This window comes from Haemaphysalis longicornis, unplaced genomic scaffold (genome assembly GCF_048455015.1).
Source record: "Haemaphysalis longicornis isolate Haplotype H1 unplaced genomic scaffold, Haemaphysalis longicornis Haplotype H1 scaffold_8, whole genome shotgun sequence".
Taxonomy (NCBI): Eukaryota; Metazoa; Arthropoda; class Arachnida; order Ixodida; family Ixodidae; genus Haemaphysalis; species Haemaphysalis longicornis.
The window spans coordinates 70,720,558-70,792,646 of record NW_027526445.1 but is presented as its reverse complement, the minus strand read 5'-3'; the positions used below and the strand labels follow the sequence as shown (position 1 = coordinate 70,792,646).

General features: G+C 47.7%; 1 protein-coding gene across 1 annotated transcript; it reads left to right on the top strand.

The window, feature by feature from the left end:
* Positions 1 to 15,523: 15,523 nt before the first annotated feature.
* LOC144149690 (scoloptoxin SSD14-like) lies at positions 15,524 to 61,441 on the top strand. Its single transcript, XM_077681342.1, has 7 exons — positions 15,524 to 15,616; positions 21,028 to 21,217; positions 26,923 to 27,092; positions 38,902 to 39,176; positions 52,679 to 52,875; positions 60,186 to 60,302; positions 61,132 to 61,441. Exons 1-6 carry the CDS (start codon positions 15,544 to 15,546, stop codon positions 60,190 to 60,192), a joined length of 912 nt encoding a protein of 303 aa, XP_077537468.1. The 5' UTR covers positions 15,524 to 15,543; the 3' UTR covers positions 60,193 to 60,302; positions 61,132 to 61,441.
* Positions 61,442 to 72,089: the final 10,648 nt, after the last annotated feature.

Below are 72,089 nucleotides of genomic sequence, written 5' to 3'. Positions count from 1 at the left end.
GCCGGCTGTACTTTGACACAAACCATATTTTCACAGACGGCTATTGTGCACTTCAGCGCAGTTCCCTTGGGATGTTTATTTCATCTGTTGGCCAGACGTTCCCTCATCGCCTCGAACGGACAAAACCATCTATCTCAGCCGAGCTTCACGCCATCAAGAAAGCCATTCGGCACATTCTCTCCGTCAACCACCTGGGCTCATGGACCACCTTCACAGACTCCACGGCATCTTTCCAAAGCCTACAGCGCAACGACTGCTGCAGCAATCATGAACATTCCTTCCGTGAAATGTATATTTTCACCGTCTTGCTAAAGACACTGAACACCAAAAGTATTTCAGCGACTTCCAGATCACTTTGGGGTTCCAGGGAATGAGAAGGCAGGTGAAGCTGCTCACAGGGGCCTTTAAATACATAATATGCGGAAGGTATTCTTCACTAAGCATAATGCCTCAGCCATGACGAAGGCAAGGCATGACGAGGGCGTTGTTTTAATAGAACGGAACCGTCTCTGGTCTTTTCCAGATCATTATGGCTTTTGGCACTGGATAGACACCGAGCTGAGGATGAAGCTGACAGAGCTACTTCTGCACCGACAAGAAACTTTACATGACCGATCACGCCTTAACGCAGTGCTTTCTAAATCCTACCTTTTCGACTTGACGCAACCTCGAATCTTTACTGCGCCAACTGCGGGTCGACAAAACCATGGAACAATTATTGTTAGACTGCCCCACTTACACATTCGCAAGGTGACGCTTGTTGCACGAAATCGAGCACTTACGCCCCGGATCAATTAGCCTAAAATACTGCGCGGTCCATGGTCCCCATCTTCAGCTCAACGCAAAGCACTAGTGGCGCGATTTGAATACCTGGACGAGATCGGTGTCACTGAAATTATTTAAAATACTACCGTGATGTCGATCGAACTGTTCACTTAAACTGAACGCTGTATTTTTTTTGTTTTCCCATCTATATCCTGCCCTGTCATCTATACGGCCCTCCCCCTTCCCCGTTTTTACCCGTGTAATTGACGACGGCTTGTGAACTCGTGTCGTTCCACAAGCGTGTTTGTGGACGCGGCAAAGAGCCGGTCTAGCTTCCACAAGTTGGTCGAATTTCGAAACGGCCGAAGCCGAGGATGCGGTCTCACTAGAGTCGGTCACGTTACTGGCGTCCCTCCTTGCTTCCTCCTGCTCCGTCTCGGCAAAATATCTCCTTTGCCCCTCACTACCCAAAACGCAACGAGCGCCGAAGCGCGCCGTCCGTCGCTCCACTCGCTGCCGCCAGCTGCCTCGAGATGGGCCTGAAACAATTTTCTCCAGTTATGCCACGGAATCGGAGGCGGCCCCGGTAATTTGAGGAAAACCGGCAGGTTATCAGAGAAGCCCGTGCTGCCAAGCAGAAAGGAGACAGACGCAGGAGCAGAAGCAGAAGAAAGAAGTAGGGCGAGGCATAGGCGATGGTTCGACGAGCGTCAGCACAAAAAGAACGCTAGGCCTCGCGACGCCAGACAGTCACACTCCAGCGAGGTCAAACAAACGCAATCACTTTTTAGATGCGACTGCATCTCATTCACTCGCCTTGTTCATGCAGCGTCGGCGTTGTTGTCGTCCGCCCCTCCCCCATTCTCCTCGCCGCGCGAGCTGCGCTCTCCACCGCTCACCCCTTCTCCTCTCCGATGCCCCTCTCTCGTTCACACCCCTCCCCCTACACTATAAAAAAATAATAGTTAGCGGCGCCCGGTTTCGATCCCACGACCCCGTGGGCAGAACGCGAGGTACATGGTGCTCTTCCCACTGCGCCATAAAACCGAGACAGAATCATATGCTACGAACGCGCCTTATATCCTTGACTCATTCAAACTACGCCAAGAAGCTACTGATACAACGCATGATGGGGCAATGATTAACACTTGCAATAAAAGAAAAGAAGCTCTCACATACAGCAACAATGATGGAATAAAAGTGGTTGCGACAGCTAAGCCCCAATCATTCCACTTAGAGAGATTGACCAAGATTGGCCAATAAAACATAATCATAAAACAATAATCATACGCGTTCCCGACACGTTTCAGGCGATTTCAGAATCAATCCAACGGAAACACCAAGTGAACCCCACGATGCGTCGCATCTACACAGGGTTCCCCTCGCGGGGAGGTGGGCGCAATTTTCATTCTGCCAGAACCGTCGACGATGTTGCTATCGTGGCAGAAGAAAAGGATCCCATCCTCGTCGTCAAAAGATGTGTCGTGGGGCGACGGCGAGTGACCTCGGCAGCGACGGGAGCGAAGGCGCGCCGCGCCGGCCCGCACACAACGCAGAAGAAAGAGTGCTGTCTCGTTACTTGACCTCCAGACCAGTAATGATTTATTCAACATGATGACGGCACAACCACACACACATACGCACGTGATTGGAGCATTACCATCATGTGCGTCCCACCGCAACATCTTGTTACAACCTAGTTACAACACAAGCGCACACACTGCGCGGGCGCTCCACCAGAGGGCGCCGCATACTCCACAGCCTCTGAAGGACAATGGTGTCAGGGCGGTGGTTCATGTCCGCGAGGTACGTTGACGAGTGTCGCTGTAGTACCGGGAAGGGGCTGGCGTAGTTAGGTTGGAGTGGCCTGCGAACAGCGTTGTTGCGCACATAAACGAGAGTGGCATTGTGAAGGTCCGACGTGATGTAAACGTATGTCGGTGGGAAGGTCCGTGTAGGCTGAGGTTGAAGTTGCCGAAAGAGCATGCGTAGTCTTTGCGCACAGTCGCTGGTAGGCAATGATTGTACTGGCGGGTCGAAGAAATGACCAGGAAGCCGGAGTGTCGAACCATAAACGAGTTCTGCACTGGAACAGGACTGCTCACGCAAGCACCCGCGGTAGATGATGATGATGATGATGGAGCGTAGGCAATGTTGATGATGGTCGCTTCTGTGGTGATGGTGATGATGCCGCTACAGGCGCATAAATTTGGCGCGTTTTATTTACAGTGGTTCGCAAATATAGAAAGAGGGTTCGGAGGGAACCAGTAGGTGGCGCTGGGTGCTTACAGGAAGTGGCGGCCTTGTATCCACACGGCAGCAAAATCTGGCCTCGAGAAAGACGCTGACGTGCCCTGCCGTTTTGTCGTCGTCATCGTCGGCTTTTGGCGTCGAAGAACACGCGGCAGTATCAGTGATCGATAATTGCACCCACCGTGCACAGGGGAACCAACAGGAGCAGCAAAGAGGATTAGTGCGCACTTCACCCAAACTGCTTTATTCCACGCGCTTACTCAATCTATTTCCAGAACAGTCTCATGACGAAGATGCGTCATCGAGTGACCTCATCTAGGAGGAGGAATTCTTTTATCAGAAGGAAAGGCCCATTTAGACAGAGGGCTGGTAGCCTAGGCGGGAGGTTCAAAGTGACAAGTTGGATTTGTGCGTCCGTTTATGTAGCCATACGCATTCATGCTTCATTTAAGAAAGTCTTCGATTTCTTTCTAGGTGTACTTCATTGTAGAAGTTTTCAGGTCTGCTGATATCGCGGGGCACATTCATTCGGAGGCTTGGTAGGGGGATAATATCCCACTGCGGGTATGCGACAGCTATGGAAGCCCAGCGTTTCCACGAGCAGCAAGCACGCGCTGTTCCTGCCTCCGACGTAGCCGAGAGAACACGCACCGTTTAGTCTTCGCACGACAGCGGAACCAGGAGCTTAGCGAAAGAAAAACGCGTAGAAGCAGCCCGTCAAAGGAACCGTGCTCGACATGCCTCCTCGGGCGGCGGTTCACGGCAAGCGTAGTGGAAAAGGGAGGCCTGAGAAGGAAAGAGGGAAGGTGAAGTCGCCAGCTCCGGGAAGTTCACGTGGAACCGTAGCGGCGTCCGGCGCGGCAACGGCGTTGCCGGGACAGGGATCACCGCAGCCTGCAGCAGGCGGCACCAATGAGCCCATCCGGTCCAGGGATCTCGCGCCACCCGCAGCCGTCGGACAGGAGGGCTACCTCAAGTACGCTGCTTGCCATTCATTTGTGCAGATGTACCCGGCATGAGAACTACTACTCAGCTGCTTGAGGCACTGCGCTAGTGGGCACCCGGTCGCCTTTTAGGTTTCCGGCCACGATGGGCCTGTTTCTACGGAAATGAATGCAAGTAATTCCTTCTGGGTTTGTATACGGGACGCGAAGAACATAATGAATTAGTCACGTGATGATGCTTGTCGACACGCGTGGCGGAGTTCTTGGTGAAGCGAATGAGCACGCCTGCGCAGGTCGAATGATGTCAAAGGAGGAAACAGCCGCGGCTGGGATAGCAGGCAGGGGTGGGACAGCCACAAGAAGCAGCGTTGTTGGGTCTCGTTGCCCGTGTTTCGTTCCCAGTGTCAAACGCTGCAGCTCGAATGCTAACGTACTTCATGTTTTGCTTTTCGTGTGCTTGGCGCAGCTCGTGCTCTATCTTTTGCTCCCCACCAGCTTTCCTCTCGACTTTCTTCGACAATGTATTAAAGGGACAGACCATCGATTTTTGTCGCGTACATGTTCTCCAGCTCATATAAAAGTCAGCGTTTTATATAGTCGAATAACCACAGGCAGTTTACAAACAAATTGGCGGAAATAATTTTAATTTGCCAGCAAACTTTCTGAAATCGGAAGGCTGGCAGTTCATAGTGTAGAAACTTGAAACTACAATGTGTCCCGGTCACATGACCTACAAACCTTGCAGCTGCTGAAACTGCTAAAACATTCGATCACTCATTGAAAACTTTTGAACATAAGTATTTGTAGAATTTTAAATTGTATACGTATTTTAAACATTATTTTGAAAATCTTAGACTCGCCGCCCGCCGGCGCTGGGTTGGTCTCAGTGGAGCTAACTGAACCTCCATACCCAGAATCAATGACAGTGGCCAGTAAACAGACCTAGTGAAGGAGCGTTGAAAATTCTGCCTCCGTTAGGGGCATTTCCTTTTAGCGAATTATTCATTTTCAGTTGCCAGAAACGGCAACGTCAGCTTAAAAAAAAAGGATGCGCCCGGGGAGAACCGAGGTACCGACCTTCACGCAGCATGAAGCCACCATTCTACCTATCGTCCATTTCAATAGATGACGCTGTCATGCAAAATAAACTAGCGATTAAAAAAACAGATGAAAAATAGCCTGCAATTGACAATTTATTTTATCTGGTGACAAGTTTTTAAACACGGCGTTTGATCTCTCATACAGATAAAAGTATGTTGCCGTGCTACTGTATGTCATGGTTTCCAGCAATATTTTTGGGAAGACACGTACGGCTCGTAGATCTAAAAATTTCGATTTAAAAAGTTGTGGGGCGTTATCAGCAAAACCATTTCGCGTCGAGGTGTTTTAAGGGGTACCCTTTGATTTGGGATAGAGAACATATCCTCGACAAAAATCGGTTGTCTGTCCCTTTAACTGCGGAGCACTTTATGGGCACGGCTTGTTGTCGCCGCTCGTCTGGGGTCCCGGCATCTATACAACCGCAATCACGCACCCGGAGGCCTGGAAAAGATCACCGCCTCCAGAGAGAGAGAGAGATAGAGAGACAGAGAGATAGAGAGAGAGAGAGAGAGAGAGAGAGAGAGAGAGAGAGAGAGAGAGAGAGATAGATAGAGAGAGAGAGAGAGAGAGAGAGAGAGAGAGAGAGAGAGAGAGAGAGAGAGAGAGAGAGAGAGAGAGAGAGAGAGAGAGGAATGTTGATTTGCACAAACTACGGTGGGGCTTCTGCCCGCCGTGGAAGGAAGGAAGGAAGGAATACGTTTTTTTACATGTGCCAATGTGCACCCGCCGTGGTGCACACTGGCTCATGTTAAACAGCCCAAGGCATATGTTAATGATATTCCAAGTGCCCACGAAACTATAGTCTGTAGCCGTAGCTGTTGGTGCCAAGCAATGTTTCCTTTGCCTCCATAAGATGAAAGGTCATGCAGGAAGGAGTCAAAGATTGTGTTAGTGCAGGTAGCGCCGTACGGAGGATTTCGTTTGAAAAAGGGAGGGAAGTGGTAAAAAGGGAAAGGGAAAGCTGAAGGAAATGAAAATTCTAAAACGTCACAACAAATCAAGAAAACATAAAATGTTAAAGCAAATCGTTTGTTTGTAAACATTAAAAAAACTTCGCGGTGATGTCGTGCTCTCTTAACTCTGCAGTTGTTTTGTTCATTTTTCTCCCGAGTGAATTGGCAAAGTAATTGTTCAGTGAGAGCGGCCATTGAATATGCAGTTTGTAGGCCCGTATTTTGCGCCACACAAATAATGATCGGTAGTCGTTATTTGATGATAAACACAAGTATGCTCTGGTACAGTTTAAGAACGGCAATAGCTCATGACATAGTGGTCCGTCCACCGAAGTGACGGATGAAAGTGACGGTACTTTCACTACCGTGAAAGTACCGTCCACCGAAGTGACGGACCAGTATGTCAACGCGCGCGCGCCTTGAAAGGAGATGACAATTCATGCGTGACATCGCTTGCTTTTTATCAAGTAGTCTGCAGTAATTTATAAGCAGATTACGTCTGACAAACATCGGAAACGACTGTGAAACGTCAAAATTGCTCGCAGTAGCGCACATTTTGCGCAGCGCGAAAGAACAGCGGCTGCAGGGATGAGGGATGACGCTTTTGAGTTAAACCCTAGTAAGGTGGCCCCACCCGTTGTCTCCCCCCTTACCGATCGAGAATTTCGGGTGAAGGGGTTTGTGGCCCCTGCGATATATTCCGTTCCGAGATAGGTACAAGCCACACACTTCCGGTGCGATGCAGAACGCTACTAAACGTGTTATTATGCCGCGCTCCGCCTCTGAACCGACCTTAAAGATACCAAACCACCCTTATCTACGGAAAGAATGGGCGGGATCAAGCCAAGGCAGCATATTACAGTAAATAAAAACTCGGAGGGGGACCGAACCCCGGCAATTGACACCAATACTCGGGGTTCTACCCAATTGGCTATGGAGGGCGAACGGCCGGGCTCTTTCGGCATTTTCTCAAAACAAGAGAATTAGGGTTCGAAGTGAACCGCTAGGTAGCGCTGGGTGCGCGCGGGAAGTGGCGGGCTTGTTCACACAGGTCAACAGAATCTCACTGCCTTTTGCAAAGCCATTGAGGGCAGCCGTCAAGGTGAAATCTCTGGCGACCTTGCAGAGGCCGCGATCCGCAGCCTCCTGAGCGGCCGAAACAACGGGTCACCATCGTGGCGACCCTAGGTATCTTGGCCATTTTCCTCGCGATTCTGGCGGGCACCGTCGCGTACGTCCTGGGCACCCGGCATCAGGTCTTGGCGCTGCCGCCTCGTCAACCTCGCTTCGTGTCGGACACCGTCATGGGCCACTACCGAGGCTGGGCCGCCGTGTCTGGCGCCAGGCTCTGCACCAACGTGTCAAGGTGCGATCCAGTGACGGGCTGGGGCGTCGCTTTTTGCCCACCCTGTGTACCGATTCTAGTGTGCGAGATGTTCAGCCTCAACAAGTAACCTCAACACGGATCAGAAAAAAACTCGGGCACTTAATGGAGCCATGAAGAGAAAATACAACTTCGTTTAATTTGAAAGAACTAGGATTCAGTATCTCACTCAGCTCCATTAGAGCCCCGAAATATGTTTTTTAACGAAAAAAAAAAGCAAGAAGTATTTAAAAACTTTCAAATTTTGCGCCACAGTGACGGTTTATGAGCAAGAATGACGTCATATGGTTCAACAACAAAATATAATTTTCAATGCGTTAACTGCACGTTAGCATTCAAGTGATGCGGTCAAATGGAACTAGAGGCCCCATTACGGACGTCTAGTCATCTGTCGTCGCGACAGGTCAGTTAGGGGGCCGCCAATCGCACAAAAAAGGTTCCGTGACGTCATAGAAAAGTTGCGGGAAATTGTCTAGGGGGTCGCGACTGCTTCACACGTTTTCTTTAATATCTCCGTTATTTGTTCGAAGATTGCGATGATATTGGTATTATTGTTTTCGGGACTAAGCAGTCTTTCTAATAAACCCAACTTGCATTTTGTCTTCATGGCTCCTTTAAGATTAAGGAAGCTGGGGGGGGGGGGGGGGGATCTTGACTGGCTTTAACTTCGCCTTTGTTAGGTCTGCCTTATGACCCTATTCTCGACTCCACAAATTCACAGGGAACTGGGAATTTGCCGGAAGTGTTTTGTGATAAGCTTTCATTTCCGGTCACGTGCTGCTTTCGGTTGACACAGCGGGTCTGTGTGCTGTCGTCATTTTGACGTTTCATGATTTTCAATGGCGTCAGTTCTAAAGTTTGCTTTATTTCTCTTTACTGAAAGCGCATAATTCTTGACAGGCAATGAAAAACTAGACTAAATGCAGCGGACAAGACAGCGCACGCCTGTCTTTGCTATTCAACCACAATACTGCTTGTAATACACCGCCTTTCTGTGATTGGCTGAAAAGGTGTTACATAATTAAAAAGGCTGACTGGAACGACCACGTCACTTGCTGGCACCTTCAGCCTGCGTAAAAGTGGAGTAATGTTACATAACAGCTTCAAAATGGCGGCTGCTGTCGTCATGAAACAGGCAAAAAATTTCACCGACGTTCGGCGCCGTGAAAGTACCGTGAATTTGCAGCAGCCGCAGTTTCGCATGACGCGCGGTTTAGAGCATGTTTTCTACCGAAAGAAATAATAGTCTTGGCTGTTTCCAAGTCAGCGATCACGGAACACACAAATAACGCGCCGTAGTTTGCTTTTGTGTTTGGGAATAAAAAAAAAAATATTTGTTTGGCGTAGCAGCAAGATAGGAGGGCTGTCAAATCCACTCCATGACAAGGAGAACCCAATGCATGGTATTTGTCCGCACTCTTCCAAGTAAGCTGCTGGGTCACATGATCGAACTCGAGAAAAATAACAAAGAAAAGTGGCTGTTTTATGCATTACTGCACCGATTGAAGTCGAGCTTGACGAATGAGTGACTCGGCGACATCGGTACGCTCCGCGGTTATCAAGCGTAGCGCTTCGCTGCCCTTATGCGTTATACAAGCGCAGGCCGCGACCATCTCTTTCTGCGATCACGCGGCGGCGGCGGCCGGGAAGGTGATAATGCAACAGAGCTTGCATTGAAGCAGAGAGCTCAACTATGTTACTAAAAGCGATTAAAAGCAATAAATAGGTGCGGTCAAAAAGATTGTGTGATGTTCTTCAGCTCAACAACAACCCTTTCGCTCGCTTTTGGATCAACGTTACTCGATCACATTGCGGTGTTGATGCCAATTTTGACCTACAGAAATGCGTTTCCTTTGCCAGCCTCAGCTACCGTCTTAATTTTTATTATAGATGCGAAGGGTTTTTATATATTTTGTGTGCAACATTTGATACCTTGGTTGTCATATTTATGAGTGAAGCGTCAAATTACGCTACATGTCGTCATAGCTATGCGTGCATCACGTCACTGATTGCTTACGTTGTGTAAAAACGTCCGAAGCCGCCGCCACCGCCTCCGCCAAAAATGTAGCCGCGGCCGTTGCCGCCATAGGGTCTCTTACTAAATACACTACAGAGGAATCTGGTGCTAGCGTCTATGCGGCTCACAGCAAGGCCATCTGTGTAATCTTGGGCTGCCATTATATTATGGCTCGCCTTAGTTTCTTTATTGGATTAGAGTAAAACGTTTTAAGTGCCGTATCTTCGAACACAGGGCCACAAAAACGCCAACAATGCTATGGTATTATATAAGTGGAAACTAAAACAGGCTGTTTTAAAGCTAAGGAAGAGGGAAGTAAAGCGTATTTTTGCCGGAACGGTTGTGTCTACTATTTCTCAGACCAAGCTGGTAGCTAACAAGAATGTGAATATTTTGTGGGAAACTTATTAGAGACCGCTATTTTATTAATTTTACTAATACTTCAAATACGCTGCTTGAAGAGCTTGGAAATGCTTCTGAGTGTGCCTATGAGAACGTCGCCTTCGTGGCGAACCGGCACGCAGACCGTCAACTACAGTTCTAAAACACTCAGTTGCTGAGCGAGTTGGTTCACACTTGAAGAAAAAGGAAACCGTGTCGTTAAACACTCGTGGGCGAAAGCATGATATGGACGGCCGCAGACGCCCGTATTTTGTGTATCTGGTCTCCGTCGAAGTACGTTTGGTTTCTTTTTTTTTTCGTGAGCACAACTTTCGCGGCGGCATATTACGCGCTCAGTCATACGTTCCTTCGACTGCAGCATGACCGACTTGAGGCGCGATCACGCACCGCCTGCTCTTTCACAAAGCACGCATTTGCCACGGCCCACGGCTACCACAGAAAAGGGAGCACTTCGGCTACCTTTCAAAAACCGCTTACGAAACCAATTTTCACGCCAAGCCCAAGCCAAAAGCGGTGGCCTTTCCATACCCCCCCCCCCTCCCCCCCCCCCCCCCCCCCCCCGACGACACGGATTCCCAGGTGCAGTTTCCTTTCTGGTATACTTACTAAGAAAAACTATGGTTGCCGCCACAAACTCTCCCTTGCCCACTAGCTGCGGGAACCTGCCGGTGTAAAGAAACTTGCCCCGTTGGAACCCCGGCGTGAGCACATAATTCTTCAGCTTGAAAGCCATTCCGGGCATGCGCGCACAGCAGGGCTTAATGCCGCTACCGATGGCCTCCCTGTTGTTGTGGTGGGAGATATTGGCGGTGGGCGCGACCACGGGCGGCGCTGCAAAGCGCGTCTCCGTGACGTCGGCTTAGGAATTCTCGCATTTGTCGTCTGTTTCACTTGGGGTCGCTCTCCCTGCTGTTTCTTTGCGTGCAGTCGAATTGGTGCTCGCCCGCACCAGATTTTGCGTGTGCGTAACTGTTTATTATAATAAAAGACTTAAAACCGGATACACTAGCTCGAGGCGTGATTCAAAATAACGTTTTTGATACCGTTTCGGAAGAAACATTGCCAGCGTCGCCCCATTCCTGCGAAGTCGGTCCTCTGAGGAGCGCGAAAGGTCGGAGTGAGGCGTCAGTTTCTGTATTCAGCAGTGTTTCTAAAATGGGAACAGCCAGAGTCTAACAAGCGACATCAGCGAAAATGGAACACCAAAACAATTCCCAGGCCTTCGGGGCTGCTAGATTTAGCAGAAGGCATTACAATTTCTGGTAATCGCATAGACTGTGCTTTCTGTACTGATTATCAATATGAAACAGCACCCAAGGTCCTTTGCAACTAATGCCATTATAATAATAAATTACTTTCCATGAGTCCTTGTAAAGTACGCAGCAAGGCAAACGAAGGCTGTCACGATTAGAGTACTTGAAAAGTGTCAAGATGCTCATTTTTATAAGCTTCGTTTCTCGTTCCTTCTTCGTCTTACACGTGCTGCATATTTCCGGCCTGTAGCGTACCCGTGATGGGCGGATAACTGTTCCCGGAATCTTTGGCGCAACCTGAAAACGTTTGCGTGTCATATTTGCACGAGGTTTTTGCCCTATGAGGCATCTTTGACCTTGAGTGGCGTGTGCGTAACCCTAGCGCGTTTATTTTTTTGCTTGTTTTTTTATTGCGTTAGCAATGTTAAAGGCACATCGGGAAAAGCTTTCACCGTTGGCCCGCAGATACAGCGCGTCTAAAGGGCATGGAACAAAACTGCTCCGGTGGACAGGGTCGGTGAGGCTGCCTGCAGTGTCGCTGCGCACGGGCTTCTGTGTAGGTCCCGGTTTCAATGCACGAACGTCTCCGCCAGCAGCGCTGGCATCGAGGCCTCCTAGCTTCTGTCAGCTCGGCCTATGTTGCGAGGTCGAGGTGGCGGCGGCTCAAGCACAGTTTGCGTTTTTCGGCGTGTTTGGTACGGCTGGCGGATTCTAAAGCAAATCTTTAGTACTTTCGTCCAGCGACATCGTGGAGGATGCGGAAATGACCTTTTGACCGGAGACACACCCCCGGTGACTCACCCCTCGGAGCGCATCGCGTGATTCGCGGGGCCCGCGGTTGGCGCCTGCAGCGGGCACAGACAGCGGTCGCCACCGCCGCTGTGGCCGATGCAGCCAAGCACCCCCGCAGCCTCCCATGCATGCGGCGCTGGGTAGTTTCGGGCTATGTGACTCCTCTCGCGCCAGACGAAGGGGAACGGTGCGTTCACCGTGAATGAACGCCACGTTCGCCCGGCCTCCTTCTGTGAGCGTTGCATGGAACCGAACGGCTTTTAGCCGTGGCCAGCAACGCAGTTAAATCAAAGGATAACCAAGCGGAAGCAAGACTCAGCCAGACTAAGCCAAGCTTTTGCTTTGCATATCCAAGGTTGGCGGAGCGAAGCCGCAGCCATTCTCTTTCACGACTTGAACAGCGTGCGACAGACACCCAGTTGCAGGCTTCTGTTGCAAGAACGGTCTTTGCAGAACATCGACTCGAAAAAAATGCGTATGTAACGCAAAAACGCAATTGAGGTGCTAAAAAGCCCCAATAGGCTAACCCGATATAGCCGAAAGAGGCACTTACAGGCATAGTAAACTATTGCTCAAAATGCCCCCTTCCCTTTGTTTATGCTCATATGTTGAGCAGGCTTGATACGGACTGAAGAGAAAATAGGCATTTTGCTTGAAGTTCCGGCCTCTACTTATCATCATCGTCATGTTTGGGTTCAAGGCAGGACGAAGGCCTACCTCGCGAGGATTTCAAGTGTACTCGAAATTATAACAAGAAGTTATAGGTTGAAATTATAACTGTAACTATATAGAAGTTATAACTTCTATGGTGGGGTTGTCTTGTACATTATGTGCCCCCAGAACTTTCTTCGTTCATCTCTCCATCCAATTCTAGGTTTTCCCCTCTACTCTGTTTACGATCCTGTGTATGCAAGTCCGCTAAACAGATGAACACCGCCGGTACGACACGCCCGACCACTCGCCTTGGTGCGTACTTTGACAGAATGAACAACAGAAGGGAATAAGGGGAGCGGGAAGGGGGGGGGGGGGTAGCAGGAGACCTGCAAGCTGCGTGAGTCCCGGGAACTCGTTGTCGGACCTCCGTTTGAGCCTTCCATACTTTGTTCCAGTTTGAATATCATGACTGTAAGCACAACTGGAGCATGAATGAGAGGCATGCACGAGTTCTCAGTTGGAAATGCACACAGCCAGCAATGCAGCACCAGCGAGCGGAGACGTTTGCTTCTTCGCAGGAGGATTTTCGACCTGAACGGGACGGTGGGTGACGCTGCGGTGGCCGTCATGCTGTGCATGTGCGTCGCGCTGCCTCACTACTGCGGCCTCGGAGGTAGTTTCGTCTCTACCTACTACAACCGGTACGCTTCGGAAAAGGCTACGAATAGTACACCTATGGGCATAAGTGGTGGTAGTGAATCACGCTTCATTTTTATTGCCAGCACGAGCACTTTTGCGGCTGATTTCTTAATCTCGGTTATAGTTCCGAATCGATAGATGGAACCTGCGGAGTGCTTTTATGTGTTTTGCGTTTTCATGGAGTCAGGCCGGGTGCAGACTATTGCCGCAGTTGTGGTAATAACATTACTGAATGGCGTCATTTCACGTCTCAGCCGACCCAACTGCGTGACACGCTGTTTTTTTACGTCCACAGATCACAATATGAATTTTGCGTCGGTAGGCTGACCATAGCCTTACGCTCAACAAAGCTTGGTTCAACCGACATAAAAGTGCGAGAAACCTTAAAGATAATCAGCTGGTGGTAACGTCTTTAAACTCACCTTCACAATCGTCCTGCACACTTTCGTAATTCACCACTTGAAATTGAACCCGCTGCTTTGGACGTCACCGTGATCTTTGAGGTTTCAAACCACCCCCTCTCCGCCTCACCCACCGCGGTGGATAAGTTTCTAAGGCGTTGTGCTGCTGAACCCAAGGACGCGAGTTTGATTCCCGGCCGCGGCGGCCGCTTTCCAAAAGGAGGCGAAAAGCAAAAAAACCCCCCCGTGTGTCGAGATTTCGGCGCAGGTGAATGGTCCCCAGGTGGCGAAAATTAATCCGAAGCTCTCCACTACGGCGCGCCCCATAACCCATGGGTATAATAATCGATTTCTTTCTGCCGCCGCCGTTTTTCTGCCTACTGAGGACACAAAAATACTGAACATGAAGCTTGCCGGCATATTGGGATAAGTCACGTTGAAGGAGAGTACGGAGAACTGTCCAAAAATTGACGCTGCAAACAGCGAGAATTCAGACTCTGGGGCTATCCGGCGAACTAAACGTTGGCTCAAGGGTCAACGGGGTTTGCACGTACGTTTGAAAGGTCTAAGCGGGTGCACCCTGCTTATAATACGTGACGAATGAGGGCATGGCGGGACGGTGACGTGCCTCCTTTTAAAAGAGGCGTGCGCAGTCTTTGGGCTCCAACATGGAATGTATGGTGGTTCAAGGTAAGCCTGCAATTATGCCTAACTAACTGCACTTCCACGTTATTACCACCGTCTACAATACGCTCGAAAATCTTACGTATGTCTCCGAATTACTTTCGTAACTTGTGAAGAAGCGACTGTAAACACAGGTAGGATGCCTTTGGATGGCGGAATAATTATTTTAGGGAAGACTTCACACTAATTTGTTGACTAGGGTTTTAGAAGCAGTTTCAGAGAAAGAGCAAAGACTCAACAATGCCCTTCATAAACATTAATAGGCAACGAACACGGCAGAAGGCTATTGATATAAGCACATCACTAATCAATTACTATGAACGGGCACGTCGGATATACAGAGGATATAAGCTGAAGGTGTAGATGGACAAGGCTAGACACTCATCAGACTGCTTTGGAAACTATGGTAACGTTGTTGTGGCGGGTTTTTCAAGCAAAGCTTGTACTGGATGATGCTGTTGATGGGGCAGCTAAGGTTGCTAGTAATGATACTGGATGATGGTGTTGCTGTTTGCGGCAGACGCAAAAACTCCATCACCAGCCCTTCCTCCTCCTCACCAGCACCTGGCGGCCAGAAACTCTCCCAGCCCACAGCTGGCGGCTGCATCACGCCATGCGCTCCGCCAATCACAGGCGCTCTCTGCCTCCGGAGCCGGTAAATTAGCTCGCTCCGCGCTCACCGGGTCTCTGCAGTTCGAGGTCGGCTGCGCTTGGTCCGCTCTGCCGAAGAGCGGGTAGCCGGAAAGGAACGACAACGGAATGGGCCTGTGCGCATGCGCGTGCTTCGGGAGGTAATCTTGCTATTTCGGAATTGGAAAGCCAGGTGAAACGGCAACGGCGGGCCGCTGAAGGGCTTCGACAATCACGGTTCGGGCATTTTGTTTGACAGGAATTTCACAAGGGATTGGTTTACGGTTTCACACGGTTGGACAAGCTTCGCGTGCACCCGTGTTACCTGTGGGAAAGGGATTTTAATTTGTTCCCAGTGCTGCAGATAAACTCAAGCTTCGGGCATCCTCGAAATAAAGGAGCACATAAAAAAAGTGCCTTATGTAGCCAAAAATAGTTCTGCAATACCTTCGGTGTCGAGCTACGGAATCACAGTTTTACAGTGGAATTTTTTATTGTAATTACGACGAGATACGTGAACTTTTTTCGCGCCGCTTTTTGCTTTCCAGGCTGTCAATTTCTTTGCCCGTTTTCCTGATGCTCGCAGAACGACGAAAAACGCCACTTCGGTGATGGCACGAACAAGAGCACCGCTCAACGCGACAGAGGACCTGTTCCGAGGGAACCCCAATGCGTCCTTTGTAGGTGAGCGTCGAAACTCCTGTTGGAATAAGAGCGCGGAGTACAGCTGTAAATGCAGCCTAAACGCAAGGTGAAGCATCAGTCGTGACGGGAGAACCGCAACTTGTAGAAATTTATTTGCCCACCGAAATGGATATTGTCACGCAGCAATAGATGACACAGCTTTCGTCGAGGAACAAAAGTTCGCTGGAGCAAACTTTCGTTCCGCTAAGAATTCAGAGAATACACCAGCGCCGAATTAGCCGTCAACAAAATGACGTGCACAAAGCAGCGTCGGCCAATCGAATGCCACGGCTCTTGCCCGGCAGGCATTTATCTTCCCGCACCATACTTTTCTGAGTCGTCGAATTGCATCGAGAACAAAGAAGCGCGTTCTAGTCCAGGGCGGTAGTCTCGTGTTTGTCCGTTTTGAAAACGTCCTTTTGCGTCTGTTTTGTTGCGACGTACTTCCAGTTGTAAGCGGGCTTTGGGTTTACTTTTGCGCAAATGTTCTTGTAAGCACATTTTAAACAACTAAACCTATTTTAAACTATCTTTTATGTATTTATTGTTCCGCCAGGGAACCAACAACAAGGTGACGAAAAATCGCTGCTCCAAATCGTCTGCTCCGAGAAGCCGCGTCTCATAGCTTCGCGGGGCTTGGATGGCGTCACATCCGGGTGTGCGCTTTTAGCCAATCAGAGCTTTTTCAAACGGACAACTTTGAAACGGACACAAAACAGACAAAGCATGTGAATACCACCCCAGTGACGACAGGGCGGAACTCTCCCCTTATCAAATAAGATAGTGCTTGTGCGGCATACAGAAGAGAGAGAGAGAAAGGGAAACACGCACTTTGCTTCGAACGCAGGCGTGGCCAGACGCTGACAACAAAACACACGAAGCATGGTTAGCGGCCATGCTTTGCGTCTCTAGCGGGCTGTGGTACTAGGGCGCAATGCCCTTTCAGATCAGCGATATGTTTCTTGCGTGGTGGATGGCAGTGGCGTCGAATTTTCCCCGGAAACCGAGTACAGTAACGAGTCTACTTACGTAGCACATTTATGCTCCCAACAATCCGTGCAAGGTGCTTTGCATCCATAAAATTGCCCGTGATTTACAACCTGTGCTTCAATGCATTGGATCGTTCAGTTGTATTCTTAAGATTACGGATATCCCCAGGTGGTCAAAATTAACCCGGAGCCCTCCACTACGGAGCGCCTCATCGCCTGCAGTGTAGCGTCGGCGCGTTAAACCTCCTAATCAATCAAATCAACATCGTAGATTCGGGCCAGAGGACTGGTAAAGCATAAGAGGTAAAGAAAAGTGCTCGGAGAAACAAAAAGAATACAAATAGCGAAAAAAATGGCGCAGCTTACACAAGTGGTGCAAGGCTAGAGAAACATCGGAGCTGAGTGTCGACCTAGCGTCTCCCCACGATACCAGGAGAGGGGGAGCAGCCAGACAGCAGCAGTGCCAAGCCGTTTTGGGCGGCAGTGCAAAGCAGAGACCATTAAAGTAGGTACAGTGTTTGATTCAGTAGCAATCGCAGTCACCCCTCTCGTCGTCGTCTTCCGACGGCACACCCGCGTAGGGCAAATCATCTTGTAGCGAGTCCTCGCCCCATTCTGCCTCGACTTCTTCGCCTGCTAGTCTTGTGGCCGTCAGCACCTGTTGACTGGGAAGGAATGCCTTAAAAGACTCATCGTCATCGTCTGCGGCGCGCCTGACCCGTGGCGCGCCGGTCGCTGCACTATGACGACGAAGGCGGGAGCTCCTCGTGTGGCGGAAGCCCACGCGCAAACCTGGACGACGCCAAGCCGTCGCCGCGAGGCTCGCTCTCACGTGCACCCGGTATTTTGTTGTGCTAAAGCCACAGCGCGAAGGCCGTGCCGGGGGCCTCGAGCCGGGAACACCGGGCAGTCGCCGCGAGGCACGTGCGCGCGGGGTTTTATGTCTACGCCGGACGGGTTTCAACCAGGCCTAAACAGCTTTGCTGTTAATATAAGCGCCTGCACTGAGTAAGATGTTGGGATACCGGCATGAGCATTGGCAGGATCTTGTCTTGAGGGGGGAAAGCGCATTGCATTACGCGGAGAGGGAGGGAGGGGAAGGGGGCAATTGTTCTGGGTGGGGCTTGGGGGGTGGGGGGCAAGTTCTCCTCCTGCACCTCTTTGTCGGCGCTCGTGGATCCCGGTACACCTTGACGCGGAGTAACGGCGATGAGATGGGCGAGAATAGGTATTAATTTGGGTAATGAAGATGCTAGAGGGACGCACACAGCGTTTGCTGAAGCCCGACGAGAAGTCTGCTCCCGTAGTAGTACAGTCAAACCCGGCTACGACGAACCCGGATAGAGCGAATTATGCTATATGTCGAACACAAATAATTCAGTTACGGAAATACATAGGAAAAATATTCCTTATAACGAAGTTAACATCCGATATATCGAACTCTGGGCGCCTGGAGTGGCCGCCGAAATGCAGGGTCTCGGAGCGGCGATTCAGATGTGGATTGGCCGTGACCACGGAGCAAGAGTTGCGACTTAGACATTGCACCTCGCACGGAGCGACATGACGCCCGACACTTTCCGTAACTGTTTCCAACGCGCGGGACTCACGACAGAACCCGCGCAGTCCGCGAGTCCGCACCAAAACAGCAGCATCGGTGAACTGTGGGAAGAGCTCCCCCACATTCCTGATGATGTCGCGAGTGAAAGCCGTCCGACGCTTATAATGAAGCGCTTTCGGCAGTCAATGTGCTTCGCCAATGCGTCTTAGATTTTGGAGGACGCGGACTCGAACTGGTCCAAATAATGTTTCGTGTAGAGAATGCTATACTAGTTGAAGCCGCCAAAACAAAAGTGAAAACAAAAATTACCGCTTTTTTCTTTGCAAAGTAGGCAGTTCAGGCGGAAAGTAGCCTTAATACTTGCAATAAATGAATTATTTTGGGTATGGTAACAGCTACTTTACTGTGTTCGTTTTTAGATGCGACGCATCTCTTGCTCTGGGGTATGTCCCTCCTGCGTCGTCGGCGTCCGCACACCAACTGCGCATGTGCAACTCTCCCCCGTTCTTCTCTCCGACAGCTGGTGCAACACTAACTTCATCGCATTTGCATAACAACAGCTGCGAGTGCGTTTCGCTCCACTCGCGTCTGCTCCGGTGCGCAAGTGCGCGCATGCGCGACTCTCCTTCGCTGTCTCCTCTCCTTCAGGCGCTGGGAATATAAAGCGGGTAGCGCGCTGCGGCGGTTCAGTCCATGGAGGAAAGAAAAGTTTAGGAGGGAGCGTCACGTGACAATCGTGAAGCCTAGTCATAAAAAATAAAAACGAAAGACTGATGGGAGGTGTTCTATTCACGTGACAGGCAAGCGGTAGTTCTTTGCGCCTCATGTGGCCTTCGCCGACGCTGCGTGCGTGCGTCTATCCGTTTGGTTGCCGGGGCGTCCGCGTACTCGAGTTTCGGCGACGAGTCGTTGCGCGCAGCTCTGCCTGCAACCCCGAACGCGCAGCGGCCTGATCGTGCGGGCAAAGTGGTCGGACGGGAGAGGCAGAAAACATCTTTGTTTACTGAGCTTTCCGACCCGTCGAAGTTCACGCCGCAGTCGGAGAGTTGTGTGCCGCCGCCGCGTGCAGAAGTGGAAATGATCTTTTCAACTTTGCCGCTCAGGCAAAGTTGATAAGATCAACCATTTCAACTATTTCTTTAACCATTTATTCGCAAGGCGCAGTCAGTCCACAATTCAGCGAGGTCCCTCCCAGGCGTAATCTAGCATTCGTTTTTTTTTTCATATACGTATCGCACCGATCGAGCAGTCCTCAGCGGACAAACAGCCGGCGTACTGCTTGCGACGCGAGGTGGTCACACCCAACAGAAGGGTTCTGAACCCTTTGTTGTCCATTTGCACTGAAGTACGGAGCACCGGAGCACCGGATCACGCCGGAGCACCGAAAAGGCGAACGTATGCAAAAGCGCGCGTGAGCGAAACCAAAGCTAGTTTCACCACCTCCCCGCCAACACGACACTCGTTACGCGCGATAACTCAGCAGAATGCCAAACGCAATCGTCACAGCACACCTGGCAAACACCGCGCAGCTGTAGACGGCTCCATGCTTGTGAATGTTTACGGCGGCGCGTTCGAGCGATCCAACGTTGGAAGTGAAATTCGGCTTGCAGCTCGTGTGGGCGTGTGGGTGCTTCTTAAGAATGCGATCGAAGTCTCGCCTTGCTTTGAACAGCGACAGCGGCAGTACTTCCACGATACGAAGCTTGGAGCGCAACGCTGGCGAACAATCTTGTACGGCGCCTTCGGCGACGGCGCTCGCCTCCATCTCCACCGGCAGCCAGCCGGAGCCACTAAATGCTACCGCGGGCCTGAGCGTGGTGGATTTTCCATAATGCATTGCGCGGGAGGAGCCCGAGGAGAGGAGAAAGCAGCTTCAGAGGAGGTTGGCTTGCCGAAGCTGAGCCGCCTGACGTCATGCTCCCTCCTAACATTTTTCTTCCTCCATGGTTCAGTCAGCGCTGGCTCTCGTTCGACTCCGCGTGACTTTGCTTGACGACTCCGTGCTTAACTTGATGCTTCCGATGAAGACGTGATGGAAGCGACGGTCCCTTCAGCGAGTGGGATGACACAATTCAATACCAGCGTCAGCGCAAACGCTCAAGGCAACATTACGACCAATTGAACCCCCCGATGCGTCGCATCACATCAGGGTTCCCTCGCCTGAAGGTGGGCGTAATTTTGCATGCAGGGATGGTGGAGTTGAGGAGGAGGAGGGGGGCTCCCGTGGATTGCGAACTTGTAACGATAAGTTCGTTATAGGCGGGTTCGGATATATCGAACTATTGGATATAGCGAACTAATCGCGGTGCATATTGCAATTCGCTATAAACGGGTTTGACTGTAACGTGCTCCAGCGAACAGCAAAATCAAAAACCTAGCTGAAGAACAACACATGGAGGAGGTGTGTGCGTGTGGAAGCGCACTGCTCAAGACGGTTCGAAAAGAGTAGCGCACTCCAGTGAAATACGACGAAACATTCAAGCTCATCACCAGTAAAATCCTCACCACAATCAAACATTCAAGCTCATCACCAGTAAAAATCCTCATCACAATCGAACTTAGTTAAAATGCGTGCTGTGAGCAGCCTCGGACAGCCATTATTCGCTGTCCATCGTGGCAGGAGCCGGCAGAAATATTACCGATTTTTATTTTCCGGCAATTATCTCCGGGATAATTGAGATCCATGGGAGAGTCCTTTACCCTGCAGTGTGCGTAGATAGGCTGCTGCTGCTCGTGCTGCTGCTGATGATGATGTTGACCATGTTCCGGGAACTGGCTGCGAACTCCTTATGAGAAGCTCTTGTTGACTAGTCACTTCTACATTACTTGGCTTCCATCCGCGGTGATAATCTGCTTATTTGCAGGTGCCTTGGCCGTGGGAGTATTCGGCGAGCTGAAGGGTTACGAGCTCATACTCAACGTTACCGGCAGCCGTGTTCCATGGCCAGTATTGTTCGAAGAAGCCATCGATTTAGCCGAACGCGGAATCGAGATTGACACCATAATGGCTTCGAAGATAAATGCTACCTGGGCAGATGCGGACGACGCCCTAAGGTGATCACTAAAAAAATTCTTACCCGTGGTTTCTTCGAACCTCTTTAAGTGAACTCGTTGGTGTGCAAACCATGTTCTGAAGACCTAACGTTATAAATTTACCGCGTTGACCATGCTGTGAGCGAAAGCAACTGCCTCCACGGAAATGATTTGAGGTTGTTCCTCTTTGTGGAGGTGGTTGGCCAGCGACGCTGTATTGTGGATACTAATTCTATCAACGGACTGCGTGCTACAGACATCACGCTACAGGCATTCGACGTCTTCGTCCTCTTGAAAGTCCGGGACATACGGGCGCGAACACTACAGGGTTTTAGCATTCCGTCTGCTCCTTCGTTTTCGTTGGTACCGTGTTTCCAGTCAGTGCTGCCAGGAAACATGAATACCTATCTCAAAATCTTTCTGGAAGCAAGACTCGAAACTAAATAGTGTTCATATAGGCACCGATATTGAAAATGGTCATCGAAAACCTCAAAATCGACGGGAAAGCAAGACGCGAAGCTAAATAGTGTTCATATAGGCGCCGATATTGAAAATAGGCATCCAAAACAGGCATTTATAGCCATTTGGGCTCGAACGCCAAAAATGGGCATTTGTAATCTCTACAAAAACGCCATAAACGCCCTTCTTAACCTCTATTTCATGCTCACTTATCAAAGTGGTGCCATAGGAGCACAAAGAACACAATAGGTATTTGCCTGAAATCTGCTCTCTAGTCATAACCTTGTGGTGAATGGTACGCAACCAAGAACCATCGCCTACTTTTATCAGCATAGTCAGATGGACACCACGATGCTCATCTATTATTCCACTGTGCGTTGAACACTGAAATGTGTCGAAATCTAGTTATAGATGATAAGCAACCGACACCAATGGCCTACGGACAGTTTTTGCCTACGGACACAAAACTATCATGGTGCTCTAGTTTTTACAGCACGGATGTAAAACTTAAAAGCAGCTCAGAAACTTCACGAATGTTGTCCAAAACACGCTGTTCCATTTCAGCCGTGGGCAAAACACGGCCAATGATAAACCAGCACCCGTCTAAACGTACACCATGCGGAAAAAACGGTAGAAGAAAAAAGCGAAAAAATGTGAAGGAAATGCAATGGAAAGCTTCAATGCCAAAACGACAAAGAAGAGATTACATGACTGAAAACCTTCATGTTTGCATCGCGGATAAAGCCTTTGACTGCGTAGCCAAAATTTGTGGGTGTCTAAAGGTAGAGGAGTGGGGTAGCCTAGTTTATGCAGTACCGTGTGGCCCGTAGGGGTGAGGGCAAGGCCAGTGAGTTGCTGGACCCGCTGGGCTTCGAGGAGCTTAGAAAGGGGATTGTGCATACCTAATTGCAGAAGGTAGGCAGTAAGCGTGAATGCAGGAAAGCCAGGGGTGATGTTGTACGATTCCCTTTTAAAGGGACGCTGAAGTGAATTTGTCAAGCACCCGGTTTTGCTTGCACTGCGTAGACTGGCTCAAATTACCACACTTTTCATCGTTTATCCGGTTGATAAGTCGTTAATTATTTTATAAAGCGGGAAAGAAGAAAAACTCCATGCGCGGTCTGTGGCGGCCGCACCAACTAGAGCTGTGACGTCGCGAGGAGATGGCACCGTGATTGGACGATGTCCGAGGTTAGCATTCAAACAAGTTTCGGTTTCGGTTCTGTAAAACAACATGCTTGACATCCGACGGCATCGTTGGATGGGCATTCTCGATATCTGAGTAATCGCCGTACCGCCTCTCTGCCATATTGTCGGCTGTAAAATGCCTGAGATAAGCCTCCCAGGACGGCTTGGAATAGTAGAAATCACTAGCCGGGGCCTACGCAGTGGATGAACGCCCTCCGCGTCACCGCTGATGCTCAAATGCCATGCGCTTTTTCCGCATATCCGGAGCATCCGGAGCTTGCCTCACTCATGCCTGTATCGTAAAAAGCGTGTTCGCACCAGGCCAAGGGTGTGCTGATTCAGGCCTGTGCCCACTGCCCGCAAGCAGTCGGTGCCTGTGGCAACAGCGCGCTAACGAGAACTCGCTAGCGCGTCAGTGGCAGTCTGCGCTCGTTCTGCAAACTCGCTCGTGAAGCAGTGAACGTTACGGCCCAAAAATGGTGGACTCAGTTTAGAAAACATCTGCCGAAAACGAAAAAATCACCTGGCAAAAAAACAAAACAAAACGGCGTACCCTCGAGGATTCCAACTTGCGACTTGCAAAACAATAACCTAGCGCTTCAGACCACTCGGCCACAAATCAAACCTGCAATGGCAGAATATATAAGGTATATAATGTATAACCAGTTTACACTTTTATTTAGTTTTATCATTTGAAGTACTTTAGGTGACTATCTGTTGTATAGCGCCCGTGCAGTGGGCATTCCCCAAGTTTCCACAATATCTCACGTCTAGCAATGGCATTTATTAGACGGAAAAGCGTTCGCAGATGCGTAGTCGCGCTGCTGGCCGCTGTGCTTGTTCGCCCAGCGCAAAAAAGTGCTTCCCGCACCCCACTTTTACGCTGTACGGTAAAAATATCAGTTGATTTCATTTCCTTAGTACCTATATTGACTTCGCTGACTCTTCTCCCGCCTTCAAGAGGCCGTATATTTTCCTACTGGCGTACCAGTCACCGAAGAGTCGCATGTGCGCTTGTGCAGCGCTTGTGTGAAGCGACCTTGACTTGGAGCTAGATACAGTGTATAAACTAACCAAGTAAGGAAAGGCACATTCTTTCATTCACAAACGTGTCCTGGCTTCGTTTCAACTGAGCGAACGAATTGCGACGACCCGTCGGCGGCCTGCGGACGAAACGCTGGGCCGACTGACTCTGTCTGAAGGCCGGGGAGCCGTGCAGTAGCGCAGCCAATTGCGAGCTCAGCTCCTCCCGACGTCACACGAAAACGCCACAGAAAATGGGCGAGTGTAAAGAGAGGACAGCATTTTCGAATTAATTTTGCTACTAAATAAAATCGCTTAAACGTGCCCAGAGTGGTCGAAACATGGCCTGGGGACTCCGGACTACAATTTGCGCCAGCAATCCCGCAATGTTTACATATCACTTCAGTGTCCCTTTAAGGGCGTCTTATTTGGGATGTTATTTTGGTTTGAGGTGGACGTAGGGAGTACCATATGTAATGAGGCTGATCAGTAGGGCTTGAACAAGACGGGAGGTGTCTGGTTCTTTTAGGTCATGGCTCTGGGTGCAGATTCTTCTGATGAGATGTATGAGCTGAGTGACTGTGAAATGAAGTTGTGGGGGAATCGCCGCCCCAGAGCCGTCTTCGTGGAACGTCAAACCAATTATACGGAGTGAGGGCACCTGGGGAACGGGCGTGAAACCGATCATGACTGACACGTCCGGAGTGGTATTTGGAGATGGAGGGGGCGGGCTCGAAGCACGGGGAGTGAGGATTTATGTGGTGCACATTTCAGACCACGCTGTTGCAGGTACCTGAATGTGCAATCAATGGCTTGCTGGAGAACGTCTGGTTGATCTCCGGGAATCCACTGTTTGTTCAGAAAGTAAGGTCATCGGCATAGAAAGCGTGCTGAAGGTTAGGGATGGCAGAAAGCTTGGCTGGCAGTAGAAGAAGGGCTATGTTAAAAAAGAGTGGGGAGATTACAGAACCTTGTGGTGTTCCTTTGGGCGGAGTCGGGGAAGGGTCAGACTGGAGGTGGCTAATACGGAGGGTTGCGGTGGGGTTCTTGAGAAAGGCCCGGACGAAGTTGTATGTGGCCGCCCCGCAATTGGTGGTTTGGTGCCCTTGGAGTATTGCCGCATGCTTGACAATAACGAATTCGTCTTGTACATCTAGTGCAAGTATGGAACTGGGGTGCGTTTTGCTTAAATTTTCGATAATTCACTCTTTAAGTTGTACAAGCACAGCTTAAGTAGACAGGTGTGTTCGAAACCAAACATGGTGTGAGGCTAGCGTTCATTGTCCTCCAGGAATGCGGTAAGTCGGGAGGGAACGAGGTGCTCGAAGAGTTTACCCAGGCATGATGTGAGGGAAATAGGGCGGAGATTGTCAATGGAGATTGGTTTGTGCGGTTTGGGGACGAAGGGTGATGTCGGCGTGGGCCATTGAGGAAAAAGGGGGCCGGCTGCCCTGTGCTTGTTGAAGACGGTAACAAGGGAGTTGAGGGTGTCTTCTTCGAGATTTCGTAAGGTCTTGTTGGTTATTTCATCTCTTCCAGGGGTGGTATTGCGCGTGATGCGGGCGAGGGCCTGCTTCAATTCTTGAATATAAAAGGGGACATCAGCGCAGGGTTCGCTGTACCCATGTAGGCGTCAGATGAAGGAGGTGGCGAGGTTTGCGGGGGATAAAAAAAACTTCGTGCGTACGGTGTCTAGAAGGTGGTCTGGGGGATAGTAGTTATGAATCACGCGTTGAATATGGTGATACGTGGCAGCCTTGGAGAGTTTTGATCCCAGCAGATGTCTCAGAATACGCCACGCACGCTTGGTGCTAAGCCTACCCTGCAGCTCGTCACAGAATGAGCGGCAATTCTGGGTGAGAAGGGTTCGAGCGTATTCCGCGGCATGCTGGGTGACTTGAGCGATGCGGCTCTTTAGCGCGTCTTTCAGCGCGTCTTTGAGCGCTTGCGCGTCTTTCAGCTGTTTACTAGCCTCATCCGGCCGCCCACAAATGTGCTGAATGGGCGTCCACAGATGGATTGGCTGTAGTGAGGGTGATTTCTTCTTCTGAACCAAGGACAAAAGCTGCGATGTTCATTCTTCGAGGTCCGTGATGTCATCTGGCGGGGATGTGGGATCCTTGCGGGACGAGGGCCAATCAGTGAGAGTAGCGTGTTCGATTTTACGCTTGTGAGGAAGGCGGCGAATAGATGGTCAGTCCCCAAAGTGTGGGTAGTCTCTGCCTTTCGAGGTGAGGGGCATTTCGAGCGAAAGTCAGGTCAAGGATGGTGTCGCGTTAAACACTGTTCTCTGAACGAATCGGAAGGGCTATGTCGTTGAACAGCGTGAATGCGTGGTACTGCGTTGCGTGAAGGAGAGCAGTGCCTTTCCTTGTGGCTTGGTTGTAACCCCATGGGTGGTCGGGGCATTGAAATTCCCAAGCAGGAGAAGAGGGTTAGAGCCGGCTTTCTGTGTAGCATTCAAGAGGAGGGGGTCGATGTACTGAAGCGGGTGTTGCGGGCGACTGTACACGTTGAGGATAAAGAGGCTGTGTTGACCCGGGTGAGTTTGGAGAATCTCGACGAAAGTGTGGTTAATGGATGAAGAGATACGATGCTGTTTCGCCGTGAACGTTTTAGAGACAAACAGTGATGTGTGGTGAGAGGGATCCTGGCTGAAACATTCGTAGCCACGGAGCGTTGGGGTTGGTGTAACGGTTTCCTGGAGGGCAATAACGTCCGGGGGAGATTAGCATATGTACTTACCGAGCAGGGCTTTTTTGCTGTTAGTGTTGTTTTTGCGAAAGGAAGCGCTACAAATTTTCGCTGCAGCAGTAGCTTAAGCAGAAATGCTCCGAATAAATCTCTTCTAAACGATAGAGATATGGCCGATTTTTCGTTTTGCGTGCTTTTCCAACATCGTGAAATCAGATGCAGCAACCTGAGCACAAAACCTGGCGACATAACGGAGCGAGCTCAGCGGTGCTCACGAATGCCCCGCTGGCAGTGAAAGCTTGAGTGCCCGCTAGTTTTTGCACGCACAGGAGGCAAAGTTGTTCAATTCATTCTATTTTCAGGAAGCATTTGATCGACAAGAAAACTATGCGTTTACTGGGGATCGGCGACATCTACACGAACAAAGAACTGGCTTCGACACTACGCAAAATCGCCAATAGCACGAAGCGCGGCCGCTACTTCGACTCTGGGCAGGATATTGAAGATATGGTCAAAGAACTCCGCAGCAGCGGTAAGCCTGCTTCTGCACTTTGTCTCTCGTCCTTGTAGCAGCGCCGTTCATCAAATGGGGCCTTCAGCATTATTGGTGTCCTGTATTTAAATTGCGGTCTTACGCGCCGAAGCTACATACTCCTTATCTATTCGGGGGGCCGTTAGTGGAGAGCTGTGAACTAACTTAGAGCACTAGTAAATCTTAAACCTAGGCCTGATTCACTTGTATTCTTTTTTCAGCATTTTTTGATGAGTGCTTCAGGACACTTTGCTTGATCTTGGAATCAACGTGAAAGCGGTACATCTCCAAGTAAATCGCGGTACACAGTGAATGGCTGTGTGCGTCTGGTATACGCCAAGTGTTACACTCCTTGTTTATAATTTGCTTGCTATCGGGGCAGCTGTAAACAGTGCACCAGTAGGTACAGTCTTTGCCAAAATTTTGTCAGCCATGGCGACCGTGGCCGGAGCAGGCGCGTGGCCAAGGAGGGGCGCTGCGGTTGCCGCTTTCGGCTGGTTCGTGGCCGGTGGGATAAGGGCAGCGCGCCGCCGGTTTCTCAGAGCAGGCGCTTTGCTGCAGCGGAGGCCCTTCGCAACGCACTTATCGCGGCATCGACACTACCAAAGCAAGAGCAAAAGTCCCTGCTTCCTCCCCACCCCACTCTCCTTAAGCCGCAACCACACGCAGAGTATTTTCCGCGTTTTCGACTCGCGGCAGCGTACGTTGCCGAAATGCATGGCGACGCGAGCTGACGCGCGAGGATGTCTATGTTAGCCAGATAACTGCGTCGACGCAGCGCGAGAAAGCATGCGAAAGCAGGCGGCATCCTACGGGTTTCATGTCCATCTCATGGTTTGGGGTGATTACTTTCTGCAAAAAAATCATTTTTTTTTAACTTGCGGTAATGGGCTGCCTTGAAGCCCACAGGATGTGGGATAGAGCGGATGGGCCTGTGCAGAGGGCGCAGTCCGGGGATGGTACTTGTGCTGGGTGGATTAGGTGCAGACGGTATGGATGTGGGAACGTGTTTGTATGAGTCTGCAGTCTTGCTCTTGGGCTGTTATGAGTTCCGAGTGTGAGGGTGCTAGCTTTCGGCGGCAGAGGCGCTAATATTCCGTAATGTCGGTATAGTTAAGGAAACTGTCTCTGGCGGACCTTGCCCCGTGGGATTCCTCGGGCGCCACTCCAACTCGGAGGGGAAGATCTTGAGCCTGAGAGTGTGCGGGTTCATTCCCTTCCTCTCCCTTGTGGGCCGGTGTCCAGAATATGTCCACTGGTGTGAGGGGGGGGGGGGATTCCTCTGAAGGATTTTGAGTGCCAGGAATGAAATATTGCCCTGGGCGAAATTTTGAATAGCGGTTTGGGAATCTGAGATAATTGTGGCGTCCGTGGGGCGTTGAGTCAGTGCTACGGCTCTTGCTGCTTCGCCCGCCTAGGCTGGATTTTTCGCACGGATAACCATCCGTACGAAAAACCATACGGATAACCATTGCATGCAATGGTGACTCGTCTGTTCTTGTTAAAACGATGACGAATGCTGTTTTGTGTCGGTATTCGGCTTCATCCACGAAGAGGGTGTTTTGACCTGGAGGGTATTTTTTGTAGGTATTGGGCCCTAAGTTCTCTTTTATACTGGTGATGTGCTGGGTGCATATGCTGCGGTAGTGGTTTTCTAATGGGTGTAATTATTGCTTTCATTTTTTTGGGGCTTCTATGAAGATTACAAGTGCTTGAATCAGGTGAATTTGGGCTCGCTTTTTGTCCTGCTTTTCGATTGGTGATTGTTTTCATGGGGCATATTGTTTGGCTTACATGTGTTGATATATTCTTGGTGTGTATTGTATTTGAGCGATTCGCTTGTATGTGCAATCCTTGCATTCTGATTACTTTAACTATGATGTTGAATGTGCAGTGAAATCTGTGGAGGTTGTTCTCTTTCTTTCTTTTGGGTGGGAGCGGGAGTAATTCTTACTTGGTAGGTGAGAAGGTTAGTCCTGCTTCATTTGAAGCTTTCCAGACTGCCTCTGCTTCTTTTTGAATGGTGTGTCCTATGTGACCGTTGCTGCCTCCATGTATCCATAGTGTGATGCCATCCGCCTGAAGAGTGTATTTAAGTGTGGGTATTTTGTTTAATTATATTCGGATGTTTAGTATTGCTACGTTGAAGAAGTGTGGTGACAGGCCGGCCACTTGTAGGGTACTCTTGTACAGTTATGGTGTCTGATTTGACATATCCTACTGATATTGTTACTACTGTATTTGAGAGGAAGTTTTGGAGTGAAACACCACAACCAGTTTGTTCCGTTTGCCGCATTCGGAGGGCTCAAAGCAGAGGGCACTCAACTGAAGACACGATATACATTTCCTTGGTACACCAAGGTGTCGAAGTATTCTCGTTCAACGGCGTCACGTGCGAGTAGTGGATGATTTTCTGACCTTTCTCGTGCATTGCGGCGTTTTTGGTTGCAAGCTGGTCAATGGCCTCACGTAGGTCATGCGAAGATGGATAGGTGGCTTGCAGAAGCTCTTTCGCTGCCTTGAGCAGCCTTGTAATGGCGCCGTGAAGGACGAGTCACTGTGGGCGTAGCTTAGCCATTGTAGAATTATGGTCGGTTGTCGGTAGGCGGTCAGGGCCAGCCGTGGTGACTTACGGTTGAGGACGGGCAAATAGTAGCCAAAACAGTAAGGTTCTGCTAACGTCAAACCGGAGGTGGCACCGTGGTCTCCTTCGTGGCATGCCGTCATCTTCCCAGGTTTCGCCGAAATCATGTAGCTGAAGAATGACGCAATAGAGACTCGGGCCACGGCCGCCCAAAACAGCTTTGGTACATTTATTCGTACGGGTAGTTTGCACACGATGATGCGCGTATCCAATGGTACATTTGTGGTATCAGAGTATGTCACCGGAAACTTATTATTGTTTCCGAAAAATGTAGAGTAGTTGAAACTTACTGGCACAATAACCTGCAACTTGTTGAAATAAGCGTGGACGTGCACCTCCCTTAATGTATCACCAGCTGTGCCACAGGGCTCGATGTTATGTCCCTGACTATTTTTGGTTTATATAAATGTTAGTCTACGGTTGTTCCCCCTTTTGTCCTTGATTGATTGAATAAACGTTTATTGAACCCTGCAGACGACGTGTTTATGCGCCGCAACGTGGGCTCCTTGTCTTCCCAGGGGTGGTGTGGCTACTGGGCTAGGGACTCGAGCTCGCCGTTGGTGGCTCGCAAGCCCCCTGCCTTTCGAGCACCCCCAGGACCCGCTGGGCGGCCCATAGTTGTAGCTCGTAGTACGGCTTCTTCTAGCTGTGGCTGGATGACTTGTGATGTAGGTTCATCTGGGTGTTTGGTACATTCCCGTAGGACATGCGCCAGGTTGGCCCTTCCCTTGCGACAGGCTTGGCATATTTTCGACGGCTGTCTCGAGTGGGTACGGCTCCTATCTGCAGTTGGCGTCACGGCTTCTGCTTGGCTCAGACGCGGCTGTGGGGGTGAGAAGGTCCGGAGGGCGAATTGATAATCATTGCTTATTTCACCGTAGTCGTTCATGCAGTCCTCTGTGCAGAACCACTACACCGAACGGCTGGGGCGGCGGCGCGGTGGGTTAGTACTCGCGCGGTCGAGTGTGCCATCTCGTTGGGGTTCGTGTTGATCCCGGACACATTCTCGCCTTCCATTTGATTTTATTGTTCCTTGCGCTGATGGAAAGTGACGTAGTATTGGCGCCACTTCCGTGCAGCTGTGGTCCTTGGCAAAGTTTATAACTGCCGTTCTGGAGTCTGTGATTGCTGTCGTGCAGTCTGCGTAGGTGATGGCCAGGGCGATGGCTACCTTCTCCGCGTGTGCAGCTTTTGTGCATCGTGTACTCGCTGCCGTGGTAGTTGCTCCTGTGGTTGCTGTGACGACGGTTACCGTAAAGGCATCGTTCTGGTATTCCGCGGCGTCTATGCATCTTGCTTGCTCTTCGCTGGCGTGGCGGTTGATGAGGGCCTTCGCTATCGCCGAGCGCCGTTTCTTGTTGTAGATCGAACACATGTTATTGGGTAGCTGCTATACCTTGATTAGACGGCGTATTTTCAGTGGTATGGCGGTTTGGTTGTAGTCGTTGTCTTGGCTGTTGTACCCTAGGCTGGCCAGAATTCACGCCCTGTCTGGGTTGTAGTCAGTCGTTCTAACTGTGCCGCTCGCTGCGCTTCGGCGATTTCCTCGGTCGTGTTGTGGATGCCTAGCTGGAGGAAGAGCACCGTGCTTGTTGTTTCGAACAGACTGTGAACCACCTTGTAGGTGTTTTGTATGAGTGCGTTCATTTTATTTCACTCGTCTCGAAGCCAGTCGTGGTGGCAGCCAGGTACGCGATGTGGCTAACCACGAAGGATCGGATCAGCCCAATCAGGTTGTCTTCCTTCATGCTCGCTCTTCTCGTTGTGATCCGTTTGACGAGTCGCATTACGTATACTGCATTGGCGATTAGGCTTAGCACCGTCTCGCCGTTTCGCTCGTGTCTCTCGAGGATCATGCCCAGTACTCTGATTCGTTCCACTTCGGGTACGGTCTGTCCAGATTTCGTGGGGATCTTGATCCTTTATTGTTCGCACTTGTGCTTCTTGTCCATGCGTCGCCGCGGGAGTTCCAGAAGACTTCTACCCAGAGCCGTACAGAAACACGGGAGGAAGTGGTCTCGAAAAAGCTAGTCGGCAAGTACGCACCGAACACCCCAATAAAACAGCATGGCCTATACCGAGGCGCCACCAACGCCAGGCTAGACCGAGACATCGTGCTCGAAGAGGTCCGCGTGGTGCTACACGAGCTCAGCGGATAATCAGCCGCGAGACATAGAACGATTAACGGGATCCTTTAACAAGAACGATTGACCGGATCCTTCAACAAGTGCTGGCAGACGGGCTCTGTGCCTCGCCAATGGAAAGAAAAGTCGAAAAAGACAAGGAAAATTTCTGTAGTTTCTCGTATTTTCGCGTGTCATGCTGTGTCTTCTCGTATTCTTGTCGTGTCGGGATTCTGATGTTCTGTCGTGTGCCGTATTCCTGTCCTGATCTTGATGTTCCGTCGTGCCGAATTCCTGTCTTGTTGTGATCCTAATGTTCCATCAGTAATTGCACACGGTGTGTCTGTTATTGCCAATTGTGAAGAGTAGCCTAAATGGCAGTTCTATTGTCTTTAGAAGAATGTTTGTCGTTAAGAAAATTGACTTTGTCGTTACGACAGAATTGTGTGTCGTAACAACAGATGGCTGTCGTAACAACAGTACTTCTGTTGTCACAACAAAGTTTTTAGTCGTGAGAACAGAATTTTTGTGTCGTGAGAATGCCCACATCGAACACTAACTCTAAGAGGCCGTGAACGCCATAGAGTATCATCCGGTAGGGTCGGGCCTGACATGCTAGCCCAGCAAGTCCTCTTTTTGTAAATGTGTATGGCTTTACGCATTGAGTGTCTCTTCTTTTGCAATGTGAAAAATGTTTTTCATCAAATGCACTTTTACATTGACGCTGTGCAGTGCGTTGATGACTGGTGTGAAAAATGAGACATGAAAATTAAGTACCAGAAAGCTCTTTGAATGGCAATTTCAAATACAAAATTCCCGCTTAACTATTTACACACAATAAGCAATAGAGAAATGTGGAGTTCTGCTGAGTTTAAATATTTAGGCGTCACTCTTAACAACACACAGGGCACAAGCATATTTATAACATTAAAGGGCTGGTGAAGTGAAAGCTGGGATTTGTAAGATGGAAACCAAGAGTGCAACACCCTCTGTTGAACTGATGGCCTATAAGACGATTGTTAGACCAACGCTGGAGTACGCCGCCATTATCGGGGATCCACATGCTGAAACGGAAAAGAACAAACATGTACTCGTCGGAGCGTTGGCAGCGAGTTTTATTTATTCAAAGAACAAAATCTGTATTACGGTTGGTTGCTAGGGCTGACATTCAACCATTGGGTACACGTAGAAAAATGGTTCGTTTGAAATTCTTTTGCTACCTTTACCACAAAAACGACAAACTGGATCCTGGATTGTACCTGCCCCCCTCAGGACGAGTTTCGGCTCGTACCAATTCCTTCTAAGCACCTACATTTTTATTTACGTAGGCAATCTCCAAGCCATCGCGGGTAGTAGCATGCCGGGGCAGCATCTGAACAGTCCGGGGCAGCATCTGAACAGTAGTAGCATCTGAACAGTGCAAAATCTTCTTGAAAACAAGAAATCCAGTCGTTTTTGAAACTCCTGGGAGGACCTGAATCCTGTAAATACCTCGACAGGAAGCGCATTCCAATCGAAAATGGATAGCACATTGCAAGGAACAAAAACTTGAATACATCAGTTCGCGGTTCATAGGCCTGAACAGCAAAGAAGGGATTGGTACGAGCCGAAACTCGTCCTGAGGGGGGCAGTTAAATAAATAAATTCATATTGTTGTTTGCTTGTACATTTTATTTACTTCTTTGTTAACTTTTTTCGACTGTAGCGTTTGAAACTGTTAAGCGCAATTCTTTATGCCTTGTGTGTATGCCCCCCCTACTGTAATGCCCTCGGGCGAATGTAGGTACTTAAATAAATAAAAAAATAAATAAAAAAAGAACAAACATGTACTCGTCGGAGCGTTGGCAGCGAGTTTTATTTATTCAAAGAACAAAATCTGTATTGTTGCTAGGGCTGACATTCAACCATTGGGTACACGTAGAAAAATGGTTCGTTTGAAATTCTTTTGCTACCTTTACCACAAAAACGACAAACTGGATCCTGGATTGTACCTGCCCCCCTCAGGACGAGTTTCGGCTCGTACCAATCCCTTCTTTGCTGTTCAGGCCTATGAACCGCGAACTGATGTATTCAAGTTTTTGTTCCTTGCAATGTGCTATCCATTTTCGATTGGAATGCGCTTCCTGTCGAGGCATTTACAGGATTCAGGTCCTCCCAGGAGTTTCGAAAACGACTGGATTTCTTGTTTTCAAGAAGATTTTGCACTGTTCAGATGCTACTGCTGTTCAGATGCTGCCCCGGACTGTTCAGATGCTGCCCCGGCATGCTACTACCCGCGATGGCTTGGAGATTGCCTACGTAAATAAAAATAATAGTCTCTTCAGGTGTGGTGGCCAGCTTTGCTGCCCCCTTTTTATGAGTGTTGCCGTTGTAGGAGCCTTCTCATTTCTTGTTCACCCAGAAGCATTTGATATGCTTGGACACGCAGAGTAATCAATGGATGTATGGAAAATTCACACAAAGAAGTCGACGCATCCTTCTGTGCTTGGACTTTGTCTTTGTGAATTTACCTATTCACTGCTCTGTGTATGCCCAGTGTGTTGTCTTTTATGTGTTGTGGTACTTTTACCTCCTATGCTATATTATGCTGTGACTATTTTCTTCATTGTCCTGGGCTCTGAACAGTGCCCACTGCATTTATCATTTAGGTTCCCTTCCCTCTTCCTCGTCATGATTAGTACTGTGTATATGGTTTTATTTTGAGTAATCAACAAGTTGGTTTTTAACAGCGAAGCTGTTTAGCAAATCGTAATTTTTCATGTCCGCAGTTAAAAACACCAAGAAATTGCCGAGCGTAGGAAAGTGAGCACGGTCTCGCGGTGACGGCGCGGATGTTAACAAAACCAAGAAAATGCCTAAAGGTCGTGTGTGCGTGCCTCGCGACGACGGCCCAGCGTCCCCTGCGTACGTTAGTCAAGCCAAGCATACCCACTTAGGGAGTTTGCCCAAGATTGGACAAAAAAATTGTAGCCCTCGACGTAAACGTGGCAGCACTTGCCCAGAGCGAGAAAGACACGTCATTAGCGTATGCCCCTCCAAGGTGATGGATGTCCGATGATTATAAATTAAAAAAAAATGAAAGAAGCTCACACTTATAGCATCAATGCCGAAGTAAAGCTCCTGAGGATGCGAAGAAGCAAAGCGGCTACAACTTCGTGCTTAAACGTTCATGATGGTCGTGAATGTTGCGTACAGCTTCGCTACCTTCGTCTTACTCGTTAGTGTGAGCTTCCTTCATTTTTTCTAAACATTACATTTTCGGTGATTACCCCTGTTTGTTTATTTTTATTAGATTTAAACTTGCTAAGCTTTGTTGAGCGGGTGTTGTTCCTTATTTTATATTGTTATTTTTTTGGGAGGAAGAACATGGAAAACAAAAAATTACTCCCACCTCCCCTCACGGGAACCCCTGTGTAGATGCGACGCATAGGGGGTTCCGTTGTTGTTTCCGTTAGGTTGATTCTCCCATCGCGTGAAACGTGCCGTGAACCCCCTGCCGCGGCTATGACGCAACATGGCGCGGCTATGACGTAACACAATCCAAAACAATCCACTTTAATCCAATCCAAATCCAACCCAACCCAATCCGAATCCAATCCAAGCCAAGCCAAGCCAAGCCAAGCCAAGCCAAGCCAATCGAATCCAATCCAATCCAATGCCTCTCGCGAGAGAGTGTTCGCTATCGGCGAGGAGAGGGGCTGAGCGGCGGAGAGCGCAGCTCGCGCGGCGAGGAGAATGGGGGACGGGTGTGGACGGACAACGACAACGCCGTATGGAGGGACAAGGCGAGTGAATGAGATGCCGTCGCATGTAAAAGGAAAAGGGCGCGCTTTGAAGCACAAGCCAGCGCCGGGCGGCGTATTCCCAAACCATATCCCGTAGGAGCCCCGGCCGACCACACCCTCTAAACAAGGGCGCAGCCAATGAGGTAAAAAATTGCAATTTTTGAACCTCCTTGGACGCAGCACCGTGACGTCTCTACCTATATAATCTGAATGGTATTCTAGGGGTGATATCCGCTGACAGTGTAAGGAGGTGCAAGTAATGAAAGATAGGAACACATTCATAAATGGGCATTTTTAGAAGTTCAAAAGTGAGTCGGTACGGTTGGCGTATTCCCAAGGGCCCAGGCCGACCACACCCTTTAAGCAAGGGCGCAGCCAATGAAGTAAAAAATTGCAATTTTTGAACCTCCTTGGACGCAGCACCGTGACGTCTCTACCTATATGTGCGCGACTTCATGCGAGGAGGATGTTTTCTTTTTTACCCCTCCCCTCGTTTCGGCTGCTTTGCGGGCGGCCAACGGTTTCGCTCCGTGGGCAACTTGTGTTGCACTATTTATATTTTTATTCCTGCTATTTCTTGTTTATACATTTGTATACTTTTTTTGCGTGTGTGTGGCTTACAGTTGAGGCACGAGCTGTGACACCATGCTGGCGAATTAAAAGGCCAGACACTACAGAAATATATATGTGGTAGCTAAAAATGCGTCGCAGAAAACAGACAAAACCTGCTCATCTATACGCATCAGTGGATCCCTAAAAGTGACAATTTTTTGCCGCTATTTGGACTCCCAGATAACTATTGCAAAATTAGTGCGCCAAGCAGATAACGTTTTTACTTAGTTTTATCTCTGCTGCGACTACCGTGACTTCAAGCTCACGGGCAACTACTCATTAGTCCCAGCGAAAAGAATATACGTATCTGAGTGAGTGTAACACTGCATTAAATGAGAGGCCATGGGGCCCTGGGGGGAGCAAGGATGAGGAGAAAAGGGGAAGGTCACAACTCGCACAATGAACACAGTTGTGGTCTTGGGGTCCTAATCGCAAAATGAACACATTAAAGTCAGTCAGTGGCAGCAAGACGCACAGTTCACACTTAAATGTACAGTTCACACTGTGGAGAATGCGGTTCACACTGAAAACTGCACGCTGCAGACAGTTCACATGTATACAGAACGGGGAAGTCGGCCAGGCTGGTACACCAATTTGTAGAACCTATTTTCAAGGGCGTACTTGGTAATTGCTTCTAGTGCGGTGGGATCGTCACGGACCTGACTAACATGTTCCTCTGCAGTCGCAGCGGCGGGACCTAGGGTTAAAAGCACGACCAACTTTACTTGGTCGTGGTTAAAAGCTGGTGGCGATTACGGTCGAATAATGGACAGAGCCAAATTAAGTGGTAACGATTTGGTGTGCCTTCCCAATTACAGGGGGGGGGGGGGGGCATCAAGCCATTCGGATCATGCTGGAGCTGTCTATTTATAAATAACGTATCTTATGCAGCAAAATCTCTGAGTGCATGAAGCACAAATTGTTAAAAATAACTAATCGACATTGGCAACAGCGTGAGTGGTAGTACGCATGATTACTGATATCAAACTCGGCCTGATGGCTTCAGTGAAGGACTGTGGTCAATAGCCCTGTACAGAAGACATATATCAAACTCCTCGAGTACTTCAGCTCCTGTACAATCCAACTATTACTTAGCCCTTGGTTGATATATATTTTCGATATTATTTCCCTAAATTGTTATGACCAGCAGTGAAAATTATGCAGAATTCATGGCCGAGTGTAAAACGTGTACGTTTGAGCTGGTGTCTTTCTTATCAATGTATCACCCTTGCAAGAACGATTCACAACTTCCATTGCTGTTAACAAAATGTCAATGTTTTCCTTAGTGGCACTGTTCTTGATAAAAAATAATGCAATGAAGTTAATGTTAACGAAATTCAATGTAATAGTGCTTATGAAAGTGCCAAAATGTATCAGCTCATGCAGATGTAATATTTCGCAAGAGTAGGACAGTTTGTAAATGTAGTCATGGGTAATTGGCTGCCTTTCTTGTAATCCTTACCTGCAGCACCGAATCGTGTTTTGACGTGTGTATATAGTGAAAGAGCACCCAACTCAATTGTATACCCGTCTGTGTGCTGTAGAATGAGCTTCCATCCGCGCGCGCGCACTTCGAGCACCGAGTCGAGCGTTTATCTAGGAACACGATCGGAGGTCAGCGTCAACTTGCAGGTGAGGAAGAAGAACTCGGAGAGATCAGGGGCTCAGGTACAAAAGGTTAGCTTCTACCATATGTGCGTCAGCTTCCCCAGCGCCGCAGGCCAGCCCCGCCCACGGAGCCAAATCATCGGCCGCCTGCCATGCAGTCGAAACGAGGGGAGGGGAAAAAAAGAAAAAAATCCACCTATCATGAAGTCGCGCACATATAGGTAGAGACGTCACGGTGCTGCGTCCAAGGAGGTTAAAAAATTGCAATTTTTTTAACCTCTTCGGCTGCGCCCCTGCTTAGGGGGTGTGGTCGGTCTGGGCCCCTACGGGATATGGTTTGGGAATACGCCGCCGGGCGTATGGTGATAAGCGACTTGCAAGTGTATGGTGAAGAAGTCGCGGTAAGCGTGTCGAGTTAGCACATTCGATTGGAAAGGGGGTGTTTGCAGAAGTACCAAGAATCACTTTCAGACAAGAGCTTGAAGTGTTGGGGCTCGCTTTAGAGCCTCGGTGTATTCTTTCTGATAACACCACTCAGCTATGCTCCCTACTGCCGAAAGGAAACAGCGCGTGAGCGGTGGTGGTCTAAACTTGTACAGCTAGGTGTCGCCGAAGCCTGCGTACTGGCAGTTACACTACTATCGCAACTTGTTGCAGCCGGCATTGCTTCGTGCGGTGGGGTTGCGTGCGCTTTCAGATTGGGTTGCCTGATTACTGATTTGCCCGAAGTCGTACCACTAAATCGGAGATAAGCAAAGTAACATGTCCAGGTTAAATTGGCAATAGGGCAGACAATCTACAAATTGTTTAGATTGTCCCTTTTATGGACAAACCCCGCGGCGCTGACGTTAAAAAACAGAATCGTGGTCGTCCGTTGAATCTAGTGGCTATTTAAAAAAAATATAACAGCGCAAACAAAACGTGACGGAGTATTAGTAAACACGTAGGACATAGACGGGCGCTGACTCTCTGATTCTCTTGTCGCTTTTTGAGCGCATTTAATCAGCCAGGTAAACAAAGCTCACATGTTTTCTCAGGTGGGGTTCAGACCACGCGAGACTTTGAAACGTTCGAGGTGGAAGCAGCAAGCCCCGCCATGGTTGAACTGCAAGAAGGTGAGCGGCTGTTCACCACACCGCCACCGGCTTCCGGCGCTGTGCTGGCCTTCGTGGTAAAGGTGATGGACTCGTTCCGCACCGACGGAGTCTTGGCTGACAGCGAAGAGAACGCGCACCGGCTAGTGGAGGCGATAAAGTTCGGGTTCGCCAGGCGCTCCGACATCGGCGACCCCGGTGCACCCGAAGTCAAAGAGGTGAGCACGAACAACAGTCGAACGGAATAGACGCTCCTTTCGGACGTTTGTTGAGTTGATTCGTACCATAGGTAGAGGCCGTGCGGGAGTGGTTTGAAATTGTGGCTCGTATGCGGTCGAGCCTACCGAATTTATCCAAGACAAAAATCTCTAGGCCTCTAAGGGAACCCCGAAATACCTTTTTCAACTTGTTTTTTAAAGGAGTACTGACGTGAAATAACAATTTCTTTGGGAAAGACCACAGCGTCAGGGGTGTATAGACGCCGAAATGGTTAGAGGCAAAACATTAGTATTTTTATTGAAAGACTCCGTCAGTTTGGTAGCAGCAATAACAGCTCTTGTATTATTATGGGGGATATCAATATAGACATGAGTTTAGCGGGTAAGTGGTCTCTGAAAAAAAAAACAAAAAACATATTGGCATGCCATGCATACACAGATCTCGTAGAACTACCGATTAGGATATCTTCTGGTAGTGCTACCCTGCTAGACATCTGTCTTTCTAATATCAACATTGATGAGATTGAGGCTTGCGTGCTTTCCGTTGATCCTAGTGATCATTTAACAGTGTTTTGTTTTGCCACCACAAAATTTACTGCTAGCGGCAATAGTTGTGAAAGAATTTTTCGGCGTAGAATAACCACTTCGGGACTGGAGAAGTTTAGAAACCTTGTCAGTGTTTTTGACTGGAAGGATGTTTCGCTCAAAACGACTCAAACAAAGCTGATGGCTTATTTTGAGGTGCATGCTAGTGTCCTACGACTTCGCGTTTCAACCAGTTGCTCAAAAAAGAAATTCCCTAAAGGTGCGAAAGCCCTGGAAAGATATTAAACGAACTAAAAGTAAACACTCAATGTATGACTCCTTTGTGCGAACTCGTGACCCTTACCTGCTTCTATAATTTAAGAAATATAGAAACTAACTGCAGAGTGACCTGAAAAATGCTATGCTCAGATACTTTGAACGCCTCTTCGGGGATATACTTAACAATCAAAAAAAGATATGGGAAACGGTGAATGTGATAACGGGCCGCAAGAAGAACACGCAGTCGCATGCTGCTCGCTTGAACGGTAGACGCGTAGAATCAGCCGAAATGGCAATTGCAATGAATAGGCATTTCATCAAAGCAGTGCCTTACATTTACGGGGTCGATGAAGGTACACGTGGGGCTATACTGGAACCGTCACAACTTCTAAACTCTATCTTTCTGAGTCGGACAAACGCGAGCGAGGGCAAACTTTTATTCCTAAAATTATGTAAAATTGTTTTTCCTCAAAAATTGAAAGTAGCGCGAGTTAGCCCAATTTACGAAGGTGGTGGCGATGATCAGTTGTCCAATTACACGCCAATCTCTGCGATGACTGTCTTATCAAAAATATTTGAAGATGTAATACATAAAGGCTAACAAACTCCTTCAACACACACAAGGTCATCTCACCGTAACAGTACGGCTTTCAAAAAAAACAAACAAACAAGTTAACACAGCAAGCTCTACCTAATATTAAGGACAGTATAACAGAAAATATTGAAGAAAAAATTTACTCTCGGGTTATTCTTGACCTACAAAAAGCATTTGAATCAATCAAGCATGAAATAGTGCTACGAAAACTAAAAAAATAGGAATACGCGGAGTAGCGACTGACCCCATAAGGAGCTATTTAAGTAATAAGGTGCAAATTGTTGAATTTGGTGGTGTTTCATCGGAGTTATTGAAAATAGAACCCGGTGTTAGGCAAAGATGGAAACTGGGACCGTTGTTATTCTTAATATATGTGAATGATATTCCAAACGTACCTTGTACACCCCAGATAGCCATGCATGCAGATGAAACGAACAATGTTTATCCGGTAGTAGTTTAAGGGAACTCCAGTATGATGTAAATAGATATTTAGAAATGTTGTCAAAGTGGTTGCACGAAAATAACTTATGGATAAACGCATCGAGGACTATGTATGCCATTTTTAGACAAATTAATGGGAAGATAGATCAAGGCATCCATGTTGAATATCTGGGAAATATGATCAGCCAAGTCAAAGAGCAGGATTTCTTAGGAGTATTGTTTAATGAAGAATTATCTTGGCATCGTGCTGTAGAACACTTAGGGAACGAAATTTCAAAAAATATTGGCGTTCTCTGCAGATTAAGAGGTTTAATACCGCTTTGACTGAAAACACAGCTTGATAAGGCTATTGTCTATTCTAGGCTTTGCTACGGAATAGGGAACAACAAACAAAACATATTACAAACGTCTAACCATCTTACAAAAAAAGAGTTCTCCGTTTATTGCCAAATTTTCACGGACACTATGCGGACTTGAGAACGGGTCCACTATTTGTTCGGTGCAGTATGATTATGGCTTACCAAATTTATTATTTTAGGCTTTTAAAAGTTATATACAAATAAAATATTCATGACAGTTATAACGACACTCGCAGTATATACTCTTTCAGGTGTGCCAAAACAGATACACCGAAATCGCGAACAAACTATGGCAGGCAGTATTTTCTGTTTCAACGCACCGACATACTCCACAATGTTGGAGACCACAGTGATTTCAAATACAGTAGAAACATCTTTAAAACACAGGCGAAAGAATACCTCTTAAATCAGAATATCTGCTTCAAATGGCTAGAACTGTTGATGTCGTTTAGACTTGTTTAATGCGCAGCTTATTTGTAGTTGTTCTGTCTTTAAAACGGAATGATTGTTCTGCCCTGATTGTCCACTTGTATAGCGTTTTATTTTACTATTTTGTACTCTAATGTACTTTACTGTACCGTTCCCACATTGTTCTTAATGTCCTGTGCTCTACATGTTGCTTGTATTTTTGTGACTGAAACATTACACTTTCCACCTTGTTAGATTTCGCTTCTTCATTGTACTGCACCAAAGGAGGCTGGGGCCTCTGTGAGGCTTTGTAGCCTTTCGTCCCAGCTTGCCGCCTCTTAAAACTGAGGAAATAAAAATCTTTGAAATCATGAAATCAAATATAAAAGGTGAGATCAATATATGTAAAAGGCTTTTTTGTATATGGTGATATCTCCCACCAAGTTTGGACAGTAAGCGTTCGGTATAGCATATTTTAAATTCATTTTAAGCTTCGCGCGCACGATAAAGCTTAGAACGGACACCCTTTCGCAATCGGCATCAGCATGACGGCTTCTGCTTCTACTGGCCCCAAACTGCCAACGTTACGGCTCCCGTGACGTGACCAACACGCTGGTTGGGGTTAGCGCACGCTGTTTCATTTTGTGTATCACGTCACGGTTTTTGGAGTGACGTCATTTTTCCCGGCGCATGGAGATGGTGCAGACCACGGGCGGTCTGTGCGCACGCGTGCGTCTACACTGGCAGGGGTGCGACGAAAACTGTGACGTCACGAGCGCCCTCCTGTCACGACGGCCGTTTCGGTGTTCATTTAGTCGAAACCGAAATTGACACGAATAGACGAAGCCGTAAATAATTATTTACCCTGCTATCGACTGTCATTCAATGATTGCCATTCAATATGTCATTCAATGATACTGGGCTGGTAGGCAGCCATAGCAGGCAAGAAAAATGGAAATTTCATGTGAGTACCCCTTTAATGGGAAATTCTTTGTGAACGCACTCAGCCAGCGCTTATAGGGGGTCACAGAGTACCCCAGCGAAAGATTTCATCCCCGAAAGACATCTTTCGGGCGATGTCGCGAGTACTGGCCGGCCTCTTGTCAGTTGCAGCAATGAACGCGTTCGATAGCCGCTTCAGAGAAAATCGCTGCGAGGGCAAAGCAGAAACTGCAAGGGGTATGTGCTGCGGCGAGGAAATCAGGCGGTGCTGTCCTATGCTTGATATAACTGCAGCTGTCGCAGTGATCCTGGGCACGAAGGAAAAATATGACGAGTGGGTGAAGTACTGGGGATAGTTCTTATCGTAAATCCCCCGTGGCATTGCCCACTCCCGCATGTAAATGAATGACAACGCGTGTGTACAATATGCAATTCCAATCCAATCCAATCCGATACAATTCAATTTAATCCAATCCAGTCTAATCCATTTCAATCTAATCCAATCCAATCCAATCCAAATCCAAACCAATCCATTGCAATCCAATCCAATCCAATCCAATCCCACCAATCCAATCCAATCCAATGCTCTCCGCGCATACGCAACACTGTGTACACGGATGCCAAGGCACGGACCTAAAAGTGAAACCGCTCATCGGCGGTGTTTCAGGGTCCCTTTACGCATGTTAACGTGTGTTGAAGGAAATAGCATTATGGCTTTCCGACACTCATAAAAAACGTCTTCATCGCTACATCCCATTTGCGCCTCTTTCGCCGCTTTTGTTTGCAGTGAAAGCTCGTTAATTTGAACTTCAATAATTCGAATTTATGAATACAGTAGACTTCGAAGGGGCCGTGAAAATTTGCTCCTATTATCAGAAATGCGTCTTAAGCGAAGGGCTTTGTGAACGTTACACGCGAGCAAAAATGTTTTTCGTCCTAATCGTAGTGTTCCTCTTAAGCGAGTTCCTCTTAACGGGAGTCCGCTGTAATTCAAACTGTATGATTTGGTCCGGCCAAGTTTTCATAGAAGACCATGTATTCCTAATTCCAATAATTCGATCACGAATGGGTTTCGCTATAACTAATTCGAAGTACGCGGCACAGCGCCGGTGGCTAACAAACGTTCAGAGAAGCACACCCGCGGCCTGCACGTGAGGCTCCGTCATCTGATAAAGAAAGGAGTTAAAAATCTCAAACCACCATTTGCACGCGTTGAAAGGCATATTCTTTGCGAACAACGTCAGCGTGGACACGAGTGCAGTAATATGAGATGGGATGATAGATTAGGACATCATTTCTCAGTGCGACCGTCGTTTTGGAAACGATGATAGGATGCAGTGCCGCCCGTATGTTCTCCAGTTTTGAAGAAGTCGCTTAGAAGGCGTTCTGCTAGAAGGGAGGCTGCAATCACGGACGTCTCAAGCATATCACGTTTAGAAGAAACCAGCGGAACATAGAAACAAAGGACTAAATGTTAACAAAAACTGACAGTGACAATGCTGGACTAGCAATTGAACGTTTATTACAAAGGTCAAACATACGGGTTGTGAATGCTTATCACATATGAAGATATACATAACTTGCTGCGTCACACATGTCCCTTCAAGGCCGAAAAACAATATCGCGCAAATGGGTCCTTGTCGCGCGATGAACTAAGTCTTGGCACATGCCTGCCTAAGGTACAGCTTATCCTTTTCGGTCAGCTGTACTGACGGGCTGCTCACGCACGCGCTGCCTTTTGCGTCTATCATAATGGCTTCCATTATTTCTCTCGACAGCTCGTTCTTGTTTTTTCCTGTGATAGCAATATCAAACCGGTTTGCGCTGCATCCGCATCGTCGGCAATGCATACTCAGATTTCCTGAAGTGGCCGTCGTTTTCAATATTGCTGCGTCTTCTCTGGCTCTATCATTCATGCACCGGCCTGTCTGTCCCACATATTCTTTTCCACAGGGTCTCGGCGGTATGCTGTAAACAACGCCTTCGACACACTCACAAGGCGTTGTTTACAGCATACCGCTGAGACCCCGTGGAAAAGAATATGTGGGACAGACAGGCCGGTGCATGAATGATAGAGCCAGAGAAGACGCAGCTATATTCCCGCTCAGGGAACTAAGGAGCTGTCTTGAACCCTACCACCTCGGCTCCACACTGCCGCGGTGTTATTGAAATAGCTTGGGTAAATCTCACATCTGGCCGAGGCATACCCTGCTTACTGCGCGCACTAATGCACGGATTCTATCCAACTCTAGAATAACCGCACCCCGTCCTACGCCTGCTTGGCACGCGGTTGGGGCACCTCTACTCACGGTTGGCGTCCAAGGGACCCCAATTCTCTGCTCCCAGGGGGTCAGCGGAGGACATGGATTTCACTATAACACCAAACGATCGACGCGACCATGTTCACCGTGGAAAAGTCTCTTCCCCGAATTGCTAGTCCCAAACCTGATCCAGTTTCATAGAAAAACGCGCACAACTAATACGCACCAGGGTAGAAATTTATATCTGCAATGGCAATATGCATAGTTCAATGGAATTGTAGGGGCTTCACGAAGAATACAGATGATGTGTATGGCATCCTTCACAAAATCAGTGAAGCATTGTCTTATTCCAGGAGTCATACCTAAATTCTAAATATACCAATTGTCTAAAACAATACAGTTTTCAGAAAAGACCGAGAGAGTTCAGTTAATTCTTCAGATGAAGTAGCCATTGTTGCACAAAAATATATTCTGTGCCGCAGCATTCAGTTGCTCACTAGACTGGAAGCGGCGGCGGTAGGGTAATCATTTTTTTAATAGCTGACCACAATGTACTTTTTGTACATTTCACCAGACCACTGCTTATCTAGCTCGGAACTCTAATCCCTAATAGCGTCCTGAACCATTCATTTTGGTAGGTGAACTAGATGCTCATAACAAGATTGGGGCTCTGAAAGAACAGATGCTCGTGGTAGCTTAATTGAAGATGTCCTTGTGTCGCCTGGGGCTTGTTTATTTAACGAAAACAGCCAACATATTATAGTATTCCTTACAATACACATTTCTGCTTATACTTGGCAATTGGCTTAGGCATTCTTACCATTGCTGGAGTGGGTGGTTGACACCAATATTTACTGAAGTGACCCTTTCCCAGTATTCTAACACGCATACTAAAGGCCCCAACACTTCAATTTCACTAAAAAGATTCAAAGAAACCGGTGCAGACTGGAACCATTTTCAGGAGAGGTCCCAACTGGCGCACTCTTCAATATGCCACTTTGGTATTGACGAAGTTTGTAACCTCATCACAGCACACGTGATCAATGCTACTCAAAACTCCATTCCGCAGTGCTCTGGTAACACACGTAACATGAGAATTTCCTGGTGGAATGAAAAGTGCAGGCGGGCACGACAGATTCAGAACAAGGCCTGGGTTGTCCTTCGAAAATACCTTCGAATATACCGTTCGTCGATAGGCAAGAAGGGAAAGCTGACGATGTTTTGTTAATATCAATGAATTCATATAGAGATACGCGCAAGGTCAGGAACCTAATTAGGAAATTAAATGGAGAAAAACGTTTCAATCTACCATTTGTAAGTACCACAGGTGAAACCCGTAAGTATCAAGTGAACACACTAGCTCAACAGTTTGCATGCGGCTCAAGCTCTTCCCACTACACGCACACCCCCTAAAACACAAAAAAGCCCTAGAGAGAAAACCGATTCGGGACAGTAAACAATTAGATGAATAGTACAACTCTAAATTCTGTCTACGAGAATTGTTGTTTGCTTTCGACACATGAAAGTTTTCTGCGCCTGGGGAAGATGTTACTGATGTTATGGTGCAACAAGTGTATACAGGTACCCTGGAAACACTCCTCCACCGTATACTTTCCTAGGGTTTGGAGGGAAGGGATTGTAGTAGCCATACTGAAAGAGGGAGAATATTTTTTACTGCCATCTAGTTACCGCCCAATAGCTCTGACCTGTTAAATGATTAATAGAAGGTTAATGTATTATCTTGAATACAATGGCATACTTGACAGTTGTCAGGCTGGTTGGTGGCGTTGATGGCGTTCGTTGATGGCGTTCGAATCCTATGTGAATAGCGCTCGACAGTTGATGGCGTTTCAATTCTATGTGAAAGACGCTTTTATACACAGGGAGCATTGCCTGTCTGTATCTGTTAATTTAAAGAAGGCATATGACACAACGTCGCGTTATGGCATCCTCCTCAACCTAATATCGGGATTCATGCTGAATACAATAGAAAGCTACTTATGAGAACGAACATTTAAAGTGAGGGTTGCTACAGCGCTATCAAAAAGATGCATTCAAGAAAATGGGGTCCCTCAGGGTAGAGTTCCGAGCTCCACGCTGTTTTTTTTTAAAATTAACACACTGGGTAAGGCACTGCCCCCTTCAATGTTTCACCCTGTATAGGTAGATGATGTACACATCAGCTCTAAAGCTTTCGAAATCTGTTTGCGAACGTCAGATACGAATAGTTGTGAACAAATCTTCGAAGTGGGCAGAGGAAAACGAATGTAATCTGAATCCCGAAAACAGCACCTGCGTTCTGTTTTCTAGGCACCATGGCATCCAACCGCAGCCTGGTGTTCAGCTCAAGAGTAGCCATTCCTGTGAAAATTTAATACAAGTACCTTGGTGTTTTGAGGGATCTAAAACTCACGTTTATCCCACACATAAAGCATCTGAAAATGAAATGTATGAAAATAATGAATTCGCTATAAGCTATTTCCCCCCACACGTAGAGAGCGGACAAAGAATGGCTTTTGAGGGTTTTTATAGTCTAGTAATATCTCGTTTAGACGACGCTGTGCGGTATACAGCTCGACACCAAAGACATCATTAAAAATGCTAGACCCAGTGCTACACCTGGGGCTTCGACTTGCGTCCGGTGCTTTCCGGACGAGCCCTGCGCAGAGAATGTACGTGGAGTTGGATCAGCGGAGCTTGGAATGTCGGCGAACCTTCACTGGTTGAATGTATGCTTTAAAAGTCACCTCGAATAAAAATGACCCATATGGTAATATTTGAAATTACATGTGTGCTAAAGTCTTGTTCTTCAACCACCCATCAATTTTTAGACTTTTCTCATATCAAGACAGCCTGAGAGATGAACAATTAGGGATCTTATTCCATGAAACTTGCAAAACCGGTATTGGAGATATTGCTGCTCCCTGGGAGTTACAGTGATTTGCTTGCGATGTGTTTTTAGAAGTTTTAGCAAAAATGATGGGCCCAGAGAAGTGATTTTACATTTCTTTGTATTTTCAGGACAAGTACCGATACATTTGTTTTTACACAGATGACTCGAAGTCTGCTTCCGCTGTGTCATGCGGCGCTCACGGGCCGAACTTTAACAGCACGACAACAATGAACATTAACACGAGCATTTTTACGGCGGAAGCACAGAATTTCGCTTGCAGTAACCCACATTATAAAAACCAAAAACGCAACAATCAATTGTTTTTACAGATAATCTGAGCGTTGTTACAGCGTTGAAGACAGGGAGAGCTAGTAGAAACACAGTTCTAAATAATCTCATCAAATCGATAGTGTTGGTATGTTCTGAAAATATCCAAATACAGTAGAACCCCGCTGTTACGTCCCCCGGAATTAGGACAACCCGCTTCTTACGACGCGTTATCGCGGTCCCGGCAAACTCTCCATAGAAACAATGCATTAAAAGCACCGATGATAACTCAGGGTGCACGCGGTCCGCTTCACACGACGGACCGCGTGCGAATATAACGCGGATATAACAATATAACGCGGATAAGCGAATATAACGCTGCTCCGCTGGCGATTGAGGCCCGAGCGGCAGCTACACCAAGGGAGCCACTTGCTGCCAGTCGCCGGGAGCCCTTCGCCCGTCAACTATGTTTCGTTAAGTACTCGTGATTGCCTGTTTTCTCCTATTTTTATGTATCAGTTGTAACGTTTTGCCTCTATGTTTTAAATCTAAGTATCAGTAATTAAATCAGTTGACCTTTGAACCTCTGAAATCTTCGAGTGCTTCATCGCCAGACTCATCCTTCAATAGTAGCGGGGCTGGACCAAATTACGCCGTTACAGTATTATCGGGGTATCACTGCAATTTTTTGCTGAGTGCCTTGGCACAATGACATTTTGGCCCTACTGAAAAGTTCCGTATATACGAAATTATGGGAATACGGAGTTCAGACAGAGTGTTACGCCCCCAAGCGTAATGAATGTAGATATTAGTTCCACAAACACGGCAATTATGAGTTCGCACAATATAAACGTTTGCACAGTTTTCGTGTTTTTATCTTCAATAATAAGCAAAATCCAGCTCCGTATGATTTCCGTATACTCCGTACATACGGAATTCATACGGACAATGATTTCGCGGTTCTATTGGTCATATAGAGTTAAAACAGGTGTCAATTTTTTCAATAGGCATGTACTGTTTCATTTTCATGTGCTTCTCAAAAATCTTTCTTGTTTTGTGGCGGCTTTGTGTCATGCTAGAAATGTACTCCGCATTCCCATGATTCCGTATATACGGGACGTTTCAGGAGGGGGGGACGGAAATTGTTCATAGATTGACTGGTAAGGCCGCACTCCGAAGTGGCATAGAGATATCGCAGGTCCCATACCAGGACATGAAGCCGCTTCTACAAAGAAAATTCCGGCAACAATGGCTACATGAATCCTACCAACAAATCCTTAACAAATTGCGTTTAATACAACCACAGTTGGGTCAATATACTGCAGAAAAACCAAACAGATTTACAGAAATATCTTTGTGCAGACTGAGAATTGGCCACACGTGTGGTACTGATTCTAAAAAAAAGCACACAAACACCAGTATGTTACAGATCTGGAGGACCGCTCTCAGTTCTCTATATTTTAATGTAATGTTCAGGATGTGAGGACGCTAGACACCGTCACTTTCCCGAGATATACAGATATGCCATACCCCTACACCCATTGCTATTTTTAGCAGATAAACCTAAATTTCCCACGAATTGTCTTAACTTACATTGAAGATATGGGATGTTTAAAACTTATTACCTGCCGCGCCTAATTCCAGGATGGTATATACCATATGGTATACACAAGATGGTATATACCGCCAATACCGACGGTATTGGTGTCGCCAATACCGTCACCAAGATTGCTCAAGGTGCCCCGTGTGGGGCATACATACATACATACATACATACATACATACGTACGTACGTGCGTACGTACATACATACATACATACATACATACATACATACATACATACATACATACATACATACATGCATACATACAGTGGCATATAAATACAGCAGAAGTAAAGATGAGCCAACTTGGTCGGCGGGCAGTTTGTGCAGTAGTCTGGGTCGGTGAGGTGATGTGGTAGCAGACGTTCATAACTGATGCGTACATAGCGTCTACCATACTCGTTGCCATACACGGGTGACTATTGATATCTGATGACGGTTGGATATTTATGGCACAAGGCCATCTGGGCAAAGAGCACCAAAAAGAAGTGGTTAACCGAAACAAATGAAGAGGTAAATACTTAAAACATGTAAGCAAGAGTAACAGCAGAGTCCTTCAATGCTTTACTGGTCACGAAACTGCTCCGTAACTCAATGGGAGAGCTTCATATGCTGCGTTTGGCCGCCGCGCGGTGGCGCCACCCTCTCACTGAGGTCACTCCTCGGGCGGCGTTGCGCTGGCTCGAACGGCGGAGCCGCGGCGAGTTGTGTTTGTTTCGTGCGGGGAAAAAATGTAACGTGCATATCGCGCTCTCGTGATGCGACTTAAGTAGTGCAACGACGATGCCGAACATGCGTTGCGTCCCGGGATGTCGTTCCTTGCACAACGATACCACAGAAAATGTTTCCTTGTTCTGTTGCCCGAGCGACGGGCAGCTGCGTGAGAATTGGAGGCGCGCCGTTCCAAGGCAAGCAACGGGATATTTCAGCTTCGATAATAAGTGTGCGACAATGTGTGGAAATGCACTGTGTGTGAGAATGGAAAAAGCAATGTATCAGTTTGAGAGCATCGTGGACCTAGAATTGTACAAGGCTAACTTAAAGCCGGATTTTTGTCATATAAGTCAGGTTGTAGCGGTGCTTCATTACCTGTTTGCAAACTTGTATTACCTTGCGCTCAGGCTCGCGTGTAAAAAAGCTTTGGGACGTCCTTGGGCTTTTACTTTTCATATTTCCGCGAATTATCCCTTAGGGTTCGTTTTGTTTGTTCTGTAGCCGCGCGTGGGTGATTCCGGTTTCTTATCTCGCGTTTCAACCGGAGCGCCCGTTTGCTCTGTTTGTCGTACGTCCTGTCGGGCAATATTGTTTGATCATTGGAAAGGGTGCCACGTTGTCGCTAACTTGATTTTTTGTTTCTTCGACAATGTTCTCGATCCTATTTCCATGGATCTGAAATTAATAACGTTCCAAGAGTAATGCATACATAGCAAACGCCGCGCAACTCACTTTATCGACGTTCATCTGTGCACGTCACACTGCGGACTGCTTCTTCGACGTTTGTGTTTAATTCTAGTCTTTTGTAGTGCAGGATATCGCTAGCTCGCTGCGTTCAGAAAAGCTTTGCTTCGTTCTTGGCTACGTGGAAATATTCTGTTTCCTCCGTGTGCTGCACATCGCAGCGCGAAAAAATAAATTTTTGTACGCTGGACCACGCTCTTTTGTCTCCCTTCGTAACATTGAATTTTTTTGTTGCGTGTGATAAAATCAGTTTTATTGTTCTTTTTTCACTTCCTGTTTTAGCAAGTATTGCAAAGCGTGGATGCAGAAAGACACATGGTGCAACATATATATCTTCGTGTTTTGATCCTTCGCGTTTCTGCAGCGTTTTTAGATGTTCTCAAGTATGTACCCACTCATCGAAAGGACAATACTATCGGGCTATCTCTTTTATCGTTCTGTGCATACCAGAGCAATCGACGGATTCATTAAGCGTAGTCTGAACGACGCGTACTTGGTTTCTCTCAGTTTTTTTATTGTATTATCGATAGGCCCGCAGCAGTCCGTGACTACACAGCTACCGTATATGTGGTAATTACAACTTTGCTTTAAGAAAAGAAGCAAAATAGATTTAAAAATCCGTAAACACGACGGCGCAGCGCTTGTTCCAGAGCACACAGAAGCCGTTGCCGTTCGCGGCCGAAGTCTACGGTAATTTACTTCGAAAAATAAAACCCCATTGAAGGCAGGTGATATACACAATGACTGGAATATTCATCGCTAACTACTACGAAAAAAAAAACACACTTAATCAGCGCGCAGACACCAAAAGCAGCAAGCGTTTGCACGTCAAGAGCTGGCCAATACGCCGCACGCGCGGCGGCTGGATGACCTTCGTGCGGCGGTGGCGCCTGTAGTGGCGCGCGCGGTCCCTATATGAAACGAGCGCCGAAGTTTCGTGACCAGTAAAGCATTGAAGGACTCTGGTAACAGCAACGTCAATTAAAGGCAACGGAGATGGCTGGAGTAGAGGGCCAGTTTTTGATTACGCATGATAAGAAATGAGGCTCAAGAAAATAACTTCTGATAAGTACTCAGAAACACGCATCTTGGATACCATGGATTCGTCACCCAAAAACAACGATGGGTGGAGTAGGATATGTTGTCTGTAGATTTGTGGAAAGTGTTTGTGTCGCGTTGTCTGGTGCCCTACACTGACTTGGAATTGAAATTATGGATAGGTGCTCGCCACACCTGCTGCACAGGGATATTGAAGAGACAGTGAACAGGGGAGAACGTGCTGCATGCGTTGGACGAATGCGCAATCTAGACAAGAAATATTGCTATCTAAACGTAACAGCGGTTTTCGGTATTGCCTTAATGCTTCTCAAGGCGCTGAACTGGGTCCACAATAGTGAATTCGCGTTATGGCACCATGCAAAGCGGCTTGCGTTGGAAGGACGCAATGTTCCTGGCGTATTCATTGCAGTCTGTGAAGAAAGCGCTGGACCGGCTACTCAATCCAGAAGCCGCCAGTGCGGCGCGAAAGAAGATTACGGACAAGCCGCACAACAGGGCCTACTACGGGCCTGAGGGCGATCCCCGAGCTGACCACGGAACAGGAATAGTCTCCATCGTGGCCCCCGACGGTGATGCGATCAGCATTGCCAGCACGCTTAACACAGAGTGAGCGCTCAAGAAATTATTCTGCCTCGCTTTCGGGTTCAGCCATGGCTGATTTTGATTCCTCTTTAAGATAGTCTTTCTCGGGCTGCATACACCCGGAAATCTTGGTCTGTCTGTCTGCCCCTCGATTCAGTCACCTGGGCAAGAGTTATAATTCTAGAAGGAGGAGTTTATGCACGCAAAACACTTCCAAACCACTAAAACTGGCACCATGCTTTGTACCTGTCAACATTCTTTAGCAAAAGGGAATCGTTAAGCACATTTTAGGCAATGAATAAATCAATTTATTACAACTGGTACTAGGCAGGGTTCCTTTTTAAATGAAAAATGCATGCGAGCATGATTTTGTCCATAGCACATAAGAAATATGCGTTGAAAACAAGGCGTTGAAAACAATATTGAACAATGCGTTGAAAAAAATTTCAGACCGCATTGCGCTATTCCAAGTTATCAATAACAAAAGGTTCCAACCGATGGCGCAAGAGCCATGGAAAGCGGGAAAATTGAATTGAGCAAACCTTCGCCGTGTTTATCTTGGGAGGAGTGAGACGAGAGGGGTGGAAGTGTGATGGACTACTGAGATAATGAGAGAAGGGATATTTTGCGTGTCCGGGGCAACACAAGTCTATCGTCTTCGATGACATTAGCAGCAAAGTGAGGGGTACACAGCCAATTTTGTTTTACGGGCGAAGCATGAAATGGTAAACCACACGGAACTTTTCTGGATTCCTAGTCTAGTTGCTGCTTCTGTGGTTTCGGATTCGAATAGACCCGCCGGTTAGCTTTATAGTTGGAAACAGCTGTGTACATTCGAATGCGGTTCAAACAACTCTCGTTGGGAGGGGGGGGGGTGCTGTTTTACCTATTTTTAACAGCGCGTCAAGTCTTTGCAATGAACACTCGTACGTATCCATCTGATGTGTCAGTTTGGCTCGCGGAAATGCGTGTTTAAATATATCTTGCGGTAAGAAAAACTTAAAACGAAGAACTTCCTGACATTTACAGCGCGTCGATTGGTAATAACTTAGTTCTGCTAGTCATTAAAACTTTGTACGTAGGCAAACATTTCCTTGATAACGCTTTGGATTTCGACTGTAGCGGGGATTCCAACGGCGCGGGGTTGACGTTCTTGGGGGGACGCTATTTCCTTGAAGGCAGCAAACCTTTCGCTCTGCCATTATAAATCTACAGCCATTTGTGTTTTTACAAAGCTAGGTCGTTAATGGGGAATTGCAGTAGGGGGAACGCATAATCGAGAATACGTACAAGTCTGCAAACGCATGAAAAAGCGGGCAAAATACCGTGTGAGTGGTTGGCGCTTGTGTGCCTTTGCATGTGTATTGTCACCATCTCCGCTGCTTCTCCTTGGAATTCGTGCTTCCGCGATGTACCCCAACCTAGTGGGGCTGCACGTAGCTTTGGGCTGTTGGGAAATCAACCACTCTGGAAAATATTGATGGGCTTATCGGGATTACCTGGTTGATCCGGCGTACACTTGGCCAGTTCATATTAACGAATGCCCGTAGCATATGGTAGAAACCCAGTGTCTGCTGTTATGTGCATGCGCTCGTGCAGGTTCGGGGCCCATCTTCGTTCCCCAAGCACGGGGCTGTGGTTCAACAATGAAATGAACGACTTCTCGACGTCATTTGGCCTCGACGTTTGGAATCTGATTCCCAGTTCCAACAACTACATCAGACGGGGACGCAGGGCGCGGTCGTCGCTCTGCCCTCTCATCCTGGTGGACGCCTTAGGAGATGTCGTGTTCGCTGCAAGCGCCACGGGTGGACCTGCCTCAATTTCTGCGTTAGCCGAGGCGCGTGCGTTTGCAGAGAGATGCCGACCACCTTTTAATTGTGTCACTTGGCGAGTGTAAAAACGGGCAGCTTCTTATTTTGCACGTTTAAATTCGCCCTGCGATTCACCCATTTCTAGACGAAGAAAAGCGGGAAAGCATGGGGTGGCGGATTTCGTATATGGTTGACACGTTTGCAGAAGCGCATTGGCAATGCACGGCTTTTGGTAAAATTTCTCATTCCGCTTTCCACCCCCGGCTGCGTCATTTTGCAACAGGGATGCTGCCACCCTTCCCCCAACGAAAGCATTGTTGTGCTTTTTGCCTAGCGTTTCATCACTGATGGGTTCGTTCGTTTTTCGGTCCTTTATGGTACTCACCGACCAGCGCAACCCATGAAACCATAAAACCCCTCGTCTGTGGCGCCATGTTTAAGAACATGTTACGTATTCAACTACGTGTCAATCGATCTCTCTGCTGACGTGGAAATATCGTAGTTTACGTGCGACTTGGAACTCCGAAGTAAACTAGAGGGACACCTAGCAGTTCTTATGGGTTGTGAATGCAAAGAAAGAGCGACCTTTGAACGCCATTGAATGCTCTTCAAGTTTTCAAGTTTGTCCTTGGGGCATTCTGAGGTGCATGACGTTGACGGCCATCTTTCGGTAATGCCGCAGTGTTGTTGCAAATATTGCAAATCGTGTTTGGAGCTCCCGCGCAAATATCACGTGGTTCGCATGAGCCGCACAACGCGGAAGACGCCGACGGACCGATGTACGTGCATTAAGCAGCACGTGCTCGGATTCTTTGGCGCGGCCTAGGAATACTGCCCTCCACTCACACTTTCGCCATACTTTCATCCTCCGCTTTGCTGAGGGCTTATATTATGTTGCCTCTTCCTTCACTTTGTTATCTCGTATCGCGCCGCCTTGGCATACTGCCATCCGTTTCACACTTCTGCCACAATTTGCTCCTCTATTTTTCTTCGGTCTTCGAATCTCCCTTCGTTAGCTCAGTTACGAGGCCACCGACGCCGTCGAACCGCACTAGCGGGCGCTTAAGCGCGTGGGATTCTACATTTCACACACTAGTTATTTTCCACCCCGCAGCCATCCGCGCTCAGCAAACATGCCTTGCGAGCGCCGGCTGCTGACGGGTCCGTTGTTTGCGGAGACAGACAAAGGCAGGAGGCGGCGAGGGCAAAACATCAATGGCAGCATTTATTGCAAAGTGCAAATCAAATACACTGCATACAGACTGATCGTAGGCCACAACAGTAACGTTGGGAGCGAAGCATTAAACAACGCTAGACATCGAGATGGTTCGACTCACCGATAGAGCAGAACAGCGGAGACTGCACCCGCGTGCGAGCGCGGGGGCAGTCTCCGACCTCGCCAGGACGCGTCCTTTTGTGGCGCGTCCCCCAGGTCCTGATCAGCGCGCCGAAACGTCCGCGCGCTACTGCATCCCCAAGGCAAGAGAGTGTCCACTCGTCATGCGACAACCCACCAGACCTCGCCTTTTGGTGGCGCTAGTGGTGAGGAAGAACTGGTTCTCGGGTAAGGCATAGGGGAAAAAGGGTCAACGCCTCCACCCTGGCGACAACGAACCCTCCGGTCGCTGTCGCCCTCCCGTATGGTTACCGTCGCGTGAACGAGGCACGTTTTGCAACGCCGGCCGAGATGGGAAGCTAGCCAGAAAGGGGTTCGCGTCAAAGTCGCGATCCCCATAAGCGCTGCACGCTAAACCTACGGTTTTTTTATTGGCTTGATGAAATTATACGCGCGAATTTGTAACTGTGAAGGTACTACTAAAATGTTCGAATTTGTGTTTTTTGTCTTTTTGAAGTTTCTGTTCACTTTATGTCTCACGATTGTAAACAAATTTGTAGAACTCGTGCAGTTTTCCCGCTCATGGCTGTCCTTTCAACAGTGTAGTTATTTAGCGAATGTAAATGAAAATTTGCCTTGTGCTGAGTTTCAAGTCTCGCACGTTGCGCAACTAAGTTCATGAGCCATGGATACTATCCCGTAGAAATGCATGGGGGGTAAGATTTGACAACGAATTGCACAAAAAATAATCAGAATCCTGGAAGCTATTGCAGTGTTTTCTTCTTCACATTGGCTTCTTGCTTTATGCCAAATATCACTTTCCTGAAGTGGTTTTGCTAGGTTCCTGAGAGGTCGGAATTTTGAGCGAGAAAGCTGGGTGTGATTTGCAATCCTGCCGTTTCGCAACATTATGTGCTATGCGCATGCCTTCTTTGTTCCTCGCACTTTCATTGCTTTTCCGCAACGTCTGCTGCTAAGGTTGGCATAGCGTCAGTCAAGCAACTGCCTTCATCCGTGCCTGTCAAGGCAATGATTTTTACGGTGTCTTCAATGAACTTGTAAAGAACCAAAAAATACCCGTTGCACAATTTAACTATAATGCTTTGGAATTCCCTAGGGTAAAAGGAGTGCTTTTATGTACTAGCATTTTCTACTTGCACGTTCGTCCGTCTTATTGGTTCAAGAAATGCTTAGACGTAGCCGATGCATGTATACCTGTGTAGTAGTAGTCATGTCCAGTCTTCAGTAGTAAGTAATTACTAGTAGCGCGTTAACAGTAAACGAATTACTTTTCTTAGTAGCTTGCAACTGTATCTGGTTACTTTTAAGTTAGAGAAAATTTTAACTCTATACTATTGCTCGTTTGCACAGTAACTATAACAGGATATCCCATTGCAGTTGCTGCATTTTTATGAAAAATTATTCAACAGCAACACTCGTGAAAGCTTGCGCTCTCAATATCGCGCTTTGCCTTTTCCTGACATCGTTCTTTTCCACATCCTGTTCACCCTTCGTTTTTCCACACCAAGGCTGCCCTCGTAGTTTAGGGAAGGAGATCTCATCTCCCTTGCAGGAAGCAGAGGTCGGTGTTTATGGTGATTCCTTAAAACTTTTCTTTCGTCTTGAGTCGACGGGAAGCAAGCAAGAAAAAAGCTGTGGACCAAGCTGGCTCATTCTTGTAAAGAAAGACCACCGCAGAGGGGCCCACAGAGATGGCGTATCCATGGTGACAAGACGTGTGCATCTACACAAAGTTGGTGCACCAAAATCAGGCGTACACGATTGCTGGTGTTGGCCTTGAGTGTGCCCCCTTTTAGGTTCCCGTCGTTTTGGGCATTACCCCGCGCAATTTTGACTACCTCAATCCCCTCGCACGCTTCATTTCTAAGAAAAGATCTACCATTTGGTTTTTGATCTATTACTCAGTTTTATACAGTAACTGAAAAGTAACGTAGCCACTTTTTCACAGTTACTGCAGCAAAGAACATTTGAAAACTCTCAAACTGTAACTAACTTTTTCGGTTTGGGTATCTGTACGCAACCGTAACACTTACTTTTTACTGGTAACGTGCCCGTTACTGGTAGGGTCAAACAGGCTGGCGTTATTAGGCAGCCGGTGACCATTTTTGCGCTATTCAGTGAACACACGCCTCGTGTGGCAAGGGGCCCCTGGTGGTATTTCGCATATTCTTCTTAGAAGGTTCCCGTTGCAACCTGGGCCACCGATTAGTTCTAGACAACTGCAGCGTTAACGATCTTATTCTTATCAGGTTTTGTATATCTCCGTCATGGATGTGGTCATCTTACAGCAAGTCGGCATCGGTGTAAGCTTCAGCGTTTTTGTCTTCCTTATTGGCGGGGAAATATGCAAGCTATGGTGAAGTATCTTCTGTTTTTTGGACTTTGTACCTTGAAGACGGTGGAAGTTGTGTAGAAAAAAAACCACAGTCACACCTCGTGAATTCAAATGCACGGCATAACGTACGCATCACTTGGTTATCTCTGGTATTCCTTGCTGTCATCTTTAGTGTCTGAGTCACTTATTTCATCACTTGGCTGGAAGCCCAACATTCTCACTCAGTTGTACTGGCCTGCGACAACATCAGCCCCGTCATGTGCACGCGTCCGGTTCACCAACTTCTGTTTGGCTCTGGAGTCAACAAACACGCTTTCGCAACTCAAGAAGCGATACCCACCCACTGCGACGTCATTAGAAAAGCTTGGGTGCATTCGTAGTTTTCGGATATGCGGTAAAGGCACTTACGCACGTACCCATGAAAAATTATAAAAGACAGGTTAGGCAGTGCTACAGGCAAAGAGGACTACGCGTTGGACGAATTCGTGAAAGTTTATCGTTGAAAATCAGCTCGAAAAAACACGACACAAAAGAACTGTCCTGTCTGTTTCTCGTTCTTTTGTTCCGTGGTTTTTCGCGCTGATCTTCAATAACAAAGTGTCATAGCAACTTATAATGCAACCCTGACGCACCGCTCACAGAACAATTTAGTTTACTAGCTTCCGTGATGTATCGGCCGAGAAAAATAGGTTTCACGAGCGAGCAACCTTTGAAAACTGAGTGCATATTTGCAAACAAAGTGTGTGGCGACAAACCAATTCAACGGGTGGCCGACTAAAGAAGAATGGTCTATGTATACGGCATTGAAAGGGACGGTGTAGTGGCAGGCAATAAATGTAGTTCTAGCACGAAGGAAAATTTTGTCGCCCACAGAAGACCACTCTTAATGAGCAAAGGCACGGTATGTAGGTGTACAGCAGAATAATGGGCAGCGAGAAAGCTGGTGCAAACACTGACTCTGGGCGTTGCGATGGTGTGTTGAGTCTATCAGGGTCACGCATTTCACACGCTACAGTGGCATCTTCACATGGTTCCGGGGGCGGAGGTTGACAGAATCGGTGATGGAAAGAGTCCGAGCTCGTAGCGGAGAGATTGCTTCTCTTAGAACCCGTGCATCCGAAGTTTGCTCAAAAAGAATTAGTTCTGACGAGTGTAATCTGGGCATGACCCGATGGCTTGGTGGTATATTCGGTAATGCTTATTTAAAAGGTGTCACAGCGCAGGAAGATTTCCTGTGTTCCTTTTTGGACCTAGTGTTAATGTTGAGCAACCCCTTTAAAGGAAAATGGCGCTTAGAGACGTCCCTGCATAGCTGATCACATACTCGAAATGGTCGGCGTGACAAGAGACCAACGTGCATCCACTGAGGCGCACTTCATGACGCCTTCATTGTCGCAAAGATGTGAGGCATAGACGACAGTTCGAGTAGTTTTGGTATGAGAAATTAGAGCTGTGCACGAGCCATAGATTTGAGCCCGGGCCCGGTGCTTACTGCAGTTCCGGCTCCGCCCGACAAAGAGGACCATCGAGCCTTCCCGGTCCGGCCCGAGACAATAACCCCACAACCCGGGTCACCCATTCACAAAGCATATCTCGTAGGGGCCTATCACGGGCCGGGTGAAATGTCAGTCGGAAGGCCTGAACCCGACTCGTGGGCTGGGCTGGGCCGGGCCCGGGCTTTCGGGCAGGCCAAAGCCCGTGCACACATCTATAAGAAATGGGTGCGTTTGTGTCGGTGTGTGTGCCAGGACGCGTAAGCTAAAAGGCCAGCAAAATTTGTCCAGTATAGTTCGATGTAACGTTCGTTGTTTACGCGCTTGTTTTGCAGATTCTGATACGCAGTCAATGGATGAACTACACTGTCAAAGAAGCCATCGATGCTGGTCGCCTGCACAACCAACTTTATCCCGAGAACGAGGTCTTGCATGAGAAGCATACATATGATGTGAGTCCCGCTTTAGCTCTTGAAAAAAGGAAAGGACTCAGGTAACAACTAGACAAGAGCTGTTCCTTTGACAAATTAAACTGTGGATACATCATTGTTAGCCCATGTACGGAAGTTTGTTTGCGTGGAATATGTCGCGGTCCGTGTTAGAATGTATTGTGGATTGACATAATATCATGTCTTATAGCACGCAGGCACTGGCTACAAGCCAGAAATGGCGTGACACTAAAAAAACAGTGGGAATTATTGGCCCCCTGGGCATCTAAAGAAGAGATAACTAAGAGTGTTAGGGGGAAAGTCTTGGGGTGACCAGAATTTACGCATTGACATTGCGATTGGTCGGCTGCCTGTCTAGGTTAGGGATAAAATCTTCGCATTGTTCCTCCATTTAATCCCATTACAGTGTAGGCCAGGGTCTATGCAGATTGAAGCAGAACTGCTGTAATTTTCAGAAAAAAAGTTGTGTAGCGAATTAACAAGGGTGGAGAGGAACTTGACGGATCATGATTTTTTTGCTATTGACGCCTGTGGCACACAAGTATTTACCTAGTTCGCCCTTACAAACAGCCGCAGTTCGAATGATTTCGATCGAAAACCTTCAGCCGTAATAGTGAGGAACCTTACCCGCTGTCGTAGGATACCAGGCGCGCTTTAAGAGTTACAAGAAATGTAATTCATTGCCAACCTGTTACACACAAATCGGACCCCATGACAACTGCTTACAAGAATCGTCAAGTGATCCCCGAACATGCAGAGGATGGGCCTTGGACGCCTTTCCAGTACACTTCTGCGTAAAATGTAACTGCATGTTCTCTCCAATTCCTCCCAGGACGTGGTGGCTGGCCTGAAGAATCGCGGCCACGTTCTCAGGCAGATCTCCTGGCCCGAATACACCGTCGCGATCCAGCGGAACGCCGACGGCATCTACACGGCCTGCCACGACTACAGGAACTTGGCGACCGGCTCTTCGCACGGAGGGAAATTATATTAGGGACATTCTAACGTGTTTATAAGCCACTGCAATCGGACGTGCCTTCATCTTTTGCCCTTTTCCACTTTTCCGCGAAATATACTGTTCATCGCGCCTGATAAGCGTCATGAGTAGCCTTTATACGTGGAGGCGAATATATGCGCCACTGTACCGTAGTTTGGTTTCCATTACAGCCCGGACCGCTGGCTCCTCTGGGTGTGCTTCGATCAAACTCATCGCGCGGGAAACCAGTCAATCGAGTTATGATTTCGAATCACGGCGTATTCTCTGCCGCTCAATGCTATCTTCAATTTTGGTGATACCTTATATGAAAGGGAATAAAATTTGGTTAGTTTCCTCTTGTATATAGAGTAAACGCATCGTAACGCCCTTATCGCGTAAAGGTTAGAAATTAGGGGTACCTGTAAAAACGTTGAAAAGATGCTGTGGTACTAAATGGCGGTGTACGATACTAAACAATTTTATAATCAGACCGCTTATTCAGCACTGTAACGAGAAACAAAACAACAACAATAACAACAAAAAAAACGTTAGAGCAAATCCACTCAGCGTGGAAGTAGTCGAGTTCAGAGCAGTGATTCGTCAATGGGGCTGTGGCTGTGGCGGCCTTTCTTTACGACTTTCTTGTGACTGTAGCGGCCTTTTTTTACGACAGGGCGCCACAGCCCCTGAAACCGCCTATAAAAAGACACTGGAATAGAGTTTTTATTCATTTGGGCAATTCATGCGTTAATGCATAACTTTTGTCCTTATTTTATGTTATTCGTGTACTTATTTGCGGCCTAGCAACGACAGCCTTCTTGGCAAAGGCGTAGGACAAAGATCACCCTCGAACACTTTGAATATGAGTAGCTTGTTCCTGTGCGGCCGAATGATATTGACATCGGCTTCGTAACGCGAATGACCCAGGTTAGACCACGACTTGGGGAAGCGGGGATCTTTTAGAAGCGCCTGTGTGGATGCGTGACGCCGCCTTAAAGGGCCCATGAAGACAAAAGACAAGTTTGGTTCATTCAAGAGATTGCCTAGTTAGAATCACACTGATAGCACATTTAGCGTAAACCTCGCTCAAATAAGCCCTATAATTATGAAAAGAAAAGGAATGGCCATGCGACCCACTAGCTCATTTCCCGCACCAGAACCTATGATGTCGTACCAGCCAGCTCTGCGATTGGCGGAGGCCGGCAAAAGAAAACGCAAATTAGACAGACCTTGTAAGCTTGCCGAACGAGCTATTTGCGGTTAGATTTAGAGCACGTACTTTTTAAAGCAGTGAGAATGGGGGGACAAACAGTGGAATTTACGAAAGCACACGTAAACATAGTACTGATGCGTACTGCTGTTGGTACTGCGCGCACTATGCTTGGTTTAGCTGCACAGGACTTCGCGGCTTTGGGGTTGCTTCAGACGACACTGGCCGATTGACGCAAGTAATGGTGTCTTACGTGACCATATTTGTCGAGCGAGCGCTATGTCACACGAAACGATTATTTTCTCTCTGTGAAAAAAACAAGGCGGGTTTAAATGCGATCAGAAACAAACCAAAGGCAGAAAATCGCTTGATGATGATGATTGGTGATGATGATAAGCGGCTTCCTTTTTATAGTGGGGTGACGGTCACAGCGGCTTTAGTCGTAACGCCACTCCACAATCACCTCATCAAAAATACATAAGATAAACAATAAAAAAAAACACGTTTATGAAATTTTTGTGCTAGTCGGACTTCTTTGTTCGCATGTCTTCTCAGCTTATCTACTCTTTTTCCCACCAACACTCTAAGCTCTACTGCTGTCTTTTACTCTAACCTCTTTTACTAACCTCTACTGCTGTCCAATTCTCATTTCTGTTAACCTGAAAGCCAAGGGCTACCAGTAACTGGATGGCTCCCTGACTGAGGACTGGACGGTTACTTTTGCACTCCGTTACAATATGTCGCATGGTTTCTGGCTCCCTGCCGCAGCCTGCGCACAGTTCTTCCTGCACCGGCTCGCGGATAAGCGGTTTTCTCCGCATGCAGCCCACCCGGGTTACAAAACGCAATGCACTGCCTTTGGTATTATAGATGTTTCCCCTTGTGATCTACTGCGTCCCGATCCTGCAGATAATAAAGGACCTCCTCGCGTCCATCCTCTTTTTTCAGGTCGTTGTTTCCGATTCTTTCACTTCATTTTTTATTGCCTTGGTCGTCTCTCCTGCCCTTGCAGGCTACATATACTTTATCCTGAGCCTTGTGGCTCTTTTCCTCCACTGCGTGTCCACTCTTTTTATGCAAAGATACCGTAACATTTTGGCCGCCCATCTCTGGTGATCAATATTTGCAAGTCGTTCTTCAAAACATATTTTGCTCTGTGCTTCTCTCACTTCAAAGGAGGCCCATTCCATGTTTCGCTGCACTGCCTCATTTGTTGTTTTAGTGTGTGCTCCTAATGCCAATGGGTCTATCGCCCTCTCATTTATTTCCAGCCCTGATTGAATCTCTGATCTGACACACACTACTGCGTTTGAAAAGGTTGATTGCTGGTACAATTACACCCTTGCCGATTCCTCTCACTACTTCATATTTGTTAAATCCCCCAGTGCTCTATGTTCTATGATACAGGCGCTTCTTTTGCCTTTCATTCTTGAATGCTCCTCCTTAGGTTTTAGATACGCTCGACCTTCGTTTATCCATATGCCCAGATATAATTACCCGTTACCCGCGGTATTGCTGCTTGTTGAACGAATACCGATTCGTTACGGGCGTTGTCATTAAAAACTAGAACTCCCGACTTTGCGGTGCTAAACTCTTAACCCAGTTTAGTGGCTTCTTCCCCGCATATATCTCTGACCTGCTGCAAACATTGTTCGCTGTCTTCTGGTAGTACTATGCCATCAGCATATATCAGTCCCGGGATCTGTTGTTCCACTTCCTCTCCTTTGCGGCTATAGCACAGAGTAAAACCTATTTAACTGCCTTCAAGCTCCACACTTGCCATGCACAGCATGAACAGAAATTGCGACAGAGGACAACCTTGCTTTAAACCTCTATTTGTGAATACCGGTTGCGTGGACTTCTGGTCCTCCCAGGAAATTTGCACCTCGCTGTCATTGTAAATTCCCTGCCACAGCTGTATAAAGTCCTGGCCTAATCCCTCCCTCTCAAGTATGCTCCATAGAAGTTCTCTATCCACATTGTCGTAGGAAGTATGCTCCATAGAAGTTCTCTATCTACATTGTCGTAGGCTCCCTTTATATTGAGAAATGCTATCCATACTGGTCGCTTCTGAGCCAGTGACACCTCTATGCATCGGGTTAGAAGCAAGAAATAGTCCTCTAAGTGCCTGTCTCGTCTGAATCCATTTCTTAATTCTCCCAGGATGCTGGTCCCCTCTATCCACGCCTGTAGTTCCGCTTTTATGGCTTGCATTGCCAGTCTATATGCCACTGAGGTAGCTGTAATAGGCCTGTACGAATTGGCATCAGGCCGATCTCCTTTACCTTTGTATATCATCTTGATCCCGCCCTTACGCCAATTGTGCGGTACTTGCTTAGTTATATCCCTTTTTTGATTGCTCGAATCAGTTGTGCCTTCCTTTTGGGCACAGTAGGTTGACCAGCCGTATAGGAATTTCATCCATCCTTGTTGCCGCATTAACTGGGAAATTTTCTTCGGCTTGTTTCCAGTTTATATTCTCCAACTTTAGCACTCTATCTGTACGCACCTCAGTTGCCGCACTCTCTAAAGTCCTCTCTCCGTTCTTCTGAACGTCTCTTGTACCGTTGAGCGTATGTGAATTGCCGCCTCTTCCCCTTTTAATACTTGGCCTTCACCGTTTATGACATGACGTTGTACTCCTTCTGTCTTTTTTCTTAGTTCCTTTACATGGTCCCAAACCTTTCTCGGTGCGTCTTAATCTTTTGCCGGTATATTCGAGATCTATCGCTCACTTTCTGGTTTAAGTTTTCGCTGTACAAGTTTTTGTACTTCCAGCTTCTTTAGGCGGCACCAATACCACTTCAATGTTAAAAAAGACGATAGTCTTTATTGGGCTACTCAAACCCAGAAAGTTTTGTGTGTCTGTATGTCTGTCTGCCTGTCTATCTATCTATCTGCCTGCCGGTGACTCGTATCAGCCACCCGGCCAAAAGAAAACGGATAGTATGAAGCGTATCGAAATATTGGCACAGCCCAGGCAACACAGGACTGTTCGGCGTAACTCAAGCCGGTCTACTATAGCGTAGCCGTTTTTCAGCTCCGTCAGGGAAGTGGTCTCCGTGGGCAGGATGAAACCTGGGTTCTCGGATTCCATACCGCAATGGCTAAACCGCTGATCCTGCGAACTAGCTTGACGAGAAACCACAGGCTTCACCTATGTAAGGCCAAAGTCACCTGTAACGATAAATGCCGGTGTTAGAGGTACAGCTTTCCCGCTAATCGCAATTATTTCACAAATGGCTACTTCAGGTTCGTTCAGTGTCACGCGAAAAATTTTCGCACACACAATGCTGTGGGCGAAAGCTTGCCAAAAGCAAGTTTAGGACAATGCTCTTCCAGGCTACAGAGCCAGGGAAACTATATCAGTGAAATGTACGGGCAGTAACTCTTGACAATAAATTACACAACAGCGATTTAGATTTAGCAAAGTGTGTTTAGAGTGTCAATATCAAAGTCGACTTGTTCCTCGTGCGAAGTAGTACTTTCCTGCAACGGTTTCACTGGGTTCTCGTACATTCGGCTTTTTGAGCGGGAAAAACAGGGATGAAACAGATATTCGCACGCCAAACAACACGAGTAGGTTTGCCTACAAAATTGCGCATTGCTGGTGTCCTAGGAAACTGGGTAGCTATGTAATATTTCCAATAGTGAAGTTTAGTGCGCAGTAATAAACCGGATTGCATGTTTTGGCAGGAAAACACATTACGAGGAATATGCTTGGTGCATTACAATGGTTCTACCAGAACATGTGGCCGATAAAAACTTCGGGAAGCAAGCTGAATAAAACCGTTAGCATTTTTGTTGAATGCACGTCTCGGTCGTAAGCTACATTTTGACACAGGCAAAATATAAGCCTAGAAGTAAGCCTAGTGTTCCCTCCACCGAAAGGGTGCATTGCAAGCAAGAAGAGGTAGAAGTGCCTGTGGTCAGCCATGTGTATATCTGTAGCCAGGGTGGTAAAAGGAAGGAAAGACGACATACAAGCGCCAGAGCTTTTATATTATGCGGCGTCAAGTGGAGGAGCCAGACGACCTGTTTGAGAGTGCCAGGCAGAGTTGAACGGCTTTTAATGAAAGTGTACTGGTTGAGTGCTGATGCAGCCGATGTGTCTGCGGAAGACGCAGGCTACTTTGGGGCGAGTGGACAACTGTGCCCTGCGATCACCATTTTTGTCTGTAGGCATTTGTTGACCGTCATTAGTGAAACACGTTGAGTTTAGGAGCGCGATTGTATAAGATCTGCAGCCAGAGCTGCAACCCGTTCTGAGCTGCAACCTGATCTGCAACTTGTGGAATTGTTTCCAGCGCCACAAAAGGTTCCGACTGCTTTTTTCATCACAGCTGCAGTCGACATCTTTACCAGCAACAACCTCCAGTGTGGTTGTGCTACAGCAGGACGACAACCTTTCCCAAAGCCACGTTTATCATGAAAAGTAAGGTTAAAGTGGAATAAATCGTATGTCCTGGAAAGCAACCAGTACGCTTGTGGTCCTTGTGCGTACATCGTCGGCTTGGATTGATGCGTCACACTTCTCGGCTGCCGCGAGCTGCTTTATTCTTTTCCAGGTCTGCAACTGTGTCACCGCATACCAAGTTATAATCACTGAGATGTTATGCGGTACTGGGAGATGGGAACCTTGTTACACAAGTAGGCGTTGTCGCCGAATTGCGTCATCTCATAACCGTCCTCTCGCATTGTTTTCACTCGCAGATACCTGGACACAATATTTGGCTACTGTGAAGATATGGCCCCGCTGAGACATTTATAGCGCCCCATTTGTTCGGGCAGTCCACGCTGTATCCGCTGCCCTTGTATGTGGCGCTATCTCCCTTTTTCTCGTTTTTTTCTGCTCTTCTTTTTAGTAATCTACAATCTTTTCCCCATTCCCCTTCCTGTGCCGTATAACGGTATAGTTTACAGTTTGTCTAGCATTCCCTAGGCGGCGGTCCGGCGCCTTCGAGGCAAGCTGACAGACACACGGGACACACGCTGTGGAAGTGGGCGCAATGTTCGCGACTCGTTAGCAGTGACGTAAGGCGGGACGTCCGCCGGCGCGCGCCGCATAGCGGATGAGTGCCTGAACTAAGCGTCCCTACCGCTCCCATTGGAAAGTGGATGACGCGTTAGGCAATGTTTATACAGGCGGCGTTGTCTGGTCATTCAAAGCTAGTGAAGAATACCATTGCTTTATCACGTTTGCATCCTGCTGCCACTCAATTGTGTGTTTATAAAATGGGAAATAGCTTCGAAGGTCAAGTGGTAACGTTAAGGCTGGCCGGATTCCTGGAAGCCCTGTTAACTTTGACATGTGAAAAACTCGTGAAATTATTTAGGCCTTGAAATATTAATGTCGATGTAAAAGTTGACGCCAATGGACAAAAAAAGGTTGCTGTCATTGCCTACCTTCATGGCATTACGCATAGGCTGAAGAAAGTATGGATGCGGTATGGTGTGCAGGTCGCTATAAGAGCCCGCAATAAGCTACGTTCGGTCTGCGCCAGAGTAGATAATAGGGCGAAGTGTAGGTCTGATAAACAAGTGGTAGGCTGTGGCGTTAAGCATGCGAACCGCTATGGTTCGTGCGTAACGGGAGTTGTTTATAGCATTCCCCGGTCATCTGTGCGAACGTATGCGGGCCAAACGGGCCGTTGCATAAATGTACGCTTACGTGACCATCATTTATCTTTGAAGGGTCCCGCCAGTTCTCATTTGCCATCACACTGTATCAAATGTGGCTGCTCACCAAATTTACAAGGCACTGCCATTTTGTTTAAACACGGACGGCAGATCACACGTGAAGTTGTAGAAGAATTCCTCATTGCGGAAAAGGAGGACACGTGCGTTAGCCAAGGGAATGTGTTGCTTCACCCAAAAGAGTTTGCTTATCTGCGAGGGTCGTGATTGGGCTGTTCTCGCGCATATTAGTTCGCTTTTGGTACATTTTGCTTCGGTAGCACATCTATGCGCAGTTTTTGTTTTTTTGTTTTTTGCCGTTCTTTTGTTTGTGTTGTGGTTACTTGTGCATATATATTTTCCTTTCTACCTAATAAAACAAAGTTGTTAGACCAGCGGCTGTCCTGGGTATTTCTCCTCTCCGTCTCCGTACCTTCTACGCTGGTTCCGTTCAAGATGTCGTTATAACTCGCTCAACTTGCCACACTCCTCATCGTGTCGCAGAGGAACTGGATTAGTGGATTCGTTTACGTACGAGTATCAGCTGCACTCCCGGGTCTCGTAGCACGGTCATGTTGTAAAATGGGCTCACAGCTGCATTTCGTACAAAAGCATTGTGCGTAGGGTGAAGGCAGGGGGGATAGCTACCATGTGTTTGTTGATACTCAGCTAACATAGTCTCCGGTATGAACGCATCTTGTTGTACACTAGGCTTTCTTAAGAACGCTTTATTGACGCTCTGCATAGTGCGGAAGGGACCGCTCTATGGTGCCTGTCGTTGCCCGGAATGTTTCTTCCATGTAGTGTACTGTGTTTTATTGTCCTGTGTGTTCAATGCATTAGTTAATTCATTTAGTCGTAAATTCAGCGTCTTGGCCAAGAGATGGCTCGCAAAATTTCGGATAGATCACAAACCAAAAAAAATGGCTCCGGTTTAACACTTCTAGACCTATTTATTTCGAGCGACTCTGAAGACAATGCACTCAGTGTTTCGCCAAGCTTGCCTTTGGTTTAGATTTCGCCGCCTGCCGTCCAGTTATCTCTGCTGGATGCTTACATTCGCCCTTTTTGCTTGCGCTGAAAAGGCCGCGCACACAGCTTATCCGGCGCGCAATAGAAAGCGAGTCAGATGAAGCAAGCTCCACCAAAGCCTTCGGCAAAGCAGCGCCTGCGTGTGCGTGTATCGAGTGTTTCTCTAGTCTTAGATGTTCGCTGTAAACTCAGTCAGCGCACTGTTTTCATATATCAGTCGTTCAACCCTCTCCTAGTCACGTAATTTCCTTCCGCTGAACCTTCCGCACAGATAGCCCAGCCAGCACTGGGCGATAAGGCGCAGGCGAAGCAGCCGTTTCGCCCTCGCCTACTCACGTGATACGGCAGCGACGAAGCTCTGAGCAAGCGGAGCGATAAAAAAGAAAGGCACAGCTGGCGCGCCGGTGATCGACGGTCACTTGTGAGGCGATGAATGGTATTAAAAGATGCGGTGTCGCAGATCTTTGGCTCTAAAATCAAAATAAAGAATGCTCAGAACGACGCGAATTTCTTACACCCCTATCACACGGCAGATATAATGACATTTAGGGCAAATGTCACTCGCTCTAAAGGTCATTCATTAGACGCTACAGCGGAGTGCCGAATGAAATTTGAGGCGAATGACATTTAGTGCTTATAACTGAGGTTCGGGAGCTCATTAAGCAGCTAAATGAGTAGCCTCGACAGCAGTGGCACGTCACTAGAAAAGAAAGTTCAGTAATAAACCAAAGAAGAACGTTTTTCAAAACTGTTAGTAAACATAATTTCCCCTTCAAGTTGTTTGTCAAAAAAAGACAAACAAGTACCAACAAATAGAAAAATCTCATCCCCAATGCGGGCGCTACCCTAATTCGGATTTTCTGCGGACTTGTCTCGGCTTGTGATGTGTACTGATGCCACCTAAACCAGTGTTTGTCTTATTTATATTTTTAGTGTAATTCTTTGTTATGTTTTAAAAAGATATCATGTATCAAGACATTGCAGATGCACTTGAAATATAATCTTGCCGTTTTGCGAGCTCGCTAAGCGTCAGCGTTATCACTCTCAAATGGCATTTGTTTAGCCGTGTAGACACGCACGGCCAAACCGAATGTCATCAACAGCTAATGTGATTCACTTTGGGTGAGATTATATTTACAGTGTGACAGGGGTATTAGTTTCTCAAGCAAGCTCTTATAATTAAAGCAACGTAATTACGGTTTAACGAAACTTGGGTACATTTTGGTCTGGGAGTGAACTTAGGGCCTGCGGATTGCGTACGAGCACACACCCCGAACGTGGGGAAAAAGCACAACCGGTCGATGACACCTGCTGAATAAGGGTAGACCGAATAAATGCTTTGTGGCCATCGACTTTGCAACGCGTTTCAGAAACATGCCATGAGATCTACATGAGCAATGTGAGCGTGCTACGCTGAAAGGTTACGAATAAGAGAATAGCAAATTACGTTTCCGAAAAAACGTCCTGCTTGGTTGGTGATGTAACGCCGTATGTGTCAAGCCATATTAGCTCAGCGAAGAAGAAAACAAGATGATGTTGATATTGCAAGGATACGTTGGGAAATTGTACGTCAATGCTTTCACACTCGAGGCATTTAAGAAGTGCCGATTGTGAAGGGGCTTTCAAGGTAGGAGCATGGTTCTGGGATCGGGATTTCGGGTAGAGGGAGCGGGAGAGTTAGTGATACGTGTGGAAAGAAGTTTTTGAGCAGCAACGTTTCGGTGTCTACGAGATTCGTGCTGCTCAGCATGACGGTGGTAGTAATTGGTGTCTTACTGTGTTTTTGTCACCAAGGCTTCGGTAAAGTTTCCATAAAGAAACATAACCTGGTGTTTCTCCGAGGTGGTGACACAGATTTGCCCAGTTGTCGCTTGATAGTTCTTTTTGGTTTTGGTTAATGACCTTGTACTGATGTCAGATACGTCGGAGTATGTTGTGCCTTCTTTCAGTAGAGCTTTAGAGATGGGTGAGGTACTCCATTCGCTTCCTTCCAAAGGTTGGCGAGGTGATTGTCAAAGTAGGGGATTCTTTATTGCATGTAATAGTTTCCAATGCAGAACCAGAGGAGTTCCGTATAATTTCAGCCATTGCTGCAAGTGATGTAGGGGAGTCGTATTGAAGCAGACGATCTCGCAAGGTTGCCCAATTAAGGCGAGTATTCTGTCTCTTGTTCCGCCCGTCCCGGATTAATTTGCCGCGAAATGTGATGATAATAGGTAAGTGATAACTGCCCCACTTTGTAGAGCAGGGTACCCATGATTTCGTAAGACCTGGCGAAGCCCACGTAAGGTCTGGTGTGGTATCCTTTGAGATGGATGGAGACCTATGCGGATAGGGTATATTGTATCATTGATTAGTTCAAGATTTATTATTTCAGTAAATTCAACGAGCTTTGTTCCGCGAGCCGAATCTGTGGAATATCCCCATGCTGTATGATATGCATTGAAGTCACCCCCGGCGAGAATGGGGGTATTGGATGTGCATTGACAAGGTATTGAAGCCATGTGAAGGGGCCGGTGCAGGTGGAGGCAGAGTAAGGTTGATAGTAGGTGGACACCAAGACTAACTTTTTAGCGTGGGGTGGCTGGGCGACAATGGCTACAACTTCGTGCATCTTTGAGCTCGAAACGGGAACCTGTAATTGTACAGCCGGAATCGACGCATCGACCAATATTGCTGCATACTCGGGGGTTGCTCCTTTTCGTGATATGGAGGGATTTACGAAAGCGTTGTAGCCAGAAATTTTTAGGGTATCCAAAGTTTTTTGAAGGAGGAGGAAAGCTGGTTTGAGTTGTTTAACTTTACTGGTGAGAATTGTTTTCGCTGAAGGGACGGTTCGGCAGTTCCACGGTAGGGGTGTGAGTGATACGGGAGTCATGGTTTGGATCGTGGTTGA

Bases quoted from the DNA above. Each gene is read 5' to 3' on its own strand.
- LOC144149690 (XM_077681342.1), top strand. From the start codon at position 15,544: ATGGCACGAACAAGAGCACCGCTCAACGCGACAGAGGACCTGTTCCGA. The intron at 15,617-21,027 runs GTGAGCGTCGAA...GCTTATTTGCAG, and splicing joins CCCCAATGCGTCCTTTGTAG to GTGCCTTGGCCGTGGGAGTA. The intron at 27,093-38,901 runs GTAAGCCTGCTT...ATGTTTTCTCAG, and splicing joins CAAAGAACTCCGCAGCAGCG to GTGGGGTTCAGACCACGCGA.